The sequence below is a fragment of the Balaenoptera borealis genome, assembly GCF_965194805.1.
Source record: "Balaenoptera borealis genome assembly, chromosome: 4".
NCBI lineage: Eukaryota > Metazoa > Chordata > Mammalia > Artiodactyla > Balaenopteridae > Balaenoptera > Balaenoptera borealis.
In genome coordinates, this window is record NC_138861.1 from 145981059 (window position 1) to 146042006 (window position 60948).

A 60948-nucleotide genomic window follows, 5' to 3' on the forward strand; every position below is an offset into this window, starting at 1 on the left:
TGAGAAACCCAAGCACCGCAGTGAAGAGTAGCCCCTGCTCGCCGCAACTAGAGGAAGCCCACGCACAGCAATGAAGACCCAGTGCAGCCAAAAGTAAATAAATAATTAAAAAAAAAATGCGTGCATGTGCAGTTGGGGCAAATTATGGACAACAAGATACAAAAAGACCGAAAACCCAACCGCCACTTCTGAAGAGCCGGGAGCAAAAGCAGGGTCCTGAGCATGCCCCCTGCACACAGCCCCACCAAAGGGGTGGGCAGACCACCTAAGCCACCCCTCCAGCTGACCTCAGGACACACCTACCTTCACCCCATATAAGGAACCAGCTCGCCCCCCGCCCCACCCCGGGGAGCAAACAAGGGAACTTGTTACTTGTTCTCCCTACTGCTGCAGCAGGAACCTCAGTAAAGCCTTGCCTGAATTTCTTATCTGGTCTCTCATCAATTTCTATAGATTAAGGAGGCCAAGAACCCTGGTGAGTAACAATAACACAACTCCTCTTATGACCTAATCCCTAAGTCACACACCACCACTTCTGCCTTTTTCTATTCATTATGAACAAGTCACTATGTCCAGTACACACTCAACAGGAAGGAATATGCAAGAGTGTGAACAACAAGAGATGGAGATCATTGGGGCTCATTTTGAAGGCTGGCTGCCACAGTCTGCTCTCCGGCCACTAACGATTCATGTCCCTCCAACATGCAAGCCACACCCCCACCCAAAGGCCCCAAAGGTTACATCCTGTTGTAGCAGCATCTGCAAGTCCAGAATTTTGCTCTCTAGGTCAGATGTGGATAAGCCATCATGATCGTAGTTTCTTAAATCCAGCACCTAGACTACAGTTCTACTTGATCTGTAGAACTTTAAAACTAAAGAGACAAGTTATATGCTCCCACACATCTGATATACAGTCGTGGGACAGGCATAGCATAACCGTTACAAACATTCCTATTCAAATAAGGGGCGAAATGGGAGGCACAAAGGAGTCACTGGGGCGTAGTAATTCTGCAGTTCAGTCTCAAAGTCTACGAATAATTCTCCATGGCTCTCAGCTCTATCATCTGGGCTCTTGGTTCCACCCTTTGAGTCATGCTTCCTTTTTCATGATAGGTAGTACGTATTTACAGGTGAGTAATTTCCTCAGCCTGCTTCATGCTTCTAGAAATTTGGGGTGTCCAAAGGCCTTTCATTTTGTACCATCTCTGTCCCTTCTACCTGCAGTGTTTCTTCTAATCTGATGGTCTTAAAACACTTTGTAGGTTTCCTGTGAATCTCATTGGGGTTCACTCTATTAGACAAAAGTCCCACCTTCAAATCCCTTTGAGATAAATCCGTCTTCACATTGGGCTCCTAATAATTGGGCTCCTTGGCTTGCTGATAATGCCAAGGGACAAGCCCTTAACCTTCTAAAGACCCTATTGTTTGAGAGGCTCTGAGAGGCACATCTTTAATCTCTTTAAAGAGTTGTTTTTCTGGGGCTTCCCTGGTGGCACAGTGGTTGAGAATCTGCCTGCCAATGCAGGGGACACAGGTTCGAGCCCTGGTCCGGGAAGATCCCACATGCTGTGGAGCAACTAAGCCCGTGTGCCGCAACTACTGAACCTATGCTCTAGAGCCCGTGAGCCACAACTACTGAGCCTGCGTGCTGCAACTACTGAAGCCCGTGCGCCTAGAGACCGTGCTCCACAACAAGAGAAGCCACCACAGTAAGAAGCTGCTCACCGCAACTAAGAGTAGCCCCTGCTCCCTGCAACTAGAGAAAGCCTGCGTGCAGCAATGAAGACCCAACACAGCCAAAAATAAATAAAAGTTTTTTAAAAAGTTGTTCTGAATGGTACTTTGAGCTGCCATCTTTGATTTTTTCTGAGTTTTTTAAAAAAGATTTTACAACATTTGCCTCTCTGTTTTCTAAGTTTTCTCCATTCAACCCGTAATGATTGAGCAACTGGAAAATGGGAGGAAAATTTTTAGACAAAGATGACGTTTTCTTATTTAACAGTAAATTGGGCAACCAAAGGGGAGGGGGTTTGATGAAATACAATTACTTTTAGGGCAGGACAAGAAAAAAATTTTAAATACAGTTCTCTCTCTGCCACTATCCCTCTTTAGTGTGCATTGTGCATCTACATTATACAGTAACAAGATTCCCTTAGAAGACGCAGGAGTGCCTGCTTGCCAAAAAAAAAAAGCAATTTTTCTCCTGGCACTAGCGAGGTAACTCCTTAGGAGAAAACATTCCTTTCTCAATCCTGTAAGGCAGGGGTTCCCAACCCCACCGGTCCTGGCCTGTTAGGAACCGGGTTGCACAGCAGGAGATGAGCGGCAGGCGAGTGAGCGAAGCTTCACATGTCGCTCCCCGTCCCTCGCGTTACCACCTGAACCATCCCAGCCCCATGTCCGTCTTCCATGAAACCGGTCCCTGGTGCCCAAAAGGTTGCGGACCGCTGCCGTTAGGGGTCATGATGACCCACTGCTTGCCTTGCACGTGCACATTTGGGCTATGTAAACCGTCAACATGCTACTATGATGTATAATCCTTTGTCTCAAAACCATGTAATTGTGCTTTGACCTCTAAAAGGTGGAACAGTTCTCAGAGCTTTCTGAAAGACTGTCTCCCAGGTTATAATCCTCAGGTTGGCTCGAATAAAATTTTCCATTTCTTTCTTTCTTTGACTTGATTAAGAGGTATTTTACAGTCACAACTTCTTGTTTTTTTTCTGGCAGTACCCTGGATTTGATCTTTACTATAAAGCTATTTCTTAATTTTGTTTCTTTTTTTTAAAGATTTTTTTTGATGTGGACCATTTTTAAAGTCCCGTCACAATATTGCCTCTGTTCCACGCCTTGGTTTTGTTTTGTTTTTTTTTTTGGCCGCAAGGCATGCGGGATCCCAGCTCCCCAACCAGGGATCGAACCTGCACCCCCTTCATTGGAAGGTGAAGTCTTAACCACTGGACCGCCAGGGAAGTCCCTAATTTTGTTTCTTTATTTTAGCCATCTGGAGAGGCTGAGAACGTTCAAAGTCATCAAGAATATCAAGGTTTGGGAATTCTCTGGCGGTCCAGTGGTTAGAACTCTGTCCTTCCATTGCAGGGGGCACAGGTCCGATCCCTGGTCGGGGAACTAAGATCCCACAAGTCGCGCGGCCAAAAAAAAAATAATCAAGGTTTAACAAATCTTCCTTTTGCTTATCTCACTTCTCTTTCATTTAACTATAAACAGCAAGAAGAAACTAGGGACAGCAGCGGGGAGACCGTCATGGTTCCTGGACATGTTCTGTATCTTGACCTGCTTGGAGGTTATGTGGTTGTATGAATGTGTAAAAAATAATCAATGTGTACACTTAAGATACACAAACTTTATTGTATTCCTGTTACACGTTCTTATTTACTTACTTATTTTTGGCTGTATTGGGTCTTCGTTGCTGCGCGCGGGCTTTCTCTAGTTGCAGCGAGCAGGGGCTACTCTTTGTTGCGGTGCACAGGCTTCTCATTGCGGTGCCTTCTCGTTGCAGAGCACAGGCTGTAGGCACGCGGGCTTCAGTAGTTGTGGTATGTGGGATCAGCAGTTGTGGCTCGCGGGCTCTAGAGCGCAGGCTCAGTAGTTGTGGCGCATGGGCTTAGTTGCTCCGCATCATGTGGGATCTTCCCTGATCAGGGCTCAAACCCGTGTCCCCTGCATTGGCAGGCGGATTCTTAACCACTACGCCAACAAGCAAGTCCCAACACGTTCTTCTTTTTTTTTTTTTTTCCCCCAACACGTTCATGTTTTTTTCCGACACGTTCTGAGCGTGAGCACCTGCGCGCGGACTGCGCCACGCGCGTGCATGAGCGTTCCGAGTCTGGAAGCAGAGACGGGTGCGCGTGCCCATGCGCGGGCCAGAGGCCAGTAGCAAGGGTGGGTGTGCGTGCGTGTACGTGCTCGCGTAGAGGCCGGAAGTAGTGCTGCGTGCTCTGCGTGCGCATGCGCGCGCGGAGGCCGGAAGCGGGGCTGGCGTTCCCCGTCAGTCGCGGGCCATGGACGGTTTCGCGGAGAGCCGTGGGCAGCCGCGCGAGGAGCCGGCCGAGGAGGCCGAGCCCCAGGTGGCGGCCTGGAGCGGGGACAGCGGTAACGTGTCCCAGAGCCACAGCAGCGCGTCGGTGCCGTGGGAGGATGAGGGCCCGGAGTCGGGCGCGCCCAGCCGGGACCTGCTGCTGCTGCGCCGCGCCGCCGCGGGCTACGCCGCCTGCCTGCTGCCTGGCGCGGGGGCGCGGCCCGAGGTCGAGGAGCTGGACGCGAGCCTGGAGGACCTGCTCACCAGAGTGGACGAGTTTGTGGGCATGCTGGACATGCTGCGCGGCGACTCCTCCCACGTGGTCAGCGAGGGCGTGCCTTGCATTTACGCCAAGGCCACCGAGATGCGGCGAGTGTACAGCAAGATCGACCGGCTGGAGGCCTTCGTCGGGATGATCGGCGCCAGTGTAGCCAGGCTGGAGGAGCAGGTCTCCAGGGCGGAGGCCGAGCTGGGGACGTTCCCCAGTACGTTCAGGAAACTCCTGCGCACAATTAACGTGCCCGCCTTCTTCAACAAGGCGCCCTCCAGCAGGTCCCAGGGGACCAGCTACGAACCCCCCGTCGTGTTTCGGACCGAAGACCACTTTCCCTGTTGCAGCGAAAGACCTCAGGTCTGACTCCGCGGGACAGCGCTGCGAGAAGACGGGTCTGAAATTCTCTCGAGTAGTAATCAAATCAGTTGAAAATCCTGTTACTAGACATACAGGATGTTGGAGTATGGAATTGTAAAGTTTATTTTTTGCACACTTGATTTCTCACTATCTTCATCATTTCACGAAGGATGTATGATTTTCTACGTCTTCTAGTTCAAACTTGAAACTTCAAAGCTGCTTGGTGGGGGAGATTCGGGAAGCAAAATGAATGAACTTACCTGGGCACTGTGGCAGAACTGTTATTTTTATGGATTTTACAGCTCAACTAACAGTATTACCTTTTAAAGATTTGTATATTTGTATACCCTTAGGAAAACTGAGCCTTTAAACCCTTGTTAATTCGATCCTGATGGTGATTCAGTTTTCAATAGCTTACTTTTAGGATAGATGGTAAATTATTTTAAATTATATTAGGCTTTCCATATAATGGATTGCAAACCGAAGGAAATTATACAATTTCTGAGAAAACGTATTGATTTATTGCAACTCATTCTGAAGTTTTTTTGAAAGTATGACCTCACAGTCTTAGTTTGTCCATAGGGAACGTGTCTATATATGATTCCCAACGTTTGGTTTATAATTAAATATTAATAAAAAATTTAAATTTTATTGGAAAGGGTTTCCATCTGAAAAGGACTTTACGTATTTTCCTTTTTGCTTGTTTGAAAACAGACACGTTGAGTATCTGATTTTAGGAGTGGGATAAAGAAAGTTCACAGCATTAAATATTTATTTCTCCTCAAAGTGAATAGTTAAATTATTTGTGTGGTAATATGACTGGTATTAGGATTTTGTTCTTTCACCCTGACGACGTGGAATCTTAAAGATCCCTTGCAGGTACAACAGGCTTTGATCTTGACTTTAATCTGTTTTATAAGGTGGTCCTCCTAGGTAGTAGAACTCAAGCATGGAGCTTAGGTTGCTTTTGTGTCATTTATCATAGATCTTTGAGGTTTGTAAAGTAGGTATATTCTCAGCTGTGTATTGTGAAAAATCTGTGTAATCTCCGACCTTAGCTTTCATGGACCTTCTGTGTCACACATTTATATATATATATAATTTTTTTTTTAATTTATTTTATTTATTTTTGGCTGATTTGGGTCTTCGTTGCTTCGTGCAAGCTTTCTTTAGTTGCGGCGAGCGGAGGCTACTCTTCATTGTGGTGCGTGGGCTTCTCATTGTGGTGGCTTCTCTTTTTGCAGAGCGCGGGCTCTAGGTGCGTGAGCTCAGTAGCTGTGGCTCACGGGCTTAGGTGCTCCGCGGTATGTGGGATCTTCCCGGACCAGGGCTCGAACCCGTGTCCCCTGCATTGGCAGGCAGATTCTTAACCACTGCACCACCAGGGAAGTCCCACACATTTACATTTTTTATTCAGGTAGTTCAGTGATTACAAATTAAAGAACTCCTGAATTTAGAAGTGGAAAGAACAGGTAACCTACATTAAGTATTTGGCGACTGCTGGGTACCTGCTGTAAGTAATTAGTATATGCCTATTGCATATTCACTGAATATGAAAATAGTTTCCTTACATAACATGTGTATTACTAAAATGGTTTTTTAATTTGTGGTTAATATTTAAAAGTAGCTAGGGGACTTCCCTGATGGCACAGTGGATAAGAATCCGCCTGCCAATGCAGGGGACACAGGTTCGATCCCTGGTCCGGGAAGATCCCACATGCCGCAGAGCAACTAAGCCGTGCGCCACAACTACTGAGCCCGCATGCTGCAACTACTGAAGCCCACGCGCCTAGAGCCCGTGCTCCGCAACAAGAGAAGCCACTGCAATGAGAAGCCCGCGCACCACAATGAAGAGTAGTCCCCGCTCGCTGCAACCAGAGAAAACCCGAGTCCAGCAACGAAGACCCAACACAGCCCAAAAAAAAAAAAAGTAGTAATTAAGACAAATTACGAAAAGTTAGAATAATTGTTAAAGGTGAGATTTAATATCTGCATAATAGGAACCCCAAATTCCAGAAAGCATAAGTTAACAAGTGTGCTATAAAGTAAAAGTTAATTAGGAATATATAATATTAGATATTTGCATTCATTACCTACAAAAAAGTAAATTGGGTTGATAAAATTAGAAGTATAATAACCAGTAAAAGAATGAAATTCAGTTTAACAGTTTTTAAAGCTAATAATAGGCTATTTATTTATTGCCACACCATGCAGTTTGCGGGATCTTAGTTCCCCGACCAGGGATGGAACTCGGGCCCTCCACAGTGAAAGCGCAATATCCTAACCACTGGACCATCAGGGAATTCCCTAAAAGTTGTGGTTTGGAAGGTAATTTTTTTTTTTAAATAAATTTACTTATTTATTTATTTTTGGCTGCGTTGGGTCTTTGTTGCTGCACGCGGGCCCTCTGTCACGGTGCGCGGGCTTCTCATTGTGGTGGCTTCTCGTGCTGCGGAGCACGGGCTCTAGGCGCACGGGCTTTAGTAGTTGTAGCACACGGGCTCTAGAGCGCAGGCTCAGTATTTGTGGCGCACGGGCTTAGTTGCTCCGCGGCATGTGGGATCTTTCCAGACCAGGGCTCGAACCCATGTCCCCTGCATTGGCAGGCGGATTCCTAACCACTGCGCCACCAGGGAAGCCCTGGAAGATAATTTACATCATTATCTGTGCACCTTATCTCTAAGGGACCTTGGGTTCTGAAATTCTCTTAGTCATCTGGTGTTGTTTCTGAGGTTTCTACATAGAGGTTAGTGCAGGGCCTCGTGGGGAATGGGGACTGGGAGCTGGTTTGCACGGTACAAGGCAGATGTTAGACCCGGGTCATTCTTCTGTCTCCAGAACGGAGGTTGGGGAGCAAGGCACACCCCGCTCTGTTTGGCACTGCCCCCTTCAGACCTCCTCCAGGTTCCCTCCTCCCACCCCTGACCAGCTGGAGAGTTAAGAGGGCCCTTCTGGATCTCGGAAAACTGTCCTTCCACCTCTTCCTAAGCCAGTAGCAAGTTGGGAGGGAGGCCGCCAGTGCTGAGGCTGGGGGAGAGCGGGGTGTGTTGTCATTCTGGTGACTCCTGCAGACTGTCTCTGCTGCTGGGGTCTAGAGTTCCCCCACTTGCTAGAAGAATAAGCAGGGATGAGCATGGGGTCGAATAAAGGTTGAGAGGAGCACACCACCAGTCACCCTAGAGTCGATTAGCTTTTTTTTAAAAAAATTTTTATTGGAGTCTAGTTGATGTACAATGTTGTGTTAGTTTCTGCTGTACAGCACAGTGAATCAGCTATACATACACATACAACCACTGTTTTTTTTAGATTCTTTTCCCATATAGGTCATTACAGAGTATTGAGTAGAGTTCCCTGTGCAGTTAGCTTGTTCTTCGTTCCTACACCCAAGAGCACAGTAGCCACTTAGAGCTTTCAGGGGTACCTAGGACATCCCCTCGTCCGTCCAAAGGCAGCCTCGGGCACACAGGAGTCGCCCTGGAAGCACACATAAAACTGGGTGCTATTTATTCACACATAAAATTCACACATGTGGGACTTCCCTGGTGGCGCAGTGGCGAAGACTCCACGCTCCCAATGCAGGGGGCCCGGGTTCGATCCCTAGTCAGGGAACTAGATCCCACATGCATGCCGCAGCTAACAGTTCGCATGCCACAACTAAGGAGCCCACGTGCAGCAACTAAGACCCGGAACAACCAAATAAATAAATAAAATTCACACGTGAAATAAGGTGGTAAGCACCTTGTGGCTTTTTATCCTCCAAGCCAGAACTTTCAGGAATATGAGCCTTGGACTGTATGTGAGGAGGTGTGTCCATCATGAACGTGAGAATAGGGGTCCTGGAGTCAGCTCGGGACATACGAGGGACATACTGAGAGGAAAAAACTAATAATGGTCTGGAACTTAAAGTTTTAAACTAGCTTAGCTAAACAGCTGTCAGAAGGGACAGCATAGGAAGAGGTGAAGCGTTATTTCATAGGGATTTCTTCCAGCTGCTGAGAGTAAAGAGAAAGGTGGGCTCAGGGTGGCAGACAGGGTCCACGTCACCAGCCGTCCTTGGCTGTGACACAAGTCACAAGCAAGTGCAGCGCAGCTGCAACTTCTCAACTTGTTACTGACTTAAGAAGAGGTGGAAGGACAGTTTTCTGAGATCCAGAAGGGCCCTCTTAACTCTCCAGCTGGTCAGGGGTGGGAGAGGAGGGAACCAGGAGGTCTGAAGGGGGCAGTGCCAGCTAGAGTGGGGTATGCCTGCCTCCCCCAACCTCCATTCTGGAGACAGAAGAATGACCCGGGTCTGACATCTGTCCTGTCTGCCTCGTCACCCCTACTTTCTTTACCAGGAGCTTTGCCTCATGAACTCATGGCAGTATCTTCTAAGGACTTTGACTAGGAGTGATGTGCTGTGAATAGTAAGAGCGCACAACCAGTTCATCAGTGTGCCTCCCAGCACCCCCCGAAAACATCCCCAGGGCATCCTCTGTGTCTGTCCCCACCGCCACCCCGTCTCACCTGAGCCACTCAGCCCTCAAGTGGTTTCCTGCTTCCCCCATCCCCTCTCCAAGCCACTTTTCATATAGCACACAGCGGCGCAAGGGGTCTTTCCAGAAATCAGATAGATTGGGTTTTGCCTGAAACTCCCATCAGTTTCTCTTGTTATGTTTGAATAAAATCCAAAATCTGTCCTATGGCCTGCCAGGCCTGCGGGATCTGGCCCCTACGCCCTCACTGGTCCTGGGCCTCTCTCCTCTTGCTCATTCACGTCTCTCCAGCTTCACCTGGATCCTGGGAGATGCCCAGCGTGTTCCCCTCATAGCACTCACCACCACTGCGTCTGGGTCTTTATTAGATGACTGTCGGCCCACCTCCAGGCTGCATGGGCTCTGGCAGTCCCGCTTCTCCTCGGCTGTATTCTCACCGTGCCCAGCACACTCAGATACCTGTTGAATGAATGACTCAGACTGGCGGAGAGAATGAACAGCTAGACGAAAACCAGGCACCCCAAAAGGAATAGGAGGCAAGCAGATACAGTAACTCAATCACATGTTTGCTGGGAAATCAATCACCACAGGAGGGCTGAGGACCCCAAGGGAAATAAGACGTGGCTCTTCTCCCAAGAGCTTGACAGGCCAGTGGGAGAGAAGGTCAGACACCAACCTAATCCAATCCAAATTTCATGGACTGAACCTTTTAAATCCGTACAAGCAATCCTGTGGGCTCCAAGAAGGCTGCGTTCTTAACCGTGCCTCAGGGGTATTGACATAGAACTTGTAGAACTATCTTTCTAAAGAGACTTAGAAAGAGTCAAAAACTTAAAAACAATTTGTTAAAAAAATATTTTACACAGTGACCTAAATCCTTAGTCCCAGTAATAGAGAAGGAAATGCATTCCTTTTAGAATGAGAGATTTTTCGTTACGATTTTCATCCTCAAAGGGCAGGGGTCAGTCTGTGGTCACATGAGACCCTGGGGCCAGAGGAAGGGAATAACCGGTAACTGTCGCCCCTGTAACTACGGGATTGCCCTCGGCTGCAGGAGCAGCTCCTTTCCAGCAGAGGGAGCTGTGGGAACAGGAACAGCCGCCTGAAAGCAGCTGGTCCAGCCCAGCCTTCAGGAAATAAACACACCAGCCCTGGGCAGTCAGAGCCACCAGGCCCTGTCCGCCCAAGGGGCTCACAGTGTGAGGACCACAGCTGTACTCCAAGGCACAGCTGGCTGCTCTTGTTGCCCGGGGCGTGGGAGGGTGGACGTGGTAGCTGACGACAATGCCCCACACCCTACTTGCTCTCCTCGCAGCTCTTCTCTCTACCGGAATGAGCACACTTATTTATCTGTTTGCTTGTTTTTTCTGTCTCCCCTGCTAGGGCAGGGAGAGTGGTCTTTGTCCGTTTTGTGCAGCCCTGGATCAGTGGCACCTGCCGCCATGCTGGGGGCAGGGTAGGCACTCCAAACGTGTCTGCTGGATGAATGAAAGGGGACAGACAGGAGGATAAGCAGGACGCAGAGAACCAGGAGGGCGGAAATGGCGAGGGCCCCATCCTTCAGGCTCCTGCGATGTTAACTCAGCTCCTTGCCCTGGCAAAACCAGAAAAGCGATTTCAGGCTTTTCTTGGAAAAAAAAAAGACACCCCCCCCCCCACCACATGCACACACACACACACACACACACACACACGTCACCTTCCTTTCCCCTCACCCCCAAATATCTGTCACTTTCTAGATTGTGAAAATGCTTACCCACAGACTTTCTTAACAGCACATTGTTCCCTGTGACACTATTAATTGAGACAAGAACCAGCAGGGTGGGAGGTTTGGGGGGGGGTGTTAGTGGTGCCACAATTCTCAGTAGTTTGGGACACCTGAGTTTCAAGTGCCAGCACTACTGCTTTATAAGATTGTTCAGGAAGGCATCTAAGTGGTGAATGTAAGTGTCCTTTTATTTTTGTTAACTGATTTTTTAGTTCGATCATGGTTTTTATTCTTTTTTCCAAAACAAAAATTGTGGTAAAATGCACATAATATAAATCTACCATCGTAACCACTTTTCAGTGTCCAGTTCAGCGGCATTAAGTACATTCACACTGCTGTACAGCCATCAACACCCTGCATCTCCACAACTCTTCATTTTGCAAAACAGAAACTCTGTCCCCATGAAACACCTCTGCACTCCCTCCCCTCCCCCAGCCCCTGGGGGCCACCATTACAGCTTCTGTCTCTGTGGATTTGACTGCTCTAAGGAAGGACCTCATATGAGCGCAGTCACGTAAGTTATTTGTCTTTTTGTGACTGGCTTATTTCACTGAGCGTAATGTCTTCAAGTTTCATTCCTGTTGTAGTGTGTGACAGGATTTCCTTCCTTTTTAAGGCTAAATCATATTGCATTGTGTGGATAGACCACACTTTGCTTACCCATCCATCTGTTTTTTTGTTTTTGTTTTTGGCCATGCCGTGTGACTTGCGGGATCTTAGTTCCCCAACCAGGGATCGAACCCCGGGCTCACGGCAGTGAAAGTGTTACCGAGTCCAAGCTCGCCCTGCTCTCCGCACGACAGGCCAATAAATCGGGAGACGAGGTGCTGAGGCAAGGGATATGACTTTATTTGGAAAGCCGGCAGACGGAGAAGATGGCAGACTAATGCCTCCAAAACACCATCTTCTCAGGGTTTGGATGCCAGTTTCTTTTAGAGAACAGAGAGGGAGAGGAGGTGGGGAAGTAAAGTAAAAAGACCATAAGTCTCGCAAATATCTCCTGGAATGGCCAGCTTCGGGGAGCGGTGTGTTAATTTCATCTTTCTTGCAGCCATTCACGGGTGGACAGAGTCAGGATGCTTCCCTGACCAAAGGCACTTTGGTTTAACATTCAGGCGGAGGGGCAGGGTTCCCCAAAGCAGGCCATTATGTATAGGCGGTATCCTTTTAGTGAACAAAAGCAACGGGAAGCAAAGGTTAAAGTAAAGAAGCGGATCCAACATGGAGTCAGGATTGGCTCTTCCCTGTTACAAAAGCACCAAGTCCTAACCACTGGGCCGCCAGGGAATTCCTGATATCCATCCATCTGTTGATGGGCACTTGGGCGGCTTCCACATTTTGGCCATCGTGAATAACACTGCTATGAACATGGGGGTATAAATATCTCTTTGAGATCCTGTGTTCAATCTTGGGGGGTATATTCCTGGAAGTAGAACTGCTGGATCACATGGTGGTTCTATTTTCAATTTTTTTTTTTTTTTTTAGACATCTTTATTGAAGTATAATTGCTTTACAATGGTGTGTTAGTTTCTGCTTGATAACAAAGTGAATCAGTTATACATATACGTATGTTCCCATATCTCTTCCCTCTTGCATCTCCCTCCCTCCCACCCTCCCTATCCCACCCCTCTAGGTGGTCACAAAGCACCAAGCTGATTGCCCTGTGCTATGCGGCTGCTTCCCACTAGCTCTATTTTCAATTTTTTTGAGGAACCACCATACTGTTTCCCACCCAGCTGCTCTATTGACAACCCCACCATCAGTGCATGAGGGTCCCAGTTCCTGCACATCCTCCCCGACACGTGTTCTGACAATGGCCATCCTGATGGCGTGAGGTGGTGAGGAGGCAAAGGTTTCTCAGGGTAGATGGTGACGGTGATGATGGGGAAGTGCCACCAGGGATAACAACAACCGTAGCGGGCGCTCCGTTCTCCTGTCTTCCTGTTCACCTTCTCCCCCACCAGCCAGGAGGAGGAGTGATTTATCAGGCTACTGTGTGCGAGCCTCGGGCACCCCTGGTTCATTGCTCAGCTGGGTGGAGTTACGGAATTACGGCCATTCTGACCGGGGTGAGGTGACATCTCCCTGTGGTTTTGGTTTGCATTTCCCTGGCGATTAGTGATGCTGAGCATCTTTTCGGGTCCCTGTTGGTCATCTATGCTTACTCTGGATTGAATTTGCTCTTCTTTTTCTAAAAGCTGAAATGATTGATTTTAGATGTGTCTTCTAATAGATACATTCAATTCTATAAATTTCCCTCTGAGAACTGCTTTCATTGCATCCCACAAATGCTGGTAAGTTGCATTTTCACTCTCATTTAGTTCAAAATCTTTTAATATTTCTCTTGAGATTTCTTCTTTGACTCATGTGTTATTTAGAAGAGTGTTGTTTAATCTCCAAGTATCTTGGGCTTTTCCTACTATCTTTCTGTTACTGATTTCTAGTTTAATTCCATTGAGATCTGAGAGTATACATTATATGATCTGTATTCTTTTATTTTTATTTTTTTAATTTTTAAATTTTTATTTATTTATTTTTCTGGCCGCACCGCACAGCTTGCAGGATCTTAATTCCCCAACCAGGGATCGAACCCATTCCCCCTGCAGTGGAAGCACAGAGTCCTAACCACTGGACCGCCAGGGAATTCCCAATCTGTATTCTTTTAAATTTAAGGTGTATTTTGCGGTCTATCTTGGTGAATGTTCCATGTGAACTTGAGAAGAGTGTATATTCTGCTGTTGTTGGCTGAAGTAGTCCTAGCGTTTTTACTTTGAAGTAGTTTTAGACTTGCAGAGAAGTTGCAAAAATAATTCGGAGAGCTCTCGTGTGCCCTTCACCCAGCTCCCCCAGTGACAGCATCTTACAAAACCATAATGCGATGACCAAGACCTGGAAATTGACACTGGCATGATACTACTAACTAAACCACAGACCTTATTTGGAATTCTCCTGTTTTTTCATGCACTTACTTTTCTCTTTGTATATAGTTCTATGAATTCTATTGCACATAGATTTGTGTAACCACCACCCCAATCAGGACACAGAACTGCTCCATCATTCCAAAAAATTCCCTTATGCTATTCCCTATGGCCATCCCCCTCTCTATCCCAACCCCTGGCAACCACTGATCTGCTCTCCACAGTACCATACACACACACACACACACACACACACACACACATACACACACACACACATATACACACACACACACACACATAGTTGTTGTTAATTTTGAGAGTGTTATGTAAATGGAATCACAGCGTGTGCTCTTTTGACAGTGGCTTTGTCCACACAGCACAAGCCCCTGAGCTCCACCCAGGCTGTGTCCAGAGTTCATTCCTTTTGGTCTCACGACGTCTGTCTTCCCTTCTAAGGAAGAGGCCTTGACCCCTTTCCTCTCCCCCAGGTTCCAGGCTCTGTGCTGGCTGGATGCTCTGCTCCGGGCACCAGGACCCTGGGCAGCGATTCCCTTCTGCCTCTCTCCACATGCCACAGCCAGCATAGACTCTACCAGGTGAGGACCCAGAGGTGATCCCCACTTTTCAGATGGGGAGCAGAAGCACAGAGAAGAGGTCATTTGCTTCTAATGTGGCTGTGAGCGGAGGTGCCCTGCATACTGGAAACCACTCCAGCCACGCCCGTGGACCACCACGCCACCCCACGCCCCCGTCCCCCCTCTCCCGGGGTGGTCCAGGATGGAGAGGGCCTCTGGCAGGTGGTATCACCCATGCTGAGACCTGAGCCAGGAGAGGGAGACAGCCCGACCGTGACTGGGAGCAGAGCAGCTAAGGCCCAGGGAACAACAAGGGGTGGCACCAGTGCCTCGGTGAGGTTTCGAGTGAAGGCGGGGACGAAGGCCCTGGTGTCGGGTGTCTCTCCCCTGCGTGTGGGGATTCCACTTCCTGGCCATTTGTCCTGACTTTCGCTGGATAAACCTGGGACAGTGACAGTGGAGCTCACCTAGGACCCTTGCACAGAGAGAGGACAGAAAGCCACACTCTTTCAGGTGGAGATACACGCGCGTGTGCGTGTATGTGCGTGTGCATGGGTGTTGACACACAGTCCACTGCATACTGAAGTACAGAGGAATGTGAGGGCTTTGGGAGACCCAGCCACGGGGGCGGGAGGCTGAATCTTGAGAAGGCAGGGAATGGCACACAACGGGTGGGTGGTACAGTGAAGCGGCTGAGTGACTGGTTCAAGGGCCAGACTGCGTGGGTTCAAATCCCAGCTCCGCCACTTTGCAGCTGTCTTCCCCTGGGAAACAGTTTCCCCATCTATAAAATGTCAATGATCAAACTCATGAAGGATCACGTGAGGATTCAATGAGCTAATCGATTTTCTGGCCCGTAGTTAGCACTTCAGAAGGGCAGGACTTACATTTCCCGGAAGGGAGCAGGGAGGGGACCTGCTCTCGGCCACACCCAGCTACGTCAAGGCTCCAGGGCGCTTTCTCCATGTCAGTGTTCCCATTGTATTTTATACTTTTTAATGTTTCCTCCCAGTCTTAGAATCAGCTGGGATAAAAAAAATACTCACTGATGGATGAAAATGCATGGATAAGAGCTGGCCCACTCCTTTCAGACTCTCCTAGCCTTTGAGATGATTGAGGCCCAGAGAAGCCAAGGAAAGCATCTAAGGTCACACAGCCTATTAGTGGCAAAAATGGAAGTTGGACCCAGGCGGGCTGGTTCCAGCATCTGAGGTCTTAACCACGCCCCTGGATGGTCTCATTTCTACAGGCAATTCTTTATTCATTCACTCAACAAACACTGTTTTGAGTTCATAACACGTCCTGGGTGCTGGCCTGGGCATGGAGGACACAGATGTGAATAAGACCCAGTCCCTGACCTCAAGGGACAGTGAGGAGAGAGACAGCTAAAGAGTCATCTAGGTTGTCACAAGAAAAAACTTGGCCTTCTATATGTGGTCCGGGGTTGGGGTGGGCAGTCAGGGAAGGCTCCCTGGAGGAGGTGATGACTGAGCTGAACCTTGCCAGATGAGTAGAAGTTTGCCAGAGAGAGATTTGAGGGGAAGGGCAGTCCTGGCAGAGGGAACAGCAAGTGCAAACACACAGAGCCAGAGAGAGCATATAATACAGTGGGGTCATCATTGTGCAATCAACTTAACGATAATTCAGTTTGGCAAACTGCATTTTACATTTTTAAAAGAAAAAAAAATAGGCTAAGCACGAGATGGGAGCAAGGAACCTGCAGCTGGGCGGTTGGTCTGGCTCCCACAGGCCTGCAGAACCTGGGCCTCTTGTTCTGCTGATGGTGGACTTCAAGTGGTGGGAACCTCTGGGGTCTTGACAATTTGAGGTTGAGGGGGAGGACGGGGGTTGGTGGGGCCTCCCAAGCCACTTCAAAGACTGTGGCCTTTATCCTGGGGACCGCGGGAGTCACTGATGGCTTCCCCAAATAAGTCAGAGTGGACTTTAACCCTGTGACCATCTGGTCACCCCACGGCCACTCAGCAGGTCCAGTCTGTACCACACTGCCTCTAGTGGAGATCTCTAAGGATGTCACTGATGGGAGGGTCACCAGGATGACCGAGACTGATGACATAAATGTGCGCTGACCCCACTCTGCGGAACCTGCCGAGGTTCAGGAGTTTGCCCGCTGGTCCAGGAGGGGCAGGGCCAGCCCCCGCCCCAGCCCCCCGTCCACGCCCCGCGTCCACGCAGGCTCTCAGGCCTCGGCTCCTGGACGTGCCGCCTCTGGCCACTAGGGGGCAGTGTCCTGCAGTGGAACTGGCGTCCTACTCCTGAGGGCCTTGAGCGAGTACCCTGGGCCTCAGTTTCCTCTTCTGGAAGCTGCAGCGGGGCTATGTGGGCTCAACAGAGCAGCAGAAACGTCCTGAGAACCTGCTGGGGGCTGGCCCTGTATCTTCCTAAACGACCCTCCCTACACAGCTCCCACCAAGCAGTCGGGGGGGTCCATGCCCCCCACCCCTTGGAGCGCCCCTCCACCTTTTTTTTTTTTTGGCTGATGGCATGTGGGATCTTCGTTCCCCCACCAGGGATGGAACCCGCACCCCCTTTAGTGGAAGTGCAGAGTCCTAACCACTGGACCGCCAGGGAAGTCCCAGACCGGCTACATCTTGAAGTGGGTGCTGCCCGCCCCCCCGCTAGCCCACGTGGAGGGCCCACTGGACAGCCAGCATCGACCGCGCGACCTGAACAAACCTCCAGGTGACTCCAGCTGAGGCCCCAGACAAGCCCAAACTCCCAGCCCACGGAATCTGTGAGTTTAAGAAGTGGTGGTTTCAGGTCACGAAGTCTTGGGGTAATTTGTTCCACAGCCAGAGTAATGGGACCCCCATCCTACCCTTGGGAGGGGAGCAGCCCAGGAGTGGGACAGCAGAGTCACCCATCCCCACTGTGACCAGCACTGGGCAGGGGAAGCGCAAGGGCCTGGGGGCCGGGCGGAGGGGCGGGACCCTCGGGCGGGACCCTCGGGCGGGGTCCTCCCCCTCCCCCTCCCCCCTCCCTCCCCCTCCCCGTGGAGCAGTCGGGGCATGGATGCCGGCAGAGCGTCCGCAGGAGCACAGGCACGGAGAGAGTCCTGAAAGTGCCAAGTCCAAAGTCGGGGCAGGCGGAAGGCGAGGGAGAGAAGGGGCGGGCCCAGCAACCTTGGAATTTGTCCCCGGGGAGCTCTAAACAAGGCGAAGGGCGGGGCGGACTGGGGTGGACTTGATTGAGAGACTCTCTGAGGACGGGGGATGGGGGGTGAGTGGGGGGAGGGTCCCGGTCAGAGGCCAGTGAACTGTGAGGGGGTTACAGCCCCATAAACACTGGATCCCCCTCCCCTGGTGGGTGGGGAGGTTCAGCAGGCTCCCCCCTCCCCTCCCCCTCTCTCCCCTCCCCCCTCCCTCCCCCCCCCCGCCCCCCAGGGCTCTGTTCCGTTTCCTGCCCACCAGCCTTCCAGGGGCTGACCCAGCTCCCCAGACCCTTGACCCCATGAAGGAAATGCCCCAGACTGAAGCAGGCGCTCTGTTCTGGTCACTGACAGGGGGCACTTAGAGGGTACTTTTCCCCGACAGTTGCAGGGAGTAAGCCCACCCTGCGTGTCGTCCTGACCAAGTCGGATTTCTGAATGCCCCCTGGAACAACCAGACACGCACACGTGCGTGCACACACGCACCCCATGGTGGTGAAATACATGGGTACAGGGCTCAGACAGGCCTGGGTTCCATCCCTGTCCATCATTTACCAGCTGTGAACCCGGCCAAGTCCCAGACCCTCTCTGACCCTCAGTTTCCTCGTCTGCAGAGTGGCGTTTCTGAAGGCACCTGCTTCATGGGATTGTTGAAGAGCACCTGAGCCCCGGGGCACAGAGGCCCTCACGTGGTCGGCATTATTCACCAGCCAGCACCTTTCAAGTAAGGATTTTAGAAATTCTCTCTGAGCGAGGGGAGGGAGGAGGGGGTGTTGCCGAATATCGGCTTCCCTGTGCACCGAGGCCGAACAGAAATAGAGACAGGGATTTGGGAGGAAGAGAGAGATGGCTTTATTTTTCTGCCAGGCAGAAGGGAAGACACAGCAGGCTACCGCCTCCAGAGCTGTGCCCTCCCTCCTTGGGAATCAGGGAAGATTTTATATGTGAGGCTCGCTGTCCGGGGTCTATGATAAGGATCAAAGTAGTGAAGGTCTTGCATTCTTCCTTTCCTTTGCATTATTTCAAAACAGTCATAGCTGGCGTCAGGCCTCCCCGGTAATTGGGGTCCGGCAGTCTGGTAATTGTGTCCGTTTGCCTCTGGTTTATTGGCCAGTGACCTTGTTTCTGAAATGCAAAAACTATAGGGGGTGATTTCTTACCAGGGGCATATAGAATGTAAGTGCCGGGACATAATAAGGTTAGGGGGTGAGAGGCAGGGGATGTAACTCACACAGAGTTAGGGGTGATGGGTACCGAATGTGAATTACATAGTGTCGGGGGGGGGGGGGGGGGGGGGTGAGGTTAGCCTTGTAAAGTACAAATCTAGTTACTACAAATTAGTGATGGTTAAAGTAAACCAAGGCGTGATTAACTCTTTCAGGCCAGGTTATATTTCTTCTCTAGCCTGTTCACTGTTCCCTTTATTTCCCTTGTTCTCAGGGGAGGGAAAACTTCATTTCTATTTCTGCTGCAACAAATTCCCCACTGCTAGTTCATTCCCTCCGTATCAATGGAGGAAGGGAAACGGGCGTCGTTCTCGTCTGGCTGAGGACAAAACTTCAGTTTTGCTCCACTTGACAAACACCAGCTGTCCGGCCCAGGGGCCCATCTATCTCCTATTTCAAATCCCCCCTGAGAGACGTGAACCCCAAGAAATCTTTACTGGGAGGATGAGGGACGACGGTCTGTCTTCTGCAGCTTCCTCAGGCTGGCAAGGGGTTCGTAGACCCTACCTAGTTGGGGTCACAGAGCTCTCGCCCTGTCTTATTAAGGGCCCCAGGGTGACTTCTGTTGTTGTTTTGGCAGGATCTGTTCTGAGAAATGGCTGGAATCTTTGCATCATCATTATCTTGATGTGAACCTATTGTAATCTGGAAGAGACAGAATTTAGCAAGTAGTTTATAAAACAGAGGCCAAAGATTAATAAAAGAATTATTGTAGCTGGGGGCCCAAGCAGGATGAAGAGCCATGTAACATTTGGTAGTAATTTTGATCCTGATCTAGATAGAGTCAGTGCTTGTGTTACCCTGTCTAAAGGAATGGAGCCATTTGGTGATATATATAATTTTATGTCCTCTTCTATTAGCCCAGTTTGATTGATGTAGGTGTAACAGACCCTGTTAGAAGTATTTGGAGGCGTGACAACCTAAACATTAATAGACAAAATAGATCTCATTTCTTTTTAGGAGAATAAGCCTGAAACCCAGTCTAGGCCTGGTGCTTTGGGGAGACTTGTAGCCAGGTAGCCGGTTATCTAGTTTCATCAAAGTAGGTTTTAACCTTTGATGTGGTATTAATATATAAATAACAGGAGCTATTGGTCACTACATATGTGTTTTCTCTTTTTGTTAACATATGGTCTAAAGCAATTTTATCGTCTCAAAGTGTAATAGCTACAAGAGGAGACCTTTAAGAAGTAAGGTTGCAGTTACCAGCTGTCAGCAGATGTTGTTTTGAAATTGGCCGGTGCCATCCCATATCTAAAACAGCTCAGAAAACTCAAGTTCTTAGCAATAAAAGAACTTGCCTAAAATCACACCATAGTGTCACCGTTCATGATGTCAGTGTTTCTCTGGGTATGAGAAGATGCAAGAATTGGGGCTCGTAAGATCTTCTCCTGAAATTAGTTAACTATCTGAAAGCCTATCCTGTCAGTTTTTCCCAGAGCACAGAGTCCCTCATTTCAGCTCTCCACCCTGAAGTCCTTGTAGAGGGTGTTGAAGGTCACCAGCTACAACAGCTCATGATTTAATCCTTGTAGAAGTAGATGGCAAGTGTCAGTTTTCAGTCAGCAGGGCCCCTTTATGGTTGTAGTTTCAACCATGGTTTGGAGCATTTCCTGACCATTTTGTCCCATGGTGTTAGGAATGCTCCTTTCCAGGTCTGGTGAAGATTTTGCTGATAGGCCATTCCATGGGCTATTACTGGACTAGGCCTTTACTAGTATCCAAAAGTCTCTGGACCACCTGTCTTCCTAGTATCTTATGGTCCAGGACAGTATTCCCTCTTGTTGCTTCTTCTTATATCTAGAGTTAGACTATTGCAATCATTGATCTCATATGGAACTATATATCATCATTTTATCAGAGGCTCGGTCACACACTTGGTAACATAAGAAACAATAAATTTTTGGAAATAGGCAAAATACAAATAACATAGCTGGCAGTATTAATAAAGTCATAAGTAAGAATTCAGCCAAGAACTTCCATTAGGGGCAGCCCAGTATATCCCAGGTCGTCTGACTTAGTCTGTTCTGTACCAATCCCTATTCTTCAGGGAAATTATATATTGGCATTGTCCGTAAGGTACTCAGCCCAGTTTTTTAGTGTTACTAGACTGATTATCTTTAGTATGATTTAATTGTCCCCAGCCTTTAGAGGAGCCTTGAACCTTAAATTACCATAGCCTGGTGTTAGTTACATAAATCCATCCCATAATTGTGGGAGGTTTTATTCCTTGGCTGAAATTTTGCTTGTTGCTCTGATTGAACTTTGAGTAATAGAGGAAAATTCATATTTATGGTCAGGGTCAGAGCAGGTATTATTAATTGGTCAGGGGAGGGGATCTCATCTAGTCATATCAATAGTGGCCTGAACATGACTATAATTTTCCTTTTAAGATAAATTTCCTAAGAGTCAGCCAATTAGAGCCTTGGAGTGGAGAAATCCACTCAGGTAACCCAGAAGTACTAGACATAGGTAATTGGCCACAAACCCAACAATTGGATTGATTTTTAAAACTAGCATAGCATCCTGCCTATGATAGAAAAACATTTGATTCATATGCAAAGGTCCAAGAAGTCAAGAAAACATTGTAAATGAGCATATGAGTCAGGTCCAGGATCTTGGGTAAGCTGTCTACTTCTGATGTTGTCTTTTTCTCATCCTGGTGTGAGTGTAGTTTCTCCTCTGTTTCAGCGTTGTTTTAAGGTGATTTTGAGGTCAGCCATCTTCTCTATAGGCCAGTCCAGTGCAGTGGACTTTGTGAGTGGAAATTAATCCAAGAGTTAATTCCCTTTAGTTTTACTGTGTATGAGCTAGTTCAGAGTACCTGATAAGGGTCCTTCCATCCAGTTTGGAGATAGTCCTTTAAATTATGTCTTTTCCAGTATGTATAATCCCCTGGTTGTAGGTCGTGGGGTATCTGATCTTCATCCAAAGAAAAATTACTGAGATAAGCTTTAGAAACAAACTTAGAGTGTCCTTTAATAATTCAATTAAACTTTTTAGCAATATAACATAACTGCAAGGAACTATCTGGGAAGTGAGTCTTGGTAAACACAGACCTTAATTAACAAAACTAGAATTTAATATTCAGTAAAACAGAATTTTTTTTCTTCATTGTGAGGGCATTAACCCTGCAACCAGGGAAGGCTTTATCCCATCAAATAAAAAATAAGGTTTATCAGGGAGCCGGAAAAAGCCAAGCAGCCGTCTTGGATTTTCCATAGCCCTGACTGTTTGATTTACAGCTATTGTTTACCCATTTTAAATTCCCTGATTTAGGAGTAGACTGTTTTCATGTTTTTTTTTGTTTTTTTTTAAATTAATTTATTAATTTATTTATTTGTTTATTTTTGGCTGTGTTGGGTCTTCGTTTCTGTGCGAGGGCTTTCTTTAGTTGCGGCGAGCAGGGGCCACTCTTCATCGCGGTGCGCGGGCCTCTCACTATCGCGGCCTCTCTTGTTGCGGAGCACAGGCTCCAGACGCGCAGGCTCAGTAATTGTGGCTCACGGGCCTAGTTGCTCCGCGGCATGTGGGATCTTCCCAGACCAGGGCTCGAACCCGTGTCCCCTGCATTAGCAGGCAGATTCTCAACCACTGCGCCACCAGGGAAGCCCCTGTTTTCATGTTTTAAGGACAATCAGGATGGCAAAAGTCTGACAATGAGAGGTTAATTTAGAAGCAGAATGAACTTTATTTACGTGTGCCATGATCTTCATAGATCATTGTGAAATAATACTTATTTACTTTACCTAAGTAACAAAAGATTTTAAAAGCAAATGTAAATCACTTAAAGGCAAAGAAATTTACATAGTCTGTTATTAAAGCAGCATCCCAAGAAAACTTTGTTCTCTTAACAGAGAGAGAGAACCAAATTTCAGTCTGGTCTCAATAAACTTGGCCTGATGATTTATATAACTGTAATTTATCATCTAGGCTTTTTGCTTCCTGAAACTTTTATAAGGAGTCTCAGACTGAACTTTTAAAAGACCTCTCAGGAAAGTCACACCAAAGGCTTGTCACAGATTTCGCTTACCAGATCTAGGTGAATTCCTCCCTTTTCAAGGTCCCGAAAATACCTTGAGATTTCTGTACCTGTTAGTGGGGTAGCCTTCCTAATTTATCTGATAAAGGTGCTGGGGACCTAAGAGTTTCCAATCTCTGGAGGGAGCAGATAGAGAGAAGAAATAAATGTTTTAATTTTACCCGTAGGTGTAAATTACCAAATTGTTGTAAACCATAAGTAGCTTGAGGAGAAGAGCTTCTTTATATCCAGTTTAGCATTATGGTCTGAAAGTCAGAAACTTGTATTTATCCAAAAGTCCTTTTTATAAATCTTCTTGAAGAGGAAGCATCTTTGCAAAAGCTTCAGAGTGAAACTGTAAGTGTCTATAATGACAAAAGACGTATGGCAAGTTTAAAAATCTGATTACAATGTAACTTACAAGGTAACTTGGTTACTGTTGTGACATATGACGCTTAAGATAATAACTAGAATTATGACTGATAACATTTTACCAGGACATATCAGAATTTTTTTGAAACTCCATATAATTTCTAGAATATCTATATTAGTAACAATTACCATACAATCTAACCTAAGAAGATTTATTACACATTTGACAACACTTCCCATGTAATTTTATACCAAATGAACCTAATTAGTGTAACATCTCTCTTTGGGATGTTTCAGAGGCCCTTTGAAGCACCCCAAAGTTAGCTAGAGGTCAAAGAAACTTCATTACAATTTGATTTGGGAAGTTTTATCAAAAAAACAAAAGGGTTTAGAACACTCAGTCAGATAAGATCATACATTGCTGTGAAACAATTGTTTTTCACTTAGCCAAAGTGACAATAAAAGATTTAAAGGCAAATATCGAACTGATCACTTAAAAGGTAAAGAAGCTTAAAATTTGTCATCCAAGGCAGTTCAACACTTTAAGAAAACTTGTACCATGCATAAAACTCTTTTCTCAGGGTCCACTTTCCACAAACCTTTTTTATCACTTTCTGTATCCATCACTTTATTTTCCCATTCAGAAACAGCCACCTGTAAATCAGACCTACTTCCTTTTCCCTTAATAAAATGCAATTCCATTCCTCTTACCTTCTTTACTAAAAACACACATCCTACTTTCCTTAAGCAACCATGAACTGTCCTTTATATCAGCACTCTGTAGATTGGTAAATGTACATCCAAATAATAACATTTAAAGAATGTGCTTTCTTATAGAAAATATCTCAGTGTGGCACCAAACACGTTTTTTAATAGTTCTAAACCTTTTGTTTCTCTGTACAAGGAAGCCAATGTTCAGTAATTAATGTTTCAGTATCTTATTTTATTTGGAAATGGCCTAGTTATTTAATAACTTCCATCTTTTAACTTAATTTAGCACAACTCTAAATTTTCAAGTTGTCGAATATCTGGAGAGATCATTCTTAAGTAAATATTCCTACAACATAAGTATTCCTAAAAAGTTCACCCAAAGCTCTTATCTCATTTGCAATTTTTTTTCTTAAAAGTTTCTTCACATCGAGTTATTTTCATTGCTGACAAATTTGTAACAGATATAATAAGATCTTATTTAGTTTATATTAAACCTAGGCACAATAAAAGTATTATACTTAATGTTGATGGCTCTAAAGACATGTCTATATTAATTAGATTAACAAACAAACATTAATACCAGGTTTTAATTTAATACTGAATATTTCCCAGGTCACATGAACCTGAAATTTATTTAATTTTTCTTGTATTTAGAATTGTTTGATTTGTATGTGCTTACTTTTCTTTTAAGCCAATTAAATAGAGCTCATTTACAAATTAACCTCAGCAATATTATCCAAAGACAGAAACATATACTGAGACATACACAGATATCCAGACAGACAGAGATCTCATAGTTTCCACTTGAGATTTAAAATGTCTCTTTGCCTCTTTTTTTTTTTTTTTTCTTGGCTTGAAGTTCTACTAATTAACCCAAGGCTGAAGTCTCAGGCAAAGTGGGCTGTGTTTGTAGCTCAAGGAAACGGTAAGAGTTAACTTCAAGCTTTGTCCTAGGCGTATTTTTGTTCTCTCAGGGTCAGAATTTTGAAGAAAAGTATTTTAACAAGCTAGCTTTTTCTAATTGCACATGCAAAAAGAACTGGTTTTGCACTTTTAAGAAAAGCTTTATTTTAACCAGTTTTCTCCAGAGCCTAAAGAGTATTGTGGCCATACTGTCAAAAATCATCTTTCTTTTTCTGTGGTCATGGTTTCACAGCTAAAATTTAAACCAGATAATGCTCAAATTGGCTCTGATAACAGGGGCAGACTGGCTGATAAAATGTTGTCCCAGCAGGGATTGTCCCTCTGGGGAGGTGCGGTCTTAGTTTGATCAGAAGAATATGCGAAGTAAGGGAACTTGCAGGACTTGGGGAACCTTCCCACTCCCCTGAGAGTTGGGAGAAGTTAGAAGAGGATCATTTAGAATGTCAGGAGACTTTTGTTTCTTTTCTTTTCTTTCTTTTTTTTTTTTTCCTGATTCCTCAGGCTTTTGATTATGGAGCTACCTACAGCAGGATTATAATAAAAGGGGCATAAAGTCCTGAACATAAGGGAACCTCAGTCCATTTTTCCCATCCTGTGGCAATAAAGATCTAATTGTAGGAGACCCATTTTCAGGCCATTTTTCTTTGTCATTGGATCATAGCTATAGGTCCACCAGTCATTCAAAATTTTCCCTAAGTGTTCCCAGGTGGGTGGAACCTTAGAGGAAGCGCTTCCCATTTTGGCTCGAGCAGTTGGTAACAGACGTTTGATATTAGCACGCTCAAATCAAAACATAAACCTTCACCTCATCAGCTGGAAGTCACACATAAAACATAAACCATAAAAGGAAACAGCAAAGGGATGCTCAAAAAAGAAAAAGAGAAACATATGGCGGAGACCCGCCCAAACGTGATTTCCGAGTCCCACTCGACCTGGACCGTTGCCCCAAAGCGGCGTCTTACATCAGAATCTCCCTTTGCAGGGAGCATTCCACATCAGGATTTCCCTTTGCAGAGAAATCCTCAAATTGGTACCTTAGTTCCCCTTAAGGGGACCGTCCAAGGTCACGGAGCGCAGTCCGGGAGACTCACCGTAGGTGCTGACGGGTGCGTCGCGACTTTCCTACGCCCTCTTTCTGATCCTCCAATATTCAGTGTTTTCTCGGAGCGGAAGTCCAGGCCGGCGCGGCCAAGAGAAGAGAAGGTGTCCTCAAGGCAAAAGGAGCCTCGGCAGCTGCTAGGTCAGCCTCTCCCCCGTCCTCCGCCGCAGCCTCGGAGCTCCGCCGCCGAGTCGACAGGCCGGGTGTGATGGGGCACAGCCCTGCGGCAGGGACTCCCTGGCGATCCGGCCTCAGAGAAACCCTCCAACCCTCCGCTCTCCCGAAGGAGCCTGGCGTGCAGAGAGATATCCCCGAGCTTCCGATCAAGCCGAGGGGCCCTGCGGGGCTGCCTGCCCGCCAGCAGACCCCGGACGAGCCCCCATTTTGTTGCCGAAGTATCAGCTTCCCTGTGCACCGAGGCCGAACAGAAACAGAGACAGGGATTTGGGAGGAAGAGAGAGAGATGGCTTTATTTTTCTGCCAGGCAGAAGGGAAGACACAGCAGGCTAGCGCCTCCAGAGCTGTGCCCTCCCTCCTTGGGAATCAGGGAAGATTTAATATGTGGGGCTAGAAGTCCGGGGTATAGGATAGGGAGCAAAGCAGTGAAGGTCTTGCATTCTTCCTTTCCTTTGCATTATTTCAAAACAGTCATAGGTGGCGTCAGGCCGCCCCAGTAATTGGGGTCCAGCAGTCTGGTAATTGTGTCCGTTTGCCTCTGGTTTATTGGCCGGTGACCTTGTTTCTGAAATGCAAAAACTACAGGGGGTGATTTCTTACCAGGGGCATATAGAATGTAAGTGCCGGGACATAATAAGGTTAGGGGGTGAGAGGCAGGGGATGTAACTCACACAGAGTTAGGGGTGATGGGTACCGAATGTAAATCACATAGTGTCAGGGAGTGAGGTTAGCTTTGTAAAGTACAAATCTATTTACTACAAATTAGCAACATGTTAAAGTAAACCAAGGAGTGATTAACTCTTTCAGGCCACGTTATGTTTCTTCTCTAGCCTGTTTATTGTTCCCTTTATCTTCCTTGTTCTCAGGGAAGGGAAGACTTCACTTCTCTTTTTGCTGCAACAGAGGGAAGGGAGCCAGGCGTGTGTGTGTGTGTGTGTGTGTGTGTGTGTGTGTGTGTGTGTGAACACCCCGTGGATCATAAATGCAGACTCGCTGTGTCTATACTCGCCTGTGGCTCTGTGTCCAGTCCCCACCCCTGTGAAGCCTCGGGAAGGTTGCAGATGGACAGCCCGGCGAGTCCTCCGTTTCAGGCCGTGCCGGGCCTCCCTGTAATAAAGACCTGTTTCTTCCTGGCCGCACACTTGGCCTGGAGACTGAGGGCTCCCTGAGCAATTCTGAGCTCCCGCCTGCCCGCCCTGGACACACTCGGGCCTTCTGTTTGGCCACAGCGGCCTGTGGGACACTCACAATGCGGCCCTGTTCTTCCCTCGGCTCAGCCCCCGCCCCTGCGGCCTCTCTGGGAGGAGGTTCTGCGAGCTGGGGGCGGCTGCCTTTACCGGTTTCCAGGAAGACACGCGCGCTGCGTGTGGCTGGAGACGGGGCACCTCCCCGTTGGCAGCCCCTTGGAATTAGGGGGTGATTTGTTAAGGGCAAAACACGTGTTCCTCAGGCAGGGCCGCCAGTCAGCTCGCTCAAGGGCAGGCTTCCCTCTGAGCCTGGCACATGCCGAGCCCACTCGGACGCTGGGCCTTTGCATGGGCTGTTCCTCTGATCTTCGCGGGGCTGCCCTTCTGTCGCCTGAAAGCCTGAGCTTAAGCCGTTCCTCCTTGGGTTGGGATCTGCCGCTATTGACTGCTGTCTGTCTCGCGGCCCTGTTGGATTTTCCCCATTTATTTAGCATCTGTCTTGTCCCTCGAGACGGTGAGCTTCACGGATCAAAGAGCTGTCTTGTTCATGCCCCGTCCCCAAAGCGCAGCACGGTGCCTGGCTCAAGAACGCCACAGTCGAATCTAAAATATGACACAGATGAACCTATCTATGAAACAGAAACAGACTCCCAGACATAGAGAAGAGTCCTGTGGTTGCCGAGGGGGAGGGGGTGGGGGAGGGATGGAGTGGGAGTTTGGATGAGCAGGTGCAACTACTGTATAGAGAACGGGTCAACAACAAGGTCCTACTGTAGAGCCCAGGGAACTATATTTAATATCCTGGGATAAACCATACTGGAAAAGAATATATATATCTGTATAACTGAATCACTTTGTTGTATAGCAGAAATTAACACATTGTACATCAACTATACTTCACTAAAATTAAAAAAAAAAAAAAAAAAAGACCGCAGTCAAGATTTACTAGATGAACGAATGAATAAACCAACCACCCTATTGAGAAATCAACCTATGAGTCAGTAAGGCCTGGATTCAATGGATCAATTACTGCGTTAATGAGATCAGGGCACCCAGGGTGGAATCCTTGCCTGATACGTCTGTCTTTAATCATCTGATCTTCCCCACTTCACCTCTAAGCCCTTCCAGGGCAGTGGAGAGGCGGGGGGTGCACAGATGGAGCTAAAGCCGCGAGAGACGGAGACAGGCAGGAAAAGAGGCCAGTGCTTCCCCGGAGGAGCGGGGACTGGGAATGGGGCTCTCAAGGGAGGGCTGGTCAGGGAAGGCTCCCTGGGGGAGGTGAGACAACCCCTGGGTGGAATCCCAAGAGAGGTACTGCTGTTCAGCAGGGGGTGGGAGCTGTGTGGAGCTAGCCTTGGGCTCAGCAGGGTTGGTGCAAGAACGAGGCCTGGATTTGCTCTGCACGGTCTCAAGAAAACCAGGGTCAGTGGTGGAAGCCCAGGAGAACCCATTTCATTTCAACACAGGGGGACGTGTCCCAGGACAGCGCCATGCAAAGATGGAATGAACTGCCAGAGGAAGGAATGAGCTCTCTGTCCCTGGAGGTACGTAAAGCTGCATAAGAAGAGGAGTGAGGGGTTAGCCTAGGCAGGAAAGCTGCAAAATCTGTTCTAATCCAGAGAATCTACAGATCTATAATAGAAAGCTGTCTAATACAGGCAGAAGAGGTATTTATCAGGTAATATCCATACACTACTAATATAAATATGCATACAGATGATCATCACAGTTTTGTTTTGTTTTTTTAATAATGGAAAACATCCTGTCTCCTAAATTCCACCTTTTGAAAGTTATCTTTATGCAATCAGCATGTGTGTATTCAGGCCCTTGGCTATAAGAATGCTCAATGCAGTATTGTTTGCAACAGAGGAAAAATTGGAGACAGCCTGAAAGTTCATTTATATGTTTATTTTCTGTCTCCCTCTAGATTGAGCTCCAAGAGGGTGGGCCCTTGTCTGTCTCACTCACTGCTCTATCTGTCGTATCTAGTGGGTATATGAGATACAATGCAATCTTTTTTTTTTAATTTTTGTATTCTTTGACGAGAGGGAGGGAAAGGGAGAGAGAAATGCAAGAAATGCATCAAAATGTTAACAGCGATTGTTCCTGGGAGATGGAATTAAAGGTAATTTTTGTTTTATGCTTTGTTGTACTATCTACAAAAAACATGTATGATATTTATAATGTGAAAAAACTTTAAGTAAAAATAGAATGACATCAGGGTAAAAAAAATTGCTTCATTTGCTGAGCTCTGAGAATGGATTTTTAAAGCCAAACTGAATCGCGTAAGACTATCAGAACGTCCCTAGTGGCAGCCTTTTGCCATCTGGCTAGGATAACACAAGAACAATCCAACTCATCTGGGTGGGGAAGAAAATAATTTGCAGTTTCGCAGTGGCCGCCCCTAAAACCATGCCCTCCTCCCAAGGTGGCTCTTTTATAAACTCCTTTGGCTGCAGACTTGACGTTTATCTGTGCAAACAAGGCATCATGCTGTTTGGGTATTCCAAAGCACTTCTGCTCAAGGCAGATAACAAAACACAGATAACTCCACCAACAGGTCTCTGCCTTTGAATTTGTCTTCCAAAACAAGCAAGCCCTCTCACTGTTTGGGGAGAAACCAACCTGTTGCGAATTGTTCAAGACTGTGAGATGGCCTTCTCCATTCCTCCAGGGCCAGAGGGATTAGCTTCCACGCGGGGCTGCTCAGAAGGATGGCGCCCACCCGCTAGAAGTCACCACCACCACTTATCATCTGGGAAGGTACAGAGCTCCCTATCACTGGAGGTGTGCAAGCCAAGGCGGGGAAACCCCTTGTCAGGGGCATTATATAGGGAATTCGAGGGTCAGGTTAGGGGCCGTGCCAAGGGCTGAATTGTGTTTCCCCCAAATCCAGATGCTGCAGCCCTAACCCCCTGTACCACAGAATGTGCCTCTATTTGGAGATGGACCTTTAAAGAGGTGATCAAGTTAAAATGAGGTCACTAGGGTGGGCCCTAAGCCAATAGGACTGGTGTCCTCATAAGAAGAGGAGATTAGGACCCAGACACACACACAGAGAAGGTGATATGGAGATACAGGGAGAAGACAGCCATCTGTAAGCTGAGGAGAGAGGCTGCAGAACAACCCTGCCTTCACCTTGATCTTGGACTTCCAGCCTCCAAAGCTGTGAGAACATGAGTTTCTGTTGTTTAAGCCCTGTCTCTGTGGTCCTGTGTTATGGCGGCCCTGGCAGAGAGGGTACCAGTGTCTCCACTGTCCGGGTGAGAGAGCCGTGCTGGTGGGGCGGGGGGAGGGCGAAGTGATATGCCCAGGGTCCCACAGCTACTGGCAAGTCCAGATTCTAATCCAGGCAGACCTGCCCCAAGTCTTTCTGCTGTACTTGTGATTCGCCATGACGGACGCCCTAGCAGGACTTTGTACAAGATTCTAGAACTGTCTAGAGGAGGAAGGGGACTTGGGGACACCCAGGGAAGCCTTCCTAGAAGAGGTGTCGCTTAAGCCAGGCTTGGAGGAATAAACCCTCAGCAGGGGGGAGGAGGAGGCCAATCATCCTCCAGGACAGCACAGAACCTCCTGCCAATCCCAGGGCTCGGCTCCCGGGAGCGTGTGCACGTGCTCGCACATGACAGGATGTCCTGTCACGTTGCACAGAGAGAAGCACGTGCAGACACCACCCAGCCCGGCAGTGGGCTCCCAGGTTCTGACTCCTGGAAAGAGGCCTGGTTCAAATCGCAGCCCTGCCTCTTTCTGGCTGTGTGCTCTCAGAGGAGTTACACAGCCTCTCTGAAAAAACTGTTGAAGGTAAACTCCCTTCACAGGATGCATTCGTTCCTCAGGTGTGTATTTCTCCAGCACCTGCTAGGCGCCAGGCGCTGCTGTAGGCACCGAGGAAAGAGCGGGGGGACAGAGTGCTGCTCAAGTGGACCTATCGTGCTAGCGAAGGACCCACAGGGAGGAGGGGAATGCAGCCACGTGGCCAGGGAGGCCTCTCTGCAGAGGCGGACTCTGCAGAAGTCTGTGGGTGGAGACGAGCAACAGACAGCGATGAGGGCGCAGCGCTCACCGGCCGGCCAGCATCCGTGCTGTTATTTCGAGTCACCCCTCCTCCTTCTCCTGCTGCTGCAGCTTCCGTCCGGCCACTCCTAGGATCGCCCATCCCAAGCATCTCTCCAAACCACCCGCTACTTTCTTGACATCAAATCCAAGAAACAAGCCCTCCTCTTGGCTTAAACCTGAAGTGCTAGTGACCAGAAGGGACCTCAGAAAGGACCGCTCGTCTCTCTCACCTCCAATGAGCTCCTCGTTTGTCCCGACCTGGAGGCCAGGGGCCCCTGTCTGGTGTCCCTGTTGTTGAAGAAATGGCTTCCCAGGGAGCTGGCACCCCGTATTGGAGGGAGGCTGAGGCAGCCACCCGGCTCTGATGAGCCCTGCTCAGATCCCAGGGCTGGTTCCCCTGCCAGGGTGACAGAGCCATTCCCGCAGCTGGGGGTGGGCAGAGTGCTCCAGGGGAAGCTGGAACCAGGCCAGTCAAGGAGAGGCAGGCAAAGGAGCCCACTAGCTCTCTCTGGGTTCTCGCTTTTCTTTCAAAGCCTCCAGCCCATTGCCCGGGGTGGGGGCAAGGTGCACTCAGCCTGCTGGAAAAGTCCAGGCTTCCTTCTTGCCAGCTGCCTCCTTCTTGGAGAAGCCTCCATGACTGGAAAAGCCAGGGTGCTCAGAGCCAGGTGGGACCTGAAGATCAAACCTACCAAGCCCTTTCCCTATTTTTACATCAAGTTGTTTGGGAACTTTTGGTTGTTGAGTTGTAATAGTTCTTTATATAGTCTGGATTTTAATTTCTTATCAGATGTATGATCTGCAAATATTTTCTTCCATTCCATGCGTTGTCTTTTCACTCTGTTGATGGTGTCCTTTGATGCATAAAAGTTTTTAATCTTGATAAAGTCCAATGTACCTATTTTTTTTGTTGTTGTCTGTGCTTTTGGTGTCATATCCAAGAAATCATTGCCAAATCCAATGTCATAAAGCTTTTCCCCAATGTTCTCTTCTAAGCGTTTTATAATTTTAGGCCTATGTTTAGATCCATTTTTAGTTAATTTTCATATATGGTGTTAAATAAGGGTCCGACTTTTTCGTTTGTATGTGGATATTCAGTTTTCCCAACACCGCTTGCTAAAAAGACTGTCCTTTCCCCACTGGATGCTCTTGAAACTCTTATTGAAAATCATTTGCCCATGTATTTGAGGTTTTATTTCTCGGCTCTCTATTCTATTCCATTGGTCTACATGTCTGTCTTTAAGCCATTACCACGCTGTTTTGATAACTGGAGTTTTATAATAAGTTTTGAAATCAGAAAGTGTGAGACGTCTAACATTGTTCTTTTTCAAGATTGTTTTCACTATTCAGGGTCTGTGAGATTCTATATGAATTTTAGGATGGATTTTTCTATTTCTATAATAAATGTTATTGGGATCTTTGTGGGAATTGCACTGACTCTGTAGATCACTTTGGATAGTATTGATATCTTAACAATATTAAAGATAAATTTTTTTAAATGGCCTTTAGTCATGCAGCTGCTGTGGAAAACAGTTTGGCAGTTCCTCAGAAAGTGAAACAGAATTACCAGATGACCCAGCAATTCCACTCCTAGGTATGTACCCAAAAGAACTGAAAGCAGGAATCAAACAGATACTTGTACAACAGTGTTCAGCATTATTCACAACAGCCAAAAAGATGGAAGCAGCCAAAGCATCCATCAGCAGATGAATAAACAAAACATGGTCAATCCATATGATGGAATATTATTCAGCCATAAAGAGGAATGAAGTTCTGACACATGCTACAAAATGGATGTACCTTGAAAACACCATGCTAAGTGAAATAAGCCAGCCACAAAAGAGCAAATACTGTGTGATTTTACTTATATGAGATACCTAGAATAGACAAATTCACAGAGGCATAAAGTAGAATAGAGGTTATGTGGGGTGGAGGGCAGGGAGGAGTGGGGAGTTATTATTCAGTGTGTCAGAGTTTTTGTTTGGGATGATGAAAACAGTTGCGGAAATAAATAATGGTGATGGTTGCACAACATCAGGCTATTATAATTTTTTAAGTGTTTTTTTTTTAAATCTTGTTTTTCTCTTAGGCAAATTAAAAGTTCAGCAAAATGCAAATAAGTGTGCTCCTGCTGGGGTGAGATGAGAGGTGAATTTTTTCTTTCTTTTCCTATTTTATTTTATTTTTTATTTTATTTTTTGGACGTGCCACCCGGCTTGTGGGGTCTTAGTTCCCTGACCAGGGATCGAACCTGTGCCCCCTGCCGTGGACGTGCTGTGTCCTAACCACTGGACCGCCAGGGAATTCCCTTTCTTTTCCTGTTTAAAAAATGTTGATGTGCTTTATTGTATTGCTTTTGTAATAAACTCTATGTATGTGTAATTGTCAACACATCCAATGGAGCTACTTTCCTTATCACCTTCCCACCATTCCAGCCCGATCCCAGATACCTGGGACCTAAGCTTATCCCGGGTGCACAGTATGCAGTTGACAACTGTCCTTTCTTGTTATTCTGAGCCAACAAGACTCAGGCAGGGAACAAGGCACACAGGTGAAAGCGCAGGCCTGACCTCCCCACATCTTGGTGACTCAGTGGCTATAATCGCGTCTCCTCCTCCCAGCCCCTGCCCCGCACAGATCAGCCTCCAGGGTGGGGAGGAGGACCACAGAGAATGTCTGTTTCCCCACAGGCTGGGAATGGCCGTCTCCACCCAGACGCAGATTCCTGAAAACACCGTGGCAAGGAAGCTCTGATGAAATGGGAAGGCACCCCGTGTCAGCTATCGGTAATGCCACCACGGAACAAGATCTGCAGGCTCGTCAGCCCCGTGGCTTCCCGATCAGGGGAGGAGAAAAGGTTTGGGAGTCCATTTAGGGCTGCTGACTCTGTGTCTCCCCACCAAGGACATTTTGTTTAAGACTTTCATCTAGCGGCTTCCCTGACGGTCCAGTGGTTAAGACTCCGCACTTCCACGGCAGGGGGCACAGGTTCGATCCCTGGCCGGGGAACTAAGATCCCACATGCCGCCTTGCCATGCGGCGAGGCCAAAAAATAAAAATAAATAATAAAAAAAGACTTTCCTCGGGGCTTCCCTGGTGGCGCAGTGGTTGAGAGTCTGCCTGCCAATGCAGGGAACACGGGTTCGAGCCCTGGTCTGGGAAGATCCCACATGCCGTGGAGTGACTAGGCCCATGAGCCACAATTACTGAGCCTGTGCGTCTGGAGCCTGTGCTCCGCAACAAGAGAGGCCGCGATAGTGAGAGGCCCGCGCACCGCGATGAAGAGTGGACCCCGCTTGCCGCAACCAGAGAAAGCCCTCGCACGGAAACGAAGACCCAACACAGCCAAAAGTAAATAAATTAATTAATTTTAAAAATTAAAAAAAAAAAAAAAAAAAGACTTTCCTCTAGGGTCACCATTATTTCCTAAAAGAAAAAAACATTTAAACATAGGAAGGACTTGACCTCAGGAGAGGGAAAATAAGAAAGGAGAGTTGTCAACTGCACACTGTTTCCAAAATAATTTTGAAACAATGTATCTTAACAGTTTGTTTGAAACAACCCAAGTAGTCATTGCCAGATGAATAGGTAAACAAAATGTGGGATAGCCATACAATGGGATAGTATTCCCGCAGAATCCTGACACATATGAAGATGTGCATGAACCTCAAAAACCTGATGCTCGGTGAAAGAACCTAGACACAAAGCGCCACGGACTGTATGATTCCCTTTATCAGAAATGTCCAAAATAGGCAAATCGATAGAAACAGGGAGTAGGTTGGTGGTTGCCAGGGGCTGGGGGAGGGAGGAATGGGGAGTGACTGTTAATGGGTACAAGGTTTCTTTTGGGAGTGATGAAAATGTTCTAGAATTAGACAGTGGTGATGGTTGCACAGACTTGTGAATATGTCAAAAACCACCGAACTGTGTACAGTACTTTAAAATAACAAATTCTATGTTTTGTGAATTATACCTAAATTAAAAGTACGGTTTAAAAAAGTAAATGTAGGAAAACAGTTTGTGAATGTACCCAAATGACAGCCTTGAGTTTATCTTGTGATTCTCGAGGCACAGAGCACTGGGAACCCTCTTCACTGACTGTTCATCTTGAGTTGTTCTGCTGCACGGATTTTGTAACTGTTACAAATCCATTTTCACAGATATGATTAATCAAAATAGAAGTGAGAGAGCTCACTTGTCCACTCAAGGCAGGATATTCTGAGCTGTCAGTGGTCGAGGGCTGGTGGGATGGGGTCAACCTGGCAATCCTGGTCCGCCCTGAATTTGGCAGAGGGCAGAGAGGGGTGGCCAGGTACGGACCACGGCAGCGGCGCACTCAGATGGACGTCCACGTCTGGACGTCTTCAGCGTGGATGGTGGGCACTGCTCCTTTGGCCGTGTCCGTGCCGCTGTCCTGGGAAGCCCCTTCTGCCCGCCCCTCCCCGGATCCCCTGAGGCTGTCCACGGATCCTCCGTCCACCATCCTGTTGGGAGTGGATTTTTGGTGTCCAGCGTAAACCGGGAGCTGCATGTCACACGGGGACCAACAGGGAGCTGCAGGGTCGCACAAGGCAGTGGGCCCACCACGCAGAAACCCCGCGTAGAGGCTCTCTGAAGGCTGGGGCCCTGGCTGCCCGTCTGGGTTGCAGAATGAATGGGCGGGGGGAGGCAGAATCAGCTCTGAAGCAGGGGTTGTGCAGCCCCTGCAGGCAGACGTCCACCCTGCTGAAGCTCTAGGAGGTCTCAGGACCCCTCCGGGCGATCAGGGGTACTTGTGGGCCGCGGCACCAGCAGCCTCAGGGGACAGAGTCCCAGGCATGTGCCTGCCTGGTCTGTTCTCACCTCCCCGGCAGACGGGAGCCCTAGGTCATGCCAGCCACGTGTACGTGGGGCTGAGTTGAGCACGGGCACATGTGCCGTCGTGAGTGATGGTGAGTGTGAGTGTGTGAATGCCGCGTGTGCATGAAGGGTGTCGATGGGCACGTGTGTGTTTGCTGGGGAGCGAGAGAGAGTGTAAGGCTTTTCCACGGCTGGGGACAGGGCTGGGAACAGGGAGGAGGGGGCTGCTGGTGGGCTGCAGGGGGTCTCCCCATCTCCAGCAGCTGCCCAGGCTTCCGTGTGCTCTGGCGGGGCTGCCAACCCTTGGTGGCCAGGCTCTTCTCTCCAGGCCGCCTCTCCCTCCTCCCTTCCCCGCCTACACCCCACCTCCACCCCCGGGCGCCCCGTAGTCTCTCTCTCTGTCTCCGGCCCTGTCTGTGGGCCTTCCGACCTCCATCTCTCTCCTCTCCCCCCCTCCCCCCCTCCGTCTGTCTCTCTGTCTCTGTCTGTCTCTCTCATTCACCTCCCCTGGAAGGAAGGGCTGGCCCAGGCCCTGCCAGGCTCTCTGGTGGCAACAGTCCAGCTGTTCGCAGGTTTTAGGGGGCCCCAATGACTGCATTCAGGCGGATGGGCCACTCTGGGTGTGGGGACAGACATGATAATTAAAGAGCGTGCCGGCAGCCAGCACAGCTGGCACCGGGATGCCCGGGAGAGTGAATGAAAGGGAGCTGTCTGCTCTGGACGCCCCACGAGCCCGCCCACGGAGCCTGGAGCTCCAGAGAGCCCAGACCAAGAACCTGCAGGAGCGCAGCCTTGTGTCTGCTCACCTTCCCACCCACAGAGCCCCGTGCGCGCCCCAGACACACTGCGGTCACAACCCCATCTCATGGGTGGGAAGACTGAGGCCGAGAGTCAGTGGATGGCCTGAGGCCACACAGCACAGCGAGGGCCGTCGAGACTGGGGAGAGCCCCACTCACCTCGTGAGTGAGGGGAAGGCCTGGTAGCCGAGGGGGACTGTCCACCCTTCAGTCACCAAACGTCCCCTGACGCTTCCATCACCACCTAAGAGGCCCGACTAAGTAACCTCCCAGAGCTGAGTTCTCTCCCTGGGAAGAACTCTGAGTCGGATATAAAGATACTGAAAAGTTCTCCACCCTGTGTCATTCACTCACTCATTCATTTATTCCACGAACACTCACTGGGCCCTCCCAAACCCCAGGTGTGCGTTGGGCCCTGGGGACCCACAATGAACCTGGATTTGAGAAGTGGTGATGGGGGGGCCATGGGGCCCTCCAAGGCCCAGCCTAAGGCCACTGCCTCAGGAAAGCCTTGCCTGACCCCTCCCCAAGCCCCCGGGCCCTCCCACCTGCCTTTTGGTGGAGGGCGCTGCCTGCGGCTGTCCGTCTGTGTCCCCTGGCCTGTGGCCTCGTGGGCCTGGCATGGGGCCTGCCCACGGCAGTAGCTCAACAGTGTTGTCTGTATAAGGGGTGCTGACAGCATCTTCTAGGTGAAATGCGAGGGTTCACGCACGGGTGAGGGGTTATGAGAGTTAGCGCTTCAGACTGGCGGGGGAGGGAGGGGGCAGGGGCAGGGGTGGCTTCGGGAGGCCAGGGCAGTGGCCTGGCCTCGGACCGCGAGGACGCTGCTTCTGACTTGGAGCTGCCCCAGACGGGCCCTGCCCTCCTGCGCTGACCTTGGCCTTTCCCGGAGGCCGGCCACCCCCCCACCGCAGAGCCTAGGGATGCACTCGTGCTAGATGTTCACAGACGGGGAACCTGAGGTTCAAAGAAGTCATCGGTCCAGATCCACAGCTGTCCAGAAGCAGAACTGGAATTCAAATCCAGATGTGTCTGACTTCTCCCACTGAATGAAACGCCTCCCGTGGGTCAAGCCTAACAAAGTAATAATAATAGTAGCAACAGCAACAACGGTCCTCTGCAGATGAGCTTCCCGTGTTTAAACGCACTTTCTCTGGGACTTCCCTGGCGGTCCAGTGGTTAGGACTCCGCTCTCCCACAGAAGGGGGCCCCGGTTCAATCCCTGGTCAGGGAACTAAGATCCTGCACAACGCATGGTGTGGCCAAAAAGCTAAAATTTAAAAAGATAAATAAACACATGCACTTTCTCAAACTTTATCTCCCTGGAAGCTCACTGCAGAGCTGTAGGGAAACAGGCTCAGAGGGGCCGCACTGGGCCCATTCCCCCTCTCGGGAAGCGGCAGATCCAGCGCACGGGAGGCCGGGCCGGTTCCTGGGCGGAGCTGCGTCAGGACAGCTGGGCAGGGAAGGGCCTCCCACCCACGCTGCAGGCGCTGAGGCAGCCCTCCCGCTCCCCCCCCCCCCCCCCCCCCCGGCGGCCAGCCAGCCGCGACTGCCTGCAAACTCACTGGGAGGCCTGGACATCAGGGTGGGAGTAACAGCCCCCGGGAAGCGGGGGAGCAGCGCGGTCACACACTCCTGCCCAGCACACCCCCTCCTCCTCTCGGGCTGCGTGTTCCAGCCAAGCTCGCGTGCAAAGCCGCCAGGGTCCATCCCGCTCTGACCTGTTTTCCTGGCAGCTGCTGTCAGGGTTAGGTCAGGCCAGCCCTGGGTGTCCTGCCAAAGCAGAGGTGGCCGTGGGGTCAGATGCAGCGTCCTCTGCCCTCCCTGCCTTTGCACACCCTGTCCCGTCCACGGCCGAGAAGTCTTCTTTCTCCTCTCGGCTCTCTTGTCAAACTCTGACCCAGCTGTCGCAACCCTGCCGAATGACACCATCTCCAGGAAGCTTCTGGACTCCCCCAGGTGGAATTAGTCTGGCAGCTCTGACCCTGCTGTTATTGTCATTACGGGTTTAGCCATCTCTCTGGCCGTCCTGGTTACAGCAGAGGTCCCCAACCTTGTTGGGCGGCTTGACTCACTCTTTTTCCTGGGGGGGGGCACTTTAAATCAGGGCATGTGAGGGTATGGGGGTTCCAGACTCAAGTGTGGGTCACGCAGAGAGAGAGAGAGAGCTACAGAGATGTCCAGTCAGATCGAGGGGCTCAATGGCCACTTCACGATGGGAGGAGGCCTGGCTGCCACCACACAGCCCAGAATCCAACAGCCTCTGCTGTGATGGGTCAGGGTGCCCAGCTCTGCCCGGCAGCTCAGCTGACCCCTTAAGAAGCTCAATTTCCTTGAATAAGCAGACATCAGACATACTCTGGACCACGCATGGTTCACTTGCTCCCCTTGGCAGTCTTGCAAGGTGGGTAGTACCGCTGTACCCATTTTACAGATGCGGAAACTGTTGGGGGGGCACAGAAAGGTCAGGAAGCTTGCTCGAGGTCACACTGCTAGCATGTGGCAGAACTGGGATTGCAACTCCGGCCCTCCGGTGCTGCTGCCCATCTCCTTCACGAAAGCCCTTTGTTCATCACCGAGGACCAGCTCCCCCTGGAAATCAGAACCCAGAGCAGGGAGGGCAGGCGTGGGGACCAGGAGCACTGGTGTCAAATGTGACAGTCCAGCCTCCATCGGCCAGCATCCTTCTGCTTGTGTGACTTTAGGCAAGTTGCTTAACCTCCCTGGGCCTCAGATGTCTCCGTTCTAGAATAAGAATAGGACAATACCACCCATTCAGCATGCACTGAGCACCTCCTGGGTGCCGGACCCAGTTCCAGAACCCGGGAACACAGGCGTGATCAGGACAGGCAATACTGTCTCCCCAGGAGGTAGGAAGGACAGAGCTGCGGACATACCTCGTCCACCGCAGCCAGGACAAACACCTTCAGAGGTGGGCGGCTCTGTTCAGTGCTCCACCGGGTCTCGCAGATTGTGCCTGAGGAGAGTGAGGGTTTGGACGATGCAGGGGGGAGGGGATGCCAGGTGGGAGCAGTGCATAAGCAGAGGCAAGGTGGCCGGGATGGGGGGGCAGCCCGGGGTGAGGTGCCCCTGCTCTAGGTGCTGAGCGTGAGGCCCTGGGGTTGCAGTGTCCTCTCTGTATCCCTGGGGCGGGGGTGAGGTGACAAGTGGCCGCGTCAGGCTGGCAGTCCCTGGGCATGTCCCTCGACGCTGGAACCCCCATCTGATAGCTTCCCCATGAGTTCCCTGGACTGTTCCCAGCAGATCAAACCCACCTGCCTGGCGGGACCCAAAGCAGAAACACCCATGGGTCCCAGCCGAGAAAATCTGTCTTTTGTTTTTAGAATCACTTTCTCTCTGAATATAAAAGCGATACTTGTTTGTCATCAAAATAAAGTTGGAAAAGCTAGAAGGAGACCAAACTCATATGAAAAATCACGTGATCACCCCATCCAGACCCCCAGAGACAAACCTTATTAATATGTTGGCAAACAGGCCCTCCCCACCTCACACCGGGTGTTTCCGGTACACTTTTCAAGACGGTTGAGATCAAGCTGTACCTGGAATTTGGGGTTCAGCTCTTCTCACATGACATATAACATGCCAGCATCTAAAATCATTCCTGATTCTTTCCGATTACAAAATTATGATCTGCTCATTGTAAAAACAAATCAAGCGGGACTTCCCTGGTGGCTCAGTGGTTAAGAATGCGCCTGCCAATGCAAGGGACACGGGTTCGAGCCCTGGTCCTGGAAGATCCCACATGCCGCGGAGCAACTAAGCCCGTGAGCCACAACTACTGAGCCCGTGTGCCACAACTACTGAGCACGTGCGCCACGACTACTGAGCCTGCACTCTAGAGCCCGCGAGCCACAACTACTGAACCCGCGTGCCACAACTACTGAAGCCCGTGCACCTAGAGCCCGTGCTCCACAACAAGAGAAGCCACCGCAATGAGAAGCCCGCGTACCGCAATGAAGAGTAGCCCCCGCTCGCCGCAACTAGAGAAAGCCCACGCGCAGCAACTAAGACCCAACGCAGCCAAAAATAAAATAAATAAATAAATAAAATTTAAAGCAAACAAAAAAAACAAATCAAGCACTTACAGAGATGTGGAACAGAGAAAGCCCAAGGGAAAAAAGAAAGTGAAAGTGTCTCACGGTCCCCAGCCGGGAGGCGATGTCACTAAGGATAGCTGTGTCAACCCCCCACGAGTGTAGACCAGCTGAGGCTTCAGGGTCACGTGGTCTGGGTTCAGATCCTGCCTCCACAGGCAGCTCATTAGCTGACCTCTCTGGGCCTAGTTTTTGTTTTGTTTTGTTTTTTAAAGTTTGTTTTTATTTTTTATTTTTGTCCGCACCACGCAACTTGTGGGATCTTAGTTCCCCGACCGGGGATTGAACCCGGGCCCTCGGCAGTGAGAGTGCCGAGTCCTAACCACTGGACCGCCAGGGAATTCCCCTGGGCCTAGTGTTTTATAAAGTGGAATTGATCACTGAGACCTACCTCCTAACGTTGCTGGAGGAATTAATGAATGAATGGAAAACATGTCCATAAATGACTGAAAACAGGTAAGTGCTGAGACCAGTACACAGCAAGTGCTCAATCAATGTTAGGTTGTGCAGTAAACACCCAACAGAAGCTGTAGTGGAGTGTCGCGGCGTGCCAGGTAACGGCTTTACATCCACAACTCATTTCATCCTCCCCAGGACCCCACAAGGTAGGTTTTTTTTTTTTAAACTTTTCAAAAATTGAAGTATAGTTGCTGTACAATATTCTATAAGTTTCAGGTGTACAACATAGTGATTTACAATTTTTAAATGTTATACTCCATTTATAGCTATTATAAAATGTTGGCTATGTTCCCCATGTTGTGCAATATATCCTTGTAGCTTATTTCATACCTAATAGTTTGTACCTCTTAATCCCCTACCCCTATACTGCCCTTCCCCCCCCAAGTGGGGAGGGGGGTGGTAATTTTAGTATCTGAATTTTCCGGATGTGAGAACAGAGGCTGAGAAAGGGCAGTGTCATAGCAGCACTATTCACAGTAGCCAAAAGGTGGAAACAGCCCTAACGTCCGCAGACAACGATGGATAAACAATATACATGGTCTATTCATACAGTGGAATGTTATTTATCTGTTTCAAGGAATGAAACCCTGACGTACACGCTGCAACATGGATGAACTTTAAGAACATGATGCTCAGTGAAAGAAACCAGTCATAAAAGACCACATATTGTATGATTCCATTTGTATGAAACGTCCAGGAGAGGCAAATCCATAGACACAAGAAGGAGACACGTGGCCGCCAGGGGCTGGCGGGGAGGGTGCTGGGAAGTGACTACTTCAAGGGTGCAAGTCTTCCTTGGTGGTGATGAAAATGTCTGGAACAAGATAGAGGGGGCATTAGCACATTGTGAATGCACTAAATGCCACTGAATTGGACACTTTGAAATATTTAATTTGGTGTTATATGAATCCCACCTCAATATTTAAAAACAAAGGGAAAAAAAAAAGAAAGGAAAAAGAAAGGCCAGTGACTTGCTCAGGCTCAGGGCCACCCAGCCAGTGACAATCAAAGAAGCCACAATGACGCATTTGGGGATGTGTGGGCGCCTGGGTGGGCGGGAGCAGGGACACTGGCCTGAATCCCGAGAGCCTGGCCTGTGCATTGATCCCAGACCCCTGCGGGTGGAGGACGGGCCTGCACTTTCTAGTGAAGCTGCGGCTTTTGACACTCGCCTCCCGCCTGCCTGGGTTATCTTTAGTCCTGCTCTCTTCCAGAAACCAGGACTTGAGGACAGTGTGGCCTCCCTCTGGCCCCAGAGCCCCACTTGGTTAATCAAGGCATGGAATTGCCTCTGGTCGCCGTGTGGACTCAGACCCCCACTGTGCTTTTCTGGGCCTCAGTTTCCCCATCTGAAAATTGAGCTAACAGTAACTCAACCATAGGGAGGTTTCAGTGGGATCCAGGCAATTCTGAGAAAGGCAGTGGGAAATGTTTATTCACTTGCCTCCCAGGCTACTTTTGCAGTATCTTGAAAAGCTGATTATGGATGAAGAAATATGTCAGAGATATTAATTGAAAAGAGCAAGCATCATTGTTGAGGCTGGCACATAGGAAACACTCAACAGCTAGGAGCCATTATTATTATTTATTTGGGCTTTTCATGTTTTGCCCACGTAGGTTTCCATGCACATAGAACATTTCTGGAAGGCTACACAAGAAACTGTGGAATGTACTTAGTTCCTTCCAGAGATGAGCAGGGAAAGAGACATTCCATCTAATACCTATCGGTTCTCTTGAAATTTTTCATCAGGAGCATGTATTACGTTTATGATAAAGTAGTTTAAAACACAATTCTACTCCGAAATAAAAAAAGTGTTAGTTAATTTAGCCCTCTCAATTAACAGAAGAGGAAAATGGTGCCCCAACCTCACTTCCTCCAAGAAGTCCTCCTGATGTCTAGGCACACTGCCTCTCAGCCGCAGAAGGATCCCATTGCCTGTTACAGTTTCCTTGGCTGCCTCTCCCATGAAACTGGAAGGGCCTGTAGGGAAGGGCCTGTTTGACTCATTCCTGAGTCCCCAGGGCTCAGCCTTGAGGATAGCTGAGTGAAGGAATGAGGCTCGGAAAGGTTAAGCTACCCACCTGAGATGACACAGTAAGTGGTTTTGTAGGGCGAGACCCAGGTCTCTGGACTTGGATTCCACTGCCCTCACCACACCCCCGCCTCTCTAGGACAGGCCTCATTCTCCCCATTGCAGGAACGCAGTTCCTGCCCAGTCACCATAAATTTCCAAAAGAGGCCACCTGGGAATCATCCAAATGGCTGCCAGCCCTGGTGCAGCTGCTATGGTATTTGGGGTTTGGGAGGAAAGGTTCTCAGGCCCCAAGAGGCAGCTGGGGATGCCCCAGGCATGGAAAATGCCAGACAGTGTTCCAAGCAGAGCCAACTAGGAAAGCCACAAAAATAAGTGTGGTTTGTCCTCCTATGTTATCTTATCCGACACGTCAAAATTGAGATTTCAGCCTTCTAATTTTAGGCACAAACTTTTCTGATATGGCAGAGTCCTTCCCAGGCAGAGCAGCTGCCACTGCCTGGACCATTTTGCTGATGAGAAAACTGAGGGTCGGAGAGGGTTAATGCCTCACTCCAGATCACAGAGTTTTAAGTAGAAGAGGTAAGGGTTAAATCGCCCCTTCGGAGGCTAGAACGTGTCTGTGGTCACGGTGGCACCTCATACACGACGTGGCCCGGAATCAGGCTGCCTGGGTTTCCAATCACTCCGCCCTCCCAGGCTGCTTGAGGATTAGGTACGAGCACTTAGGTCAGTCCCTGGCACAGAGGAAGCCAGTGGCTCTTGCAGAGACAGAAGTTTGGGGTCCGCATGTCCTTTACTGGTGATCTTCCCAACATCTGCTCGGCTGTCCTTTGGGAAAATCAACCTCTCACCCTCCATCGCAACAAGAGTAGGGACTAGACTCCAATCCTGCCTAGAAGATCAGGAGGCTTCCAGGAGCGCTGCCTACCTCAGGAGCAGCACCGGGCCTGGCTGTGGCCCTTCCTCCCTGCCGGCCAGCCTGCCTGCCTGTGCAAAGGCCAACAGCCAGCCTGTGGCCCAGCAGCGCTGCAGGAGAGCCAGGCCGGTCCAGAGCAGGCTGACTTCAACCTCCCCCTGCGCTTCGCAGACGTGTTCTCAGCTGACACTCCCATTGGCAAGCATCACCTGCGCGCTTTAAAGCAAAGAAGCACGAAGCACAAATCACAGTCCTGACTGAAGGGACTTCAGGAAAACGAGCTCATCCTTCTGTGGTCTGCTCTTTTTTTTTGCAACATAAGTAGTCAATCTTTATTGAAAACTGCAGTATTAACACGTAACAATTCTTGTTACAGTAAATGTGCTTTGAAGAATTTTAAATCTGAGCTCATCTCCTCATCAGATTGCATAAAAAATTAAAATAGTATGAATTTACACACAATGAAATTGTCTCAGGATGTATGTTCCATTCCTTTGTATTGATTGACACCTTAAGTTCAATGCAGAGGTGAGGGGGTGCCTTTAACACTGGAAGACAATGCTGACTTAAGTTTTTAAAAAGTACTAAGAGAATGGTCTTAAAAAAAAAAAACAGTATTGGACTTCCCTGGTGGCGCAGTAGTTAAGAATCTGCCTGCCAATGCAGGGGACACGGGTTCGAGCCCTGGTCCGGGAAGATCCCACATGCCGCGGAGCAACTAAGCCCATGCGCCACAACTACTGAGCCTGCACTCTAGAGCCCACGCGCCACAACTACTGAAGCCCGCCCGCCTAGATCCCGTGCTCCGCAACAAGAGAAGCCACCGCAATGAGAAGCCCGCACACCACAACAAAGAGTAGCCCCCGCTCGATGCATCTAGAGAAAGCCCATGCGCAGCAATGAAGACCCAACACAGCCAAAAATAAACAAATAAAATAAATACATTTATTAAAAAAAAAAAAAAAAAGAAGGAACTGTTTCCTAGTCAGTAACAGTGGCTCCCTAGGGTCTCTCTTGAGTGGCCATCGTAGCAACCCTGCCAGGAACACTGAAGAGCTGGCCTCAGGTCCAGCCCAACTATTCTACCGCCCACTGGTCTGCACGAAGACCTAGAGAAGACTCCCAGAGGGCTCAGGAGGCCAAGACAAGACACTTGTCGCCTCCAACACACCAATCCTGGGAGCACAGCGTCCCCTGAAGCTCACTGCAGGCTCCCTGCACAGAGATGCCAGCCTGTCTTTGATCTCCCTGTCCCAAGTGACTTGACGTTGGTCCTGGGGATTCAAATAAGATTACCCCAGAGGTTTTCTGTTCTTCAAGGGAATAGGGTTGGGAAAGAGACAAACCCTCTGGAACTTGTTAAGATCAACTCTGCAACTTTCTACCTGAAAAGATCAGACCCTCCTCCACAGCATGTCATGTGCAGGCTCCTTTCAAAAAGCTCAGGTTGAGTAATAAACGGCTCAGGAGAAAAAAACACACCAACATTTGAGAGGAGATGGGAGTGTGGTCCGCTGTTGAAGAGCTATCCTTCAAGTCGTGATCTCAAATCTTTTTTGCTCATATAAGCCTTAAAAAATGTGGGCGAGGGACCCCCAATGTACTCCCTTGTATATTTTGACTCTCTCAACTTTGTGTAAGTTGGTTCTCTCAGTTTTTTACCCTAAATTTACACAGTTGCAAATAACGTAACTTCCAAAGTATTGAAAATATTGACATTTTAAAATAAAATTGTTACTTCACTCTTTTAAATATAATCAATGGGGACTTCCCTGGTGGCGCAGTGGTTAAGAATCCGCCTGCCAATGCAGGGGACACAGGTTCGAGCCCGGGTCCGGGAAGATCCCACATGCTGCAGAGCAACTAAGCCCTCGCGCCACAACTACTGAGCCCGTGTGCCACAAGTACTGAAGCCCGAGCACCTAGAACCCGTGCTGCGCAACAAGAGAAGCCACCACAGTGAGAAGCCCGTGCATCACAACGAAGAGTAGCCCTTGCTCGCCGCAACTAGAGAAAACCCGCACGCATCAACTAAGACACAATGCAGCCAAAAATAAATAAATAAATTTGTAAAAATAAATAAATATAATCAATGGAATCTAAATTCTGTAGAAATTTGACCCCCACTTACCCTCCACTTAAAAACTTGTGAACAAGCTCTTTGACAATCGAACATACTGTTTTGTTTCTTTTCCTCTGTGGCTTTATATTTTCATTTTACTCTCTCCAGAATTTTGTCCTAATTTAACAGCATATATTTGTATGCCCAAAGTATTTTACTGTTATCCAATCATTAGTTTTTCTCTAACAAAAATTCTTATATAAATTGAAATTAATCTCCTTTCACTCCAAGGCTCTATGAGCTTAAAAAATTTACTTTTGGATTGAGTTACCCTTACCAAAATACTTAGTAAAAATCTCTTATGTTACACATTCTGATACTTATTGAACATAAAAATAAAAATTTACTTGAAATTTTTTGAGGCCCCCTCCAGGCCTTGCTGGCTGAATTAGCTCATGATATCCACGGATGAATATTACTTATAGCTAAAATGAGACATGGTTCAAGGTAGGTTTTATTCCTCTTTTTTGTATTTATAGATATAAGCATGGAAATTATTCATTCATATAAATACATCTATGGGAAGGGAAGCACTTTTGTTATAGAAATGTCACTTAATTCTTTGAACTCCTTCAAAGATATGTGACCCCCTCAAAAAAAAATCACATAATGATGATTCATTATCTGAATTATTTTTACTGATCAGTCAGTGGGGGACTTGGTTAGACTCTTCTCAATTTGACGGAAACCGCCTGGTTTGCACAGGGATTCGTGACCTCGTTGTTGGAGCCCTTCACTTTCTCAGTTCCTGGGAAAGTGCGCCAAAAAGAGTTGAGCAAAAGTTATCCAGGAATATCATACCTGTTATTCTTTCATTTAAAGACATCTTGTTAAACCTCACATACACAGAATGAATTGGGAAATTTTATTTATTTATTTGTTTCTTTTTTATTTTTGGCTGCGTTGGGTCGTCGTTGCTGCGTGGGCTTTCTCTAGTTGCGGCGAGCGGGGGCTACTCTTCATTGCGGTGCGCAGGCTTCTCATTGCGGTGGCTTCTCTTGTTGCGGAGCTCAGGCTCTAGGCACGCGGGCTTCAGTAGTTGTGGCACGTGGACTCAGTAGTTGTGGCTCGTGGGCTCTAGAGCGCAGGCTCAGTAGCTGTGGCGCACGGGCTTAGTTGCTCCGAGGCGTGTGGATCTTCCTGGAACAGGGCTCGAACCCTTGTCCCCTGCACTGGCAGGGGGATTCTTAACCCCTGCGCCACCAGGGAAGCCCCAAAAGTAATCTTTTGATGTTCGACTCTCTGGTCTTTGTTGCAAAAACTCCTCTATATCCTGGCCTCTCCCTTGCCTCTTCAGAGCAGTCTTGAGGCAGGAGATAGATGGGCTCCGGGCCGGACATTTCCTCGTCTATAAAACAAAGTGATGGAGGTAACTTCCTTAGGGAGGCTGGTAAGGATTTAAAGGGAGCAAGCAAGGGTCAGTGCCAGGCTGAATAAGCACCCCTTGGGGTGCTGCCCTAAAGCCACCCCAGGCAGGGCTGCCCCTGTGCCCCTCTGTGTTCCTCGGCCCACACTCACCCATACTCCCTTTTCCTCTCTCCTATAGCACAACCCTTACACACACACACACACTCCTACAATCAATCATTCAACGAGTCTTTACTGAAGATGTGTAAGCACTGCAGCAAGCTACACCTGGGCATGTGATGTGACCATGACACACCTGACCTCGCGTGGGGGACACAGGTGTTGAATAAAAGTAACACCACCAGTGATTTCATCATGACTGCGTTGAGGCTGTTGAAGGAAAGTTCCGGGCAAGGGGAGCACACAGCAGCCGGTGGGTCAGGGAACGCTTCCCAGGGAGAGAGTGGGTCAGTGCTGTGAGGGGGCTGGGAGCACGGCTGGCCCGGAAGGAGAGGAGTGATGTGAGCATGCAGCCCTGCTGCGGGAGTTGCGCTGAAGGACGCAGTGTACAGACGGCGTCGTGCCTTTTGTTCCTTTAGCTGACAACCCCTGACCACAGCCCTTCCCCAGATGGCCCCGGATTCCCCACGCCATTTGTAAGGAAACAAGAGAAGAGCCAGCCTGAATCCATGCATGTGAAGTTCAGAAACAGGCAAAACCAAACTCACAGAGACAGGAATTAGAACAGGGGTTGCTTTCGGAGGGGGAGGGGAGTCGACTAGAAAGGGATGTGAGGGCAATGGATTTGGGAGGTGGAAATGCTCTTTATCTTGATGGGAGCAGTGGTTACAGAGTGTATACGTTTGGAGGAACTCATCAAATACTTAAGTTCTGTGCATTTGACTACATGAAATTATTCCTAAAAAAAGAGAGAGGGAAGGAGGGAGGGAGAGAAGAAGGAAGGAAGAGAGGGAGGGAGGGAAGAAAAAGTCAGCGGTAAGATAATACGAGACGAAGAATCAGAAAAATAAAATAAAGCGAAGGAGTCAGCCTAGTGACCTCAACCAGGTTGTTTAACCTTTGTGAACCTCAGTTTCTCCATCTCCAGAAATGAACCACCACCTGGAAATCTGTGCACAGTGCCTGGTGCCCAGGGGCACATACTGGGCCGTTCTGGTCCCCTCCCTCTCCCCTTCTCTGGACCACAGCTCCTCACCATGAACAGGAATAAGGGGCTGATGGCTGCTTAGAGAGGCCCCGTAAGCTCTGCAAGCATCTCTGCCCAAAACTGGCCTCTCCATCCTGCCGTCTGCCTCGGCAATGTCAACCTTTAAAACATACCTTTGTTTGCTTCCTAAGTGTGCAGTATGGTTCAGAGGTATCCGCAGCTGAGCTGTGTTCACCTGCTGGGACCATGTAGCCGGCAGCCCCTCTGTCGAGGGGTCGTGGCTCGGCCGTCCACCCCAATCTCTCAGAGCCCTCTGGCTGCTTCCATCTGCAGGAGGAGGACCTCGCAGTGACAGTGGTGACACCAAACAGAACTGCTTCTTATATGTCGCTATCGCTAATAACCCTGGGATTGTGCACAGCCCTAGAAAGCACCTCAACACCTATTCCTTCAGAACACCTTGGCCTTGGTCTGGTGCCAGGCCCTGGTCAGGGCACTGAGGACACATGGAGTGACCACAACGTGACTTTCACCTTGGGATGAGAATCAGGTCTGGGGACAAGAGAAGGAGAGGTCTGGGGAGAGGCGGAACAGGGCAGTAGAAGCTAGATGGTGAAGGGTTTGCAGGTCAGAGCAAGAAGTCTGAATTTTACGTGTCCACACGAGGGGTGTGGGGAATTGTTCAGCCAGGGAGTGGGAGAGCCATGGGAGAAAGACAGTATTGCTGAGATTGCTGCCTCACTTCTTCCCTTCCAACGAAACCCTGTTTTGAATGTGTCCCACCAAAGACTACATTTCCCAGCCTCCCTTGCAGCCAGGTGTGGCATGTGACCTAGTTCTGACCAGTGAGCCGTAGGAGAAGTTGGTAAGGAGAGCTCATTAAAAAGGGGACCGAGAGCTGCCCATCTCCTCTTCCTCCTGCTTTACGCCCGGGATGAAGACATGAAGCTTGGAGTCCCAAGTTATTTTGGACCCTGAGGTGACCTCTAGGTTAGAGGCCAGGACTCAGGAGGGCAGAGCCAAGAGATATGTTAGTTGTTCCTGATCCCAAGCCAGTGGCCAGTAGTCCAAGGCTGTCTGGCAGACTGCTGACTTAACCCTTCATCTGCCCCGAGCAGAAATGCATTCAGCTTTTCACAGCCCATTCAGAGCCTGTGACACCCACCCCCTAACACCTATGCCCCTACACACTCCCATCTCTGTCAATGTACCCCTGTCCCCCAGTTTCTTAGGCCAGAAACATGGGTGGCATCCTCTACCCTCTCTTTCTCATCTATAAGCCCCACGAGCAGTCCTCTAAATAAATCCCTAATCCAACCACTTCTCTTCTTTTCCGTCATTGTCTGTCCGACCGGGTTGCTGCCCCCTCCCCGCTGGGATGCAGCTCTTAGTCTCTCAGCCGCTCTCCCCTGCTTCCACTCCCCTCCTGGCAGCCTCACTGGTGCTTTAACAATATTAATCAGATCATGTCTCTGCCTTGTGGCTTCCTACTGACCTTGGAAAAGAATCTGCACTCCTTACCTTGACCTCAAGGTCGACCTTTCCACCCTCAGCTCCTGCCACTCACCCCCCACCCCGACCCCCCGTCCCCGCCAGTTTTCAGATGAGGAAACCTGGCATGGTGACGAGCCCGAGGTCACCCAGCTCAGCGTGGCTCTACTGGGTGCCGCAGATCCCCCCGCCAGGAGCCCCCAGTCTGGAGGGAAACCCAGACAAGTGAGATGGTGATGAGACAGCAGAGCTCTTTCTCTCCTCAGGGCCTCCGCACATGCTGGTCCCTCAGCCTGGCTGCTCTTCCCTTCCCTCCCCACCTAGTTTACTCCCGATTAGTCTTTGGGCCTCACTCAGATGTCACTCACCCCAAGAAGCCTCCCTTGATTCCCCCCAGCTCCTAATCTAAGTTGTTCCCTTGTCATATTCAAGTGGTGCACCGGTGAGCCGGGGGGGACAGGGCTGGGTGGGAAGAGTCCTAATTCGCAGCATCTGACAATGTCCGGGGTGTAAATACTCACACCACAGCCAATTTCAAGTCACCAACGTGACGTCATTGAACGCGGAGTCAGGAAGGGATGTGTCAACTCCACGAGCCACGGCGCACCACAGAGGCAGGAATCGCCACTTACACCGTGCGTGTGTCTTTTCCCTGCTGGTCTGGAAGGTGTCGGCTGTGCTCACCATCACGTACCTGGGGTCTAGTACGGTGTCTATTGCATCGTGGTCTCCGAGGAAGGAATGGAAAGAAGGAAGGGGAGGTGAACCTGGAATTGGACATCTGTTTCCTCCGTGTCAGCCGGGGTTCAGCAGAGAAATGGAAATTCATTTTAAGGAAGGGGCTTACGTAGCTGTGGGGTCTGGCTGGGCGTGTCTGAAATCTGCGGGGCAGGCCTGTGAGCTGGAGACAGGCAGGAACGGCGTCCACAGGCAGAATTTCTTCTTTTTCAAGGAAACCTCACGTTTGCTCTTCACGTCTTCAGCTGATTGGATGACACCCACCCACGTGATGGAGACGACCTCTTTCACTTGAGTCAACTGATTGTAGGAGGAACCACGTCGACAGATGCATTCATAGCAATACCCACCCTCGAGTCTGACCTAATAACTGGGGAGAGGAACCTGGCCGAGCTGACACATAAAGGGACCGGCACACTCGACTCAGGTGAGGATTTTTTCCCTCTCTCTTGGAGGTCCCTGCTGTACTAGTTTCTCCCCAGAGCATGCCCAGTGCATTCAGAGTAAGTATCTGGGGTGGCCGGTCACGCACGTCCAGGAGGCTTCCTGATGCACGGTGGGCCTGCATCCTGAGAGCACGGCCATCCTCTCCTCTCTCCCAGGTCTGGCAGAAGTGGCCCATCCGGCTGGCATGGCACCGGGACTTTGGTATCTGTGTGCAGAGCCCCAGTTGGAGCCGACAAGGAGCAGATATGGGCAGAGACCAAGGTTCAGGGCTTTCAGGGTCATTGTTCCCACCGTCGGCCCCTCTCTGAGAGGATCCTGGACCCATCAGAGATTGCCGGCTTTTCCTTTCGTAGCCCTGAGCCTGTGAGGTCTCCCTGTCCTCCGGATCCCTGCCCTTCCTCCTGTAAGACCCTCCCCTGGGGCAGGCGGAGCTCATTGGCACAGGTTATGCTCGTCCAAGTCCATTCTTCTCAGTTTCCACATTTGAGACCTCCTCACCAGGCAGCTCCCATCTTTGCGAATGCTCGGTCTGCCATCCGGGTCGCCTCCTAAGGTCTTGGGCTTCTGTCCAGGGTGATGCTGTGGCCCTGGTACCCAGAGCCAGGTGAGAAAGGGCCCACCTCCTTGGAGATGGGCGGAAAATATTCTTCCTGTGTTAAGCCCGACACTGACACTGACTAACCTCTTCCAGGGTGATGAATTATGCCATTTTCCAAGAGGAATTGGGCTCGGGGAGATTAAGTAGCTTGCCCTAAGTCACACAGTGGAGTCGGGACTGGATTTAGCCCTGATGTTTCAGGCCACTTACTGACCCCCCCGCAGGTCTGCTCCACAGTGGAAAGAGGTGCATCAGGCTGTCCCACCTTAGACACGAGCTGGGCATAAACCCTGGGCCCTGGGGCAGCAGGGAGGGCCGTACAGAGCTCCGTGCCACTAGGCACTGAATCAAAGTCAGATGAATACGTGAGCCCTACTGGTCATGCAAAGTTCTGAGGACGACCTGGCTTCCCAGTAAATCGCTCTAATCAAGTTGAGTGATGGTAGCAGGCGGGACCATTGGGCACCTGGCAAGGAAGTGGTGTTCCCACCTGGGGATGCCTGAAGAATTGCTGATCTGCTGTCCTTGCTGGGAAGAGGATTTTCTGGAAGGAAGGGCTTTACAGGCTCTTTCTTACTTAACACAGCCATGAGGAACAACTGTCATTATGCCCATTTTACAGATGAGGAGACTGAGGCTGAGGGAGGTTTTTATTTGTCCAAGGTCACACAAAGGTAAGCAGCAGAGGCAGGTCCATACGGCAACAAAACCCTTATTGTTTGAACAATATCACACAAACTCTTTGCAGAAGCTAATCCCAAGCCCCCCAGAGGTGATCTTAATTCCAGAGGAGGCTTGGAAATCCACACCCAAGCTCATAACCAGAATTTGATTTTGGACCCTATGAGTCAGCCTTCCAGGGCAGAGTAAGGGGACAATCTAGAACTGCAGCCTCTAACAGGATGGGGTCCATGCCTGGGTGCAGCTGAGGTAGAGGCAGGCTTCCAGCAGTGTCCCTCCCTTTCGGCTTGCTCCCCACTCCTGTCTCCCATCCTGGGCTCCCGGCCAGGTCTGGAGCCACCTCTGCTCCCTACCCAGCCTGGGCCAGAGCAGCTGCAGCCTATACAGACCAATACAGGCCAACCTGGGTGTGCCCATTTCCAGGAGCTGAATGTGGTGCTGATAGCTGAGTCCCCGGGCCAGGCCTTGCCCAGGATGGAGCACCCCTACACCCCAACTGTCTTGGGAGCCCATTGCTTGGCCTGGCTAACTCCCCAGCCGTGGTTGGTCTCCACGTGCAGCTAGTGGGGCGTGTGTGGGTGGTGGACAGAGCCTGGAGTTTAGCAGGGTGACTGTGGGTGAGTCATCTCCCTGGACCTGTTTCTTCCTAGTGTTATGGATGGTGTTGCTGACAGCTGACATTCCTCTCTGCCGTGCACTGTGCTAATCACTTTACAGAGATAACCTCATTTATTTTTTATAAATTTATTTATTTATTTATTTATTGGCTGCATTGGGTCTTCGTTGCTGCGTACAGGCTTTCTCTAGTTGTGGCGAGCAGGGGTTACTCTTCATTGTGGTGCATGCGCTTCTCATTGCGGTGGCTTCCCTTGCTGTGGAGCACGGGCTCTAGGCACATGGGCTTCAGTAGTTGTGGCGCACGGGCTCTAGAGCGCAGGTTCAGTAGTTGTGGCACATGGGCCCAGTTGCTCCGCAGCATGTGGGATCTTCCCGGACCAGGGCTTGAACCTGTGTCCCCTGCGTTGGCAGGCAGATTCTTAACCAATGCACCACCAGAGAAGTCCAGAGATAGCCTCATTTAACTCTCATAACAACCCATAAGGCAGCTACTATTATCACCTCCGTTTTACAGACAGGAAACTGAGGACCAGAGAGCTCGAGTGACTTGCCTGAGGTTACACAGCTAGTAGGCGGCCAAGCCAGGCTTTGAACCCAAGCAGTCTTCCTCCGGGGCCCACACTCTGAACCCCTCCACTCCCTGTAACTCCAAAGGCAAACTGTGGTGGGAGGACCGTGGACGCACTGTAGAGAGGAAGCCACAGCTACCTATCTGTACCTCAGTTTCCTCATCTGTAAAATGGGAAAGAGTATGTCTCCCTTACCCAGCTCCTGAAGTGAGCATTCATTCAACAAATCCTTAACAAGCAGGTACCATGTGCTGGCCAGGCAGGCTCCAGGAGCCAGGGGTGGAATGGTGAACAGCACAGATAAGCCCCTGCCCTCCCAGCCCTGGCATTCCAGGGGTGGGGACAACAGAGAGTGAACAAGCTAGCAAGAATATTCTAGGTCAGGTGATTGAGTGACGTAAGAGGTCTGAAAGCTCGCAAACCGCAAAGGTTCTATGAATGTCCCTGTCCTCCACCGAAAGGGGGCCCAACGTGTGTTAGGGTTGTTGCGGTTAATAAGATTTTATCCTTATCTGCCAGGTGTTTTTACCTGTACCACCTGATTTTGCCCTCCCCATGACCTGTACGGTAGGCTTTATTACTTCCGTCTTACACATGAGGAAACTGAGGCTCAGAGAGGTTAAGCAACTTGCCCAATGTCACACAGCTGGTAAATGGAACAACTTGAATTCAAAGAAACCCCCTGATTCTAAGTCCAGGGCCTCCTATGCCTGAAGGAACACAATATGTTACGGGATTTAAACACACTGAGAGTTTTAAGAGTTTAAGATTCAAATCAGTAATATCTAACGTCAGGGGAGTAGAAGAATTCTTTTGTGCATTAGTTCAACCTTGTTCCAGGCTCCATCCCAAGAGCCCTGGGTGGGGGCCATGGTGGAGATGGGCCCCTGCAGATGAATGAGCTGTAGGTGGCCCTGCCATCCAGAAGCTCAGGGTTTAGTGAGGGCAGCTCAGATGGGAACCGGAATCCCAGTGATGCTTTGAGGTGCCCCAACAAGTTACGGGTGAGCACTCTTTCCACACTGGCATTTATTAAACACTTCCCATATGACAGGGCAGGACGGGACTGGCCCTGCATTCTGGTTCTGGGCCTGTCACTCCCTTGCTGTGTCACTTGGGGCAAGGCCCTGCCGTCTGTGGACATTAGGGCACCACGAGGGTGTGGGCCGCCTGGCACAGGGTCCTCCAGCCTGACACTGCTGACACCAGGAAGAAGGTGGGGCTCTGGATGTGTTGGAGGCGGGGCAGACACATTCCTCCCTAATGCTTGTCCAGAGATGTGGAGCCCTCACGGGGACAGCCTGGGTGTGCCTGTCACTCCTGGAACCTGGGACACTTGCCTGGGGCCAGGTCATCAGAAGCCAAGTGACTCTGAGCACAGGCTTTGGGGTCCAAAACCAGGGTTTGATTCCTGGCTCTGCCACTAGCCAGCTGTGTGAACTTGGCCAAGTCACCCAGCCTCTCTGAGCCTCAGTTTCCTCATCTATAAAATGGGAATAATATTTGCAGGGAACCTAGCACAGAGCCTGGTAGCTGAGCAGTCAATGAACAGTAGTTGACACTGACAATTATGAAGGTGGTGATGACAGAGGGTGAGACATCAAAGCTAACATTTATGAACACAACTATGTGCCAAAGCATATAGCTCAGGATAGCTACTCCATAATGGGGTGTACGTGCATGTGTATAAATATAAATGCAAACATATACATTCTTATAACCTCTGGCTCGCTCTCTCTGTCCCTATCTATCTATCTATCTACCTATCTTTATTTATCTATCTATGTAACTATATCTGTATATCCATAGAGAGACAGAGAGAGAGAAAAGGAGAGAGGGAGGGAGGTAGGGAAGGAAGAAGGGGAGAGAGGGAGAACAGCCACATTTGTGACTTCAGGGAGGGTAGCTGTCTGTCTGGGGATAAGGTCTGGACTGGCACTGAGTAAATACCCCTTTCTATATTTTAAGTTTCTTTTTTTTTTTTAATTAATTATTTATTTATTTGGTTGCCCTGGGTCTTAGTTGCGGCAGGTGGGCTCCTTAGTTGTGGCATGGGAACTCTTAGTGTGGCATGCATGTGGGATCTAGTTCCCTGACCAGGGATCGAACCTGGGCCCCCTGCATTGGGAACGCGGAGTCTTAACCACTGTGCCACCAGGGAAGTCCCTACATTTTGAGTTTCGAATCATGTGATTGTTTTGCCTATTTAAGATCTCATTCAAATTAGACATATCTATTTATCATATTGATCATTCTATCCTCAGAATGACCTGCAAGAGAGAGCTAGACGCCTGCCCACCTGGCAGACGAGGTGACATGACTTGCTCAAGGTGACTCAGGGAAAACGTGGGAAAGATGGGCCCTGAACCCAGCTCCGTCTTACGGGACTCTCCCGGGGCATCAGGTTGGTGGCTCTGAGCCTACAGCTCCCCGGCTGCGGTCAAGGGGCTGTGCTCTGTCCAGAGGACAAGCCCACACGGCCACTCCTGCTGGCCTCTGGCTGGGGCAGCACCGCAAGTGTCTTCGCTCCATCTGGCAGGCCTCACTGGCTCGGTGTGAGAACCTGCCCCACAGGCCTCAGCTCTGCAGGGGGAAGAAGTAAAAATAGCCGGGCCGAGCGGCCAGCGGCTGCACTGTGGGCAGCAAGGCACGCCTTTCCCATGACTTGGGTCCTGCAGAGCAGAGGACTTCCCTGAGCCCTCCTGTGTGCTGGGCCCTGGGTCGGGCACCCGGGAGGCAGCGCTGAGTCAGGCACAGCTGCCTGGGGCGGGACACGTCCCGGGCAGCACCGTGGGGTGCGGAGCCTGGGAGGGGCTAGCACTGGCCAGGTGCAGTAGACGTGCCAGAGAGACCTCTCACCCAGTCACAGGGGTGGGGCAGGGAAGGCTTCCGGAAATAAGTCAATGGGTGAATGCAGGAATTAAGAAGAGGTGTGTGTATGGGGGCACGTGCCAGGCAGTGGGAACAGCATCGGCAAAGGCAGAGGTATGACAAGTGTGACCCATCAGGAAGGGCAAGTAGCCAGGCATCTGGGGGGTGGGGTGCCTGTGAGAGGAGGAGGAGGGTCTGGCTGGGGAAGAAGGCAGGCCCCATGGTAAGGGCAAGATGGGACTGTGGACCAATGGGGAGCCAAGGGAGGATGTGGAGCAGGGGTGAGATGTCGGATCAGCATCTTAGAAAGACTGCGGGTTCCTGAACTCAATGAGACGGTCACCCCGAGGCTGAGACTCCACCGTCCGTTCCCCGCGTGTTCCTGCCACAGGCGCTATGGAGGCCTCCTCCAGTATCCGGCGCCTGCAGCTCTTTTCCTGAGAGCTCTCTCTGGCTGCCGGGATGCATGCCCCCTCCCCACCTCCTTTCACTCCCACCAGGAGCCCTGGCGCCTCAGGTGGGGTGACTGAGGGCCAGGTGCTCCCTGGCCACCGGTTCGGTGATGCACCTGAACTGGCTGCCTTCTCGCCCGTCTTGCTTCCCTTTTCTCCTGCCAGCCTTTCCTAGGGTCACATACTGTGCTAGTTGCCTGTCATTGCTATAACAAACGACCCCGAACATAGCAGCTGAAACGACACACACTTATTTTATTTTTTTAGAAAATTTATTTATCTATTTATTTATTTATTTTTGGCTGCGTTGGGTCTTCGTTGCTGCGTGCAGGCTTTCTCTAGTTGCGGTGAGCGGGGGCTACTCTTCGTTGCGGTCCGCGGGCCTCTCATTGAGGTGGCTTCTCTTGTCGCCAAGCACGGGCTCTAGGCGGATGGGCTTCAGTAGTTGCGGCGCATGGGCTCAGTAGTTGTGGCACGTGGGCTCAGTAGTTGTGGGTTGCAGGCTCTAGAGCGCAGGCTCAGCAGTTGTGGCGCACGGGCTTAGTTGCTCTGCAGCATGTGGGACCTTCCCGGACCAGGGCTCAAACCCATGTCCCCTGCATTGGCAGGCAGATTCTTTACCACTGCGCCACCAGGGAAGTCCAACACATACTTATTATTTTATAGTTCTGGGGATCAGAAGTCTGGCACAGATGTCCCTAAATCAAGGTGTCTGCACGATTGCGTTCCTTTCTGGAGCCTCTAGGGGAGAATCTTTTCCCTGCCTTTTCCAGCTTCTAGAGGCTTCCTGCATTCCTTGTCTCGTGGCCCCTTCCTCCATCCTCAAAGCCAGCAGGTCAAGTTCTTCTCACATCGCATCTCTCTAATCCATTCCTCTGTCCCTCGCCTCTTCCACTTTTAAGGACTCATGTGATTAGATTACTGGCCAGATAATCCAGGATAATCTCCCCATCTGTGGTCTGTAACCTTATTCACGTCTGCAAAGTTCCTTTTGCCGTGTAATGTAACAGATTCACAGGTTCCTGGGATTAGCAAGCGGACCGCTTTGGGAGTCGTTATTTTGCAGACCTCACCTCTAAGATAACCCATTTGCACTGAATCCTTGCCCCAAGGTCTGATAGGGGCCTCAAACTAAGAACCTCAAACCTTAATCCTGGGCCCCTCGCTCCCCTCCACGTGCCCCAGCTCTGGTCGACATTGCTCCCCCTTCTCTGGGAGTCTTGGCAGTTCAGCCTCCAACAGACATTGGGTCTTGCTGAACTTGCACCCTGAATTGCCTCCTCCAAGTCCACACCCCCTGACCAAGGCCTTGCCCACAGCTCTTGGAGTCTCTCTTAAGCCAGGGCAATTGAGGTAAAAAGCCAGGCAGAGAATTGGAGCAACACTTGGGATGGAGAAAAGGGCACAGCTTCGGTCACTGCCAGAGCTGGGTTCAAATCCTGCCTCCGCAACTTCCTTGCTCTGTGGCCTCCGGAGACTCACTGGTCCTTTCAGAGCCTTGGTGTTCTAACCTGACAAAGGTGTGAGGGGCCGCAAGGGGTGACTAAGCAGGTTAGAGAGTTGATGGTGGGAAGTGCCTGGCGCACAGTAGGCTCTCGGGAAACAAGAGCTGTTGTCAGGGACCAGGTGGCTCTAGCCCTAGGTGGGTACCATCTTTTTTATAGAAAATATTAATGATAAATAAATAAGTGCTTTGCTACCACCCTGAACTGCCAATCTGATTAGGGGCCGAAGAAGTTTGTTTGTTTCCTGGATGCAAAGAACCAGCTGATTTCTCCAAGCCTGGTGCAACTGACAATTATCCCAGACAACACTGATGCCTTCCGGAAGGTAGCTGAAATGTTGGGGTAGCATAGGAGAAGGAGGGGGCTCTTCAGAGGACCCACAAGCACCTTTACTTCAAAAGTGGGCCCTGGGCCAGCCACCAGGGTAATTAGGCCCGATGGTCTTGAGGTAGAAATTCTAAACCTCCTTGAAATGCTATAGATCAAGCCACACATGGGAAGGGTATCTGATTTTATAGCAACTTTCCCCTTCAGGTAAGTCTTCCATGGAACCATATGTACTCTTCTTTCCATTTGATGGTGGAAATAAGTTAGGTGATGGATTTTGATGTTTTTTGGCATTAAATTAATGTGCTGTTCCATGTGAATATTGTTAGATATTCCCCTTGATCATGTCAATTGGATGGAATGTGGTTTTCTTTTAGCCTTTTGTTCAAAAGAGATGGATGAAATAGGAATCTCCACATGATTCCTGAGTGGGTTTCGTTGTTGTTTTGTTTTTCAAAAGCTGGGTTGAAGGAACATCTACTTTGCAGGAACAGCTGGGTAACTTTCTGCCAACTAGATTGTCTGCAGAGACTTCTAGTGTTTTTCTCCATCTTCTTCCCCAGGGCAACCAGGACCGACCCCCTCGGTGGCTTACTTCCCGCCACCAGGAATGCTTGGGACAAGCCAGGGACTCAGCAGCAGGGTTGGGGGGGGTCATAGGAACGGTCACCAGGGAATTTGTGAACACACTGCCCCCAGCACCATGGATGGGAGAAGCCCAGTCACGTGGGAAAATACGTGACTGAGGGAGACCAGGCTTTGGAGCCACTGAGTCCCGTCCCAGCTCAGCCACTTCCCGGCTGTTCAACCGTGGGCAAGGTTGCTACTTCTCTCTGCTTCCATAAAATGGGATAGCAACGGCACCTGCCTCGCAGGATTGTGCGGATTTGACGCGTCAACACATGTAAAGTCCAGAAGGGCACCCAGCACTCAGAGAGTACTCAGCAAATACCAGGCCTGCTTACAAGGCCTCCGTGGCTAGTTAAGCAAATGGCAGGGAAATTAATTCACCTAAAATATCAGGACAGGGACACCGTTTTGCAAATGAGAAATGAGGCTTAAAAAGAAATGCACCATGGCAGCACTATTCACGGTAGCCAAAAGGTGGAAGCAACCCACGTGTCCATCGATAAACAAAGTGGATCCATACGATGGAATGCTATTGAGCCTTAAAAAGGAGGGAAATTCTGGCACTTTCTACGTGGATGGACCTCGAGGACATTATGCTAAGTGAAATAATCCAGTCCCCCAAAGACAAACCCTGTATGATTTCACTTAACAGGGTCCCTAGAGTAGTCAAAAACTCATAGAAACAGAAAGCGGAATGGTTGCCAAGGGCTGGGGGTGGGCAGCGGGCGTGGGGAATGGAAGTTATTGTTTAATATGCACAGTTTCAGTTTTGCAAGATGAAGATTATGGAGATGGATGGTGGTGAAGGTTGCACAACACTGTGAATGTATTTAATACCACTGAACTGTACCACTGAACTGTACCGCTGAACTG

The 60948-nt window shown here is 49.5% G+C and overlaps 1 protein-coding gene and 2 long non-coding RNA genes across 3 annotated transcripts; 2 read left to right on the forward strand and 1 right to left on the reverse strand.

Moving 5' to 3' along the window:
* The first annotated feature begins 1829 nt into the window (after nucleotides 1–1829).
* Nucleotides 1830–7033, forward strand: BLOC1S4 (biogenesis of lysosomal organelles complex 1 subunit 4). The gene has a single exon (XM_082389843.1). The coding sequence runs from the start codon at nucleotides 4020–4022 to the stop codon at nucleotides 4671–4673; it is 654 nt and encodes a 217-aa protein (XP_082245969.1). The 5' UTR covers nucleotides 1830–4019; the 3' UTR covers nucleotides 4674–7033.
* A 9883-nt stretch (nucleotides 7034–16916) lies between these two features.
* LOC309628412 lies at nucleotides 16917–25924 on the forward strand. The gene is made up of 3 exons (XR_014244509.1): nucleotides 16917–17158; nucleotides 18187–18296; nucleotides 25328–25924. It is a non-coding gene; the product is annotated as an uncharacterized lncRNA (long non-coding RNA).
* LOC309628411 lies at nucleotides 18304–52122 on the reverse strand. The gene is made up of 4 exons (XR_014244508.1): nucleotides 38707–52122; nucleotides 25918–27892; nucleotides 21623–23184; nucleotides 18304–19443 (listed from the first exon to the last, which is right to left on the reverse strand). It is a non-coding gene; the product is annotated as an uncharacterized lncRNA (long non-coding RNA).
* Nucleotides 52123–60948: the final 8826 nt, after the last annotated feature.

Bases quoted from the DNA above. Each gene is read 5' to 3' on its own strand.
- BLOC1S4 (XM_082389843.1), top strand. From the start codon at position 4,020: ATGGACGGTTTCGCGGAGAGCCGTGGGCAGCCGCGCGAGGAGCCGGCC.